The 60,948-nt window shown below is 47.4% G+C and overlaps 1 protein-coding gene across 1 annotated transcript; it reads right to left on the reverse strand.

Moving 5' to 3' along the window:
• Positions 1 to 24,189: 24,189 nt before the first annotated feature.
• On the reverse strand, positions 24,190 to 60,593 carry INF2 (inverted formin 2). The gene is made up of 20 exons (XM_061565690.1): positions 60,027 to 60,593; positions 58,539 to 58,942; positions 56,956 to 57,071; positions 55,773 to 55,932; positions 54,630 to 54,663; positions 53,813 to 53,960; positions 47,038 to 47,179; positions 44,280 to 45,125; positions 43,325 to 43,470; positions 42,495 to 42,556; positions 40,983 to 41,085; positions 38,683 to 38,768; positions 37,001 to 37,101; positions 35,605 to 35,675; positions 33,660 to 33,767; positions 32,867 to 32,937; positions 31,049 to 31,166; positions 28,517 to 28,681; positions 26,886 to 26,985; positions 24,190 to 25,304 (listed from the first exon to the last, which is right to left on the reverse strand). Exons 2-20 carry the CDS (start codon positions 58,924 to 58,926, stop codon positions 25,216 to 25,218), a joined length of 3,054 nt encoding a protein of 1,017 aa, XP_061421674.1. The 5' UTR covers positions 58,927 to 58,942; positions 60,027 to 60,593; the 3' UTR covers positions 24,190 to 25,215.
• Positions 60,594 to 60,948: the final 355 nt, after the last annotated feature.

Raw genomic sequence — 60,948 nt, forward strand, 5'->3', positions numbered from 1 at the left:
CAGCAGATGGATCAGAAAATAATTTAGAGGCACCAGATTGGCTATTTGTGACGGTAAGTGGGTTTGGGGAAGGAAACGTCCCGAGAAGGAACGATCTCCGTTGGTCAAGAATAATGATGCATCCAAGAATAATGATGCATCCAAGAGGACATCTACTGTGGAGATGGAGCGATGAGGTCAGCTCGTGTGTTGGGAGCGAGACGGATTATCACGTCAGGGAACTGAGAGGGATGGCGACGGCTTGGGGAGGTCTTCATCCAGCAGGATACAATAATGGCTGCTGCTACTGCCAGAGGTGGGACAAAGTCATTGTTATGCAAGTCCAAGTCGAGTCTGAAGTCATCAAATTCATGACTCGAGTCTGACTCGAGTCCAAGTCACATGACTCGAGTCCACACCTCTGGCTACTGCTGCTGTTGATGACGAGAAGGACATTGCTATTTTACATTTAGGAATACATTTTTAAAGATATTTCTTGAAACTGGAAAATTATTCCTATTCCGTAGATCACAGGGTGAGTCTAACTTCGGCAGTGCTTGTGTGCCCTGTAGATTGGTATGCGTGGCTGTTTACAAGCTCCGCCGCAATGAAATCCCTTTAGGAGTGAAGCCCTTGGGTCCATCAGAGCTGAAATTGTTCTGCCACAGATGAGGCTCAGAAAATGCACTTTGGAATTCTTTCTCCGATTTTAAATGAAGCCATGCAAGGGACCCAGAAACATACTTTACCGGTGTCCTTGGGGAGAAACATCCGTTCACTAGATATATCATTCCTATTTCATGTGCGGTGCTATCTATAAACCCAAACACTGGCAGAGAGCTCTCGCCTCTCTCACACAAGACAAAGATTACCCGTATAGCCTGAACAGACTGTTTGGGGCAAGTGCTGTGAGCGAGTAGCGCCGATGAAGATCGGCACAGGCACACGAGTAGGTGGGTTGCCAGCACCACGCCCGACCGCCTTTGTCTCTCAAGTGGCGATGTTTACACGTCGCACCAGGTACTCATTTGATGCTGAGTCGACCTAGGGCGGTGGAGAGGATTGAATCTGAAGGACCCCTGCAGCCCTGCCGAGGTGGCGGTGTCCTCTCGTGACCCCCGCGTGAGTGTTCGGCAACGGCAGCAGCAGCGGCGGATTGTGGGAACCCAGGCACGACGATGGTGAGATCACAAGGCAAACAACACACCACGGAGCCTATCTGCAAAACAAACAGCCAAAAAAAAGGGTCATGGAAAAATTGCTTTTCACAAAAACAAAAGAAGGGGGAAAAAGTGGTTTATTATTTCCCGAGCGAATTCAGAGGGAGGGTTTGGACTTCGGATGTGGCTGAGATACAGTGATGTGAATCGGGGCGATGATTTCGGTTGGGATTTTCACCTTGGCAATCTGCACCCAGGGAGATGGGTGTGCTGGTCATCGCGTCGCTTGGCCACCCTTCAGTCGTGATGTTGGGGGGTGGTCGTGGTGGTGGGTGGGGAGATTGTTACCGCTTGCACAACTCTTAGGGAACGGAATCTCTCAAGAGTCGACTCTTCTTTTTGGTTCTTTTGGTAAAGTCACGTAGAAGGGAAATAATAAAATAATAAAAATAAAACATAATAAAATTATTCTCACGTTTCGGCCACAACGCAAGCAGCCGTCCTCAGGTGAAGAACAGGTCTGTCGGAAAGACAGCGTCTGAGGATCTGTCGGAAGAGACAGCGTCTGAGGACGGCTGCTTGCGTTGTGGCCGAAACGTCGTGAGAATTATCTTTTTATGTTTATTTTTATTATTTTATTATTTCCCTTCTACGTGACTTTACCGATAGAACCAAGAAGATGAATCCCTGCAGTCACGAAAGCTTTCAATCGAAAGTCGTCTCTTCATTGGCCGCACGAAACACCGTCAACTCGTGCCCAAGAGTCTCAGAGGCAAGCCGAACTGGAGGACAGGAGAAGACCTTTTTAATCCTTTATATTAAGTTCACTTTCTTGCTTGCTTGCGCGCTTACGACCGTACAAATCTTTCGGTCGTTTTTTAACCCACTTCCCGTGATCCAATCGAGCTGACATTTTGCACACAGACTCGTTGTGCGTGACAATTTATTTTCGTGAAATAAAAAATTTTTTTTTCACTTTTTAGGAATTTTTTTTTCATATTTAATTTAAAATACCAATGTGATAAAAATGAAACTCTTACTCAAGAAAAACAGAAATGAATAATAAAATAAAACCGATGCCACGCATATAAAGGATTTATAGTGAAAAACTTAGTTTTTACGGGTTAATTTTTTCTTCCAGCCCAGTTCGTCCGTCAGGCAGCTTCCTGTGTGGCGAAGGGACGCATTCAACTCGGGCGTTGCCTCCGTTAGCTAAAGGACACCTTGCCGAATATTTGCGCGGATTTTGTTTTGGCACGCGCGCTGCGTATCCATTGGCGACACATTCGCGGATATATTTAGTGACTTTAATTCGATTAAGTGGCAAAAGAGCCCTTACGCGTAAATTCCCGCGGGATAACGTGCGAGTGCCGATATAGTTTAAACGTTCGTGCACTGACTCTATTGGAATGACAGGTCGCTCTCAATAATTGACTTTAGATTAACGTGTTGGTTCAAACGATCACATCCTTTCATCCTCTGGCTCCTACTCCATTCCAAGGCACAAGTTTGAGAACGCGTCCAAACCTGTTGACTAATGTTAACGAGCATCACTCTACGCGGGTCTTGCTTCTCGTGTACGGCCCCGTGAACAGCAACCGATAAAAGTCTACGGCCAAAGTAGCCTGGAGTTGGCTTCAGTTGATGCGCGGTGGATTGTTTTAATGGGCTCCGATGAATATTCACAGTTCAGAGTTGTTCGCGACTTGGGATCGCATAGAGACTCACAGACTAATATAGAAACCCACAGACTTGCATAGAGACCCGTCAGACTCATGTGAACCTTTGGAGTTCACCGCCGTTAATCACTGCGTGTGTGGTCGATGATCTTGGTCAGTGTTTCCGCATAACAGGGCTCTCTTGTAAATCGCACGCGTAACGTGAGGTGTACAGATTCAACGTAGGGGGCCGTCCATAAATGACGTCACGCACCTAGGGGGGGTCAGACATTTGTGACGATGTGTGACGAGAGGGGGGGGTGAGAAATGTGACGTCACAAAATGCGCAACTTTAAATAGATATAGACAACACGTTCTACTTAATTAAATAGACTTCTTTTTATAAATGTTCTCTCCTACAACATCAGAGTGCAGCGGCACATTAAATACGCACTACAATGACAATAGTTTAAAGCGATTTGAAGCATGTTTTTTTTTGGGGGGGGGCAGAGCTTTGTGACGTCATATTTGAGGGGGGGGGGTCTGACTTTTTGTGACGCCGTCTGACGAGGGGGGGGGGAATCGTCCAAATTCGCGTGACGTCATTTATGAACGGACCATTATACCGTTGTACGTGCAGTGCGTTACTTCGGAACCACTGTTCAGGAGGCAACAACATTTATTCTGCATTACATAACACCGTTACACAGGGGACTATACACACCCGACTCTGACACTCGCTACACACGCGACTATAACACGCCTATCTCTTGCGCGCACGTGATGACTACAACAATTACACTCGCTGTGCTGGCGGAGTGGCTGCCATTCCCTATTCTGTCGGTCGGACTCATTTGCCTCTTTCTGCGAGCACCCGGTACCACGTCCCGAGTGACCCACCGCATGGTACTGCACGGGGTGCTCGCCTCTGCCACCCATATTTCCTTGTTCTACAGCACTTCGCGCTACGCGCCGTAGTGATCTATTTTACATCACTCCAGTTTCCTCTCGCATGCCAAATACTAATTACATTGAAATCGCCAAACAGTACAATTTAGAAGCGAAGCTGTAAGGGATTCTTGAGACTCGGTGAGGTTTTTGCACGGATAAATAAATGGTGCAAATTTGACACACTACTCGGATTTGACTTTCATTGGAAAGGCCAAGGAAGGCCACGTCGCTCCGTACTGACATGAGATCTTCACTCAAATCTGCTCTAGAGGAGTTGTACACCCCGAGCTGCCACTGCTGTTCAGTGGCCTAAAATAAAATAAATTGTTTCGCTCCGGATGATCGCTGCAAAGTATGATCTGTGTTTTGATTTAGTGTGCTGATCTTAAAGGTGCATTGAAAATGTTTGATACTCCGACTGATGCTCCTGCTGTTGGAGAGTGACTCATGCAGCCAGCTATGGCTGCAAGGTTTGGTGGTACATGTTGTTTATGTCGATTATTGTGAAAATTCGGTCACAGTTCATATGATCACTGTTACATTGGTTTTATGGCTTTATTTTGGTGATTTCTAAAACGTTTTTGGTTTGTCCATGTTTGTTTGTTGTAGTACGGAGTTAGACTGATGGCCTTAATCTAAGTTGCCTTGTGGTTGTTGTTGTTTGACTTGCATCCCACTGGCATTTTTGCACACAGCGTTGGTGTACGGTGCTTTTTCTGCAATATTTTGCTGTCTTTTCTTGGATTTCTGTTTGCACTTAGTCATATAGTCACTTTAAGATGTTTTCTTGTTCATGTTTTTGTTTTTTGCTTGTTGCGGTTGCACCCGATTCAAGAGCCGAATGGCTCACAGGGCTATACCTAATAAATGAAACTGAACTGAAAACTGACAGACTCATGACCGCTTGCAGGCCGGTGCTGCATTAGCCTTGTGCCACACAGGGACAGCTGCCACCAGAGAGTCCCCTTGGCCAGACTGCAGCAGGGTGCCCTGAGATGTGCTGCATGGGAGGCAGGGTATGAATATCAGGCGATGATGATGAGCCCTACATGAACAGACAATGAGAAGCTTAGATTTATTTTCAATGGCTGGCTGCAAACAGTGAGAAGAAGTCTTCTTGGTTCTTTCGGTAAAGTCACGTAGAAGGAAAATAATAAAAATAAAACATAATAAAATTATTCTCACAACGTTTCGGCCACAACGCAAGCAGCCGTCCTCTTCACCTGAGGACGGCTGCTTGCGTTGTGGCCGAAACGTCGTGAGAATTATTTTATTATGTTTTATTTTTATTGTTTTATTATTTTCCTTCTACGTGACTTTACCGAAAGAACCAAGAAGATGAATCCCTGCAGTCACGAAAGCTTTAAAGTGAGAAGAAGAGCATTTGGTGGGAAAAAAAGAGCAATTTTTCTTTTACACAGCACGTGCACATTGCAAACGTGTACACATTTACCTTCACATGTTGTATTTTACAAGTTAACAATTTACAGCACGGCTATGCACAAACAGAAGTTAATTTATCACGGGTAAACGTGTTTACAAAGAACTATTATTATGGTAAACGTGTTCTTGCTCACTCAATGCGGCATCGCAGTGGCTCGGTGAACAGCTAAAACGCCATTACAATTCAAGAGATTCTTTAAATATTAAAGATAATTGTGCGTTTATTTCACGTAAATTGTTTAAATGTTGTTTGTGTGTGTGTGTATGCGCGTGGAAAAAGTTACGGTTGCTGTTTAGCGTTGGTAATAACAAACAAAAGACGTCAAACATTTGCTGACAGTGAGACAGGATTTCTGGCCACGGGTGTTATTCGTATTAATGGTTTTGTGAAAAGAGAAGACGCGGTTTAAATAATGAACACGATGTGATGTATTGCTAGTCAATTTTTTTTTCATAAACCTTACGAAAAATTCCATTCAATTTCCGTGTGGGCTACATGGGCACATGCATTCAGAGTGATCCTGTCATGCCAACTTCAGAATTTGACAACTCGTGTTTTTTTTGCCGCGCTCACCAACTCTACACCCGTCTCCACTTCGCATTGGTTCACATCCAGATCCTGCATGCTGAGCCATATCTAGGATGAAGTGAAAAGCTGACCCGACACAGCCACACACATGTTCACACGAACAACCATTTTAAAAACGCGCCAATTATGACCGTCCCAGATCACCGGTAAGATGTAAAACAATTCCCAATACCACATGCATCAAACTAGAAATGATCTACAAATGGATACCATCTAATTCTTCTTGGTTCTTTCGGTAAAGTCACGTAGAATGGAAATAATAAATAATAAAAATAAAACATAATAAAATAAATTCTCACGACGTTTCGTGACTATACCGAAAGAACCAAGAAGATGAATCCCTGCAGTCACGAAAGCTTTAAATCGAAATTTACACCATCTAATTGTTAAAATATTCCATGAAAAATGATCCTGACCTAACCCAAATATCAATTGCGAAGCTATGGAAACATTTGACATGCTACCTAAAATCTGTCTTGTATCGGAGGCATCAGAACATCCTGAAGGGTCATTTATTTTTGTCATGTAAGGCCGTTGTTACCTGCGGGGGAAGTGCGATGTTCTTGCAGTGAGTGGCCTCGTGACCTCCGCAGTGATGACCTCCAGCAAGCTCATGCCCTGGCTTCCATCCAGACGCCTCACCGATACTCATGCCATGACTCTCCAACAACAACAACCGCCATTCGCCACTAAGTGGCGGTGACGTCACCACGACGCTTGTGCCAGGCCAAGTACACCTTGAGGCTGCCACGTGAAGTGTCGAACGCCCTTTGGCAGGAGGTCACGGGGCAGACCCAGGTGCCACGGGTCGACTGACCGAGATGACCGAGATGACTCTCCCCCCCCCAGCACACACACGTTTTCCTGGAAATACATTCTTTGCCTTCTCTTTATAACAAGTAACATCGAATCACGTGTTAACTCAGGAAAGCCTCAGTGAGTTTGTCGACTTGTTTTCTATGGTTTTTTCGGTAAAGTCACGTAGATAGAAAAAAATAATAACAAAAAAATAATAAAAAGAAAGTGAATAAAAATATCACGACTTTTCGATCGCAACACAAGCGGTCGTCATCCTGCGTGGGATGTTTTGTCAATTCTATACGGGGATTTACGGCACTGCTCTTGTAAAAACTTGGAAAATTCCCACAAATATGTGCGTGGATATTTTCACTGAAGTCAATTTGGGGTAAAGAGGTACACTACATTGGGGAACAACCCACCCTATAAGGTACATGACAACTTCTACCAGTAGCTTTTATCTCTCCACCCCCCCCCCACCCATCAGCTTCTGTCACCAGTAATCATCAGCTGATGCTCCCAGGAGATGACCGGGTGACTCAGAGGTCAAAGTTGCCGAGCTGGCACTGCTGAGATCCTGGCTTCAAATCGTGCAGACACTTGTGATTAAACTGGGTTCCCAAATGGAGCGGTTTGATGGTCATGGCTCAGTCATCCGTAACTGCACAAAAAGCCTCACATTAAATTTGGTTCCGCACTTAATTTGGCGAAAGTTCCAGCTCTGAGAACTAAAATATTCGGTTGACTGTAATGCAAAAAACATTACTCTCACATGGCAGGGTAGGTGGGAAAGTGCTGACTTATGTGAGGAGCCGGTCACTTGAAGGGATCTCAGATGCAGCTCTGTAATATCCACTTACATGGACCGTTCTGCGATGAAGGGTTGCACTGCTCTGAGACGGATCTGAATGGATACTTCGTCTCGTGACAAGATGAAGCTCGGCAGAGTTGGGATTTAATTTGAGGAAAATGATAATATATAAAAAGATGTTGCTGTTTGGCAAAATCTGCGTTGCATGAAAATGTAGCCAGTACAGCTGAATTTGGGTGAATTTAGAACGAAACCAACAGTTAGACATTTTACATCTCTGACCAAGACCATCAACTCAAACTGGATTTGAGTTACGGGATCTCAGCTACAGAGGCTCAATGATCTAACACAAGCATTAGTGCATTGAGTCACTCCTCCACCTCGCATATTGCTCCCCTTAGAACACCAATATGCGTGTGTGTGAATGGAAGTCGAGCGATTAGGGTGCTGTGCTACAAACCCTGCGACCCGAGTTCGATTCCTGCTCACGGCCAACACCAGTGACGATTATTTGAACCGTTCCTGGGCATCCCCTAGGTCGACTTAGCCTTAAATAAGTACCTGGTGTCGTGTGTAAACATCACCCCTAGGGAGACAAAGGCGGCCGGGCGTAGTGTTGGCTACCCACCCCTTCGTGTGCCGTACAAACCAAAGGTGGTCGCTTACAGCACTTGCCCCAACAGTCGGTTAAGGCTATACGGGGGATCTTTGTCTTTGTTTGCAGTGGTTAGCGCACTGTGCTACAAACCCAGCGACTCTAGCTCAATTACCACTAACAACCAATGACAGTGGTAAATGTGAACCAGTCCTGGGACGTCCCCTAGGTCGACTCAGCCGTAAATAAGTACGCTGTGGGGTGTATAAGCATCAGCACTGGGGAAACAAAGGTGGCCGTGGTGCATGGTGTTGGCCATCCCACCCCCTTTGTGTGCCGCGCCGGCCTTCATCCGTGCTAGGTGACAGCACTTGCCCAAAAGTCTATTAAAAGACTATCAGGGGGACCCGTATCTCTATCTTGGGATATTTACATAAATTGGACATTTGTTTCTGCCGACAGTGACGCTGAATGCTTTCTGGGTAGCAAGGTCCCTCATTATCTGTGGTCTCGTGGGGATTGCTTTTCGCAGCATGGCTTTCATTATCTGCGATGGCTTTCCGCATGAGCCACTGATAAACTCTGGCCTTGGGGGAGGGGGGGGAGCAGGGAAGAAGGGGCTGTAAGAAATTAAAATTTAATTCAAATGCACAGTAAGTGCGAGAAGAATCGCAGCCAAAAACTGACGTATAAATTGACAAAGGCAGCTTGTGACTTGACTAATGGCATCGTACGATTTGAGCATGTCCTTAATTAGCGAAGAAGGATTTTAGCCATCATCATTGTCAATGTGGTTAAGTGTTTGATGGATGCACGAATCTAATATCAAAACGAAACCACGTTCTATTGTACCAGGTGAGGTCCACTGAGCTATATACAGAAGCTCTCTTTCATAAGCGACCTGGTTACAGATGATAGCTCAACGAAGTGGCCCATCATGTGAAAATGTATAGCAGCCATATACTCTAAACGCACATTGATTATAAATCTGGAGGGAAAAACCAGAGGACCCAGAGAAAAATTCACGTGACCGCGTGGAGAACATGCAGACTTCCCAATATACAGGCGTCAGGGTCGGGATTGAACCCACGTTCTCCTCTGTACCAGGCGAGGTAGTTAACATCTCGCCACCATGAAATTGTGGCGAGATGTTAATTGTAGAATTAACTTTTATATGCAGATACAACTTTGAATGACAAATAACAAAATTGTGCCAATGATAATGATAAATCATCACCCACGTTCTGTCCAAATGCTGGTCGAAGACCTCTCCAAGCATTTGCTAAAATAATAATTGCAGTCTTGATTTGAAGCTTTCGTGACTGCAGGAATCCATACTCTTTGGTTCTTTCGGTAAAGTCAAGTAGGTATAAGATAAAATAAATGACGACGTTTCGGGCGCAACACAAGCGTCCATCATCAGGTGGGAAAGCAGACCATGCTTTCCCACCTGATGATTTATTTTATTTTATACCTACGTGACTTTACCGAAAGAACCAAAGAGTAATAATTGCAGTCTTACGATCCGACAATAAATCCAGCTCCTTCCACGCATGCCGATTCCGTGGCTCCGTCTCCGCAGTAACCACACAACGCAGGTCTCTCACCCTCCTTTTACTGCCAATCCATTGCCAATCTCGATCACTGGCAGCCACCATCCCTTCCGAGAGTTGTGCCGTGAATGACTGAGGTCTCGTTCCGTGATCGAGGTATTTCCATGCAAACATTTGAAAAAAGGCTCCGCTAACTCTGTACCAAAAGTTAGTCCTGCTGATTTTTTTTACGATTTTCATAGTTTTACCATCTGTTCCAGACAATTTCCTTTATTATTATTCTATGAATGGCAGGGTTTACTTTTTATTTGCGACATGTGGAACTTCCACCTCTTATTCTGATTTAACGTTTTTATTTTCTGGATATAAAAATTTGTCTATTACATGAATAAATATAACTCCTTCATTCGGCTTAAAAGTATATCTCTATGATTGCAAATTATAGTTTCATCGTTCTGCCTAAGGGCTATCATTTGTGAATTGGCGATCATCAGCTTCCTTACTGTTATTTTCATATTGCTTGCCATGATGCCTTCAATCGTTAGTTTGCCGTGTCTAATTTTTTTCATTTTTTAAAAAAACTACTTTAAAAAGTTCTGTGCATGTTATATTGTTTAGTATCTCCATCGCATTGTATATCTCTCCTATTACGCAACATATGTTTTGTGCTTTCAGATCATTTGTTCTCTCTTTGCTTTTGACTTCCCCTCCACCCAGTTTTGATGAATTTTATTTTTATAGTGGTGATGTTGTATTTTTCATAGTTTTTCTCTCTGAGGTACTTTGAATCCACTGCTAAGAGTCTGTCTAAACTTCACTACCTCCGAACCTACATATTTTGAATCGTAACAATATTGAAAATCTCCCTTCATTTTTCGTAAAAAAAATAATTACTCCAATGTTTCCTCACATCCCCTCCTTGCCCAACGACGACATTCACCCACTGCCATTAATCATGAATACCATCATACCCAGAGCAATAAGTGCAGTTTAATAGCACGAGCATTACAGACAGAGATCAATAAACGTATTTGGGTCAGTGTTAAACGAATCGATTGCCTGCTACGGCACTGAGCAGAGTGCCCAGCGAGTTGAAGCAGCTTGTCTGAACAATTCTAGATTTGAAGCTTTCGTGACTGCAAGGATACCATATTAATAAAAAGTGTGCCGTACTTGGCCCTTCCCCTCTTCAACCATTATATATACGGAGTGGTAGCTCTTGTAATCTCTCATTTACTTGATACAGCTGTCGTGGCTCTGACGGTTCCACCTGAAGACGGAAGCTTGTGTTGCATCCGAAACGTCGTGATTTTTATTTTATTGTCTGAACAAGCTGATGTCGCGAGCCACCTTCTTGGCACCAAAGTTGCAAAGCGAGCGAGCAGAATTGACGAAGTCAGGCCCACAACACGAGCTTTACCGTCTACGCTGCAGTCTTTCCAACGACGTTTCAAGTTGATGTTGTTCGCCCAGGTGGAGAAGAACTGAAGAGCCAAGGGTAGCCTCAACTTGCAAGAGAAACCCGGGTCACAAACAACCCCCCAAAATCTTCGCGGTTATTTCAGTAAAGTCACGTAAAATGGAAATAATAAAATAATAAAAATAAAACATAATAAAATAATTCTCACGACGTTTCGGCTACAACGCAAGCAGCCGTCCTCAGGTGAAGAATAGGTCTGTCGAGAAGACAGAGTCTGAATGCTGTCTTCTCGACAGACCTGTTCTTCACCTGAGGACGGCTGCTTGCGTTGTGGCCGAAACGTCGTGAGACAGAGTCTGAATGCTGTCTTCTCGACAGACCTGTTCTTCACCTGAGGACGGCTGCTTGCGTTGTGGCCGAAACGTCGTGAGAATTATTTTATTATGTTTAATTTTTATTATTTTATTATTTCCATTCTACGTGACTTTACCGAAAGAACCAAGAAGATGAATCCCTGCAGTCACGAAAGCTTTAAATCGAAACCCCTCAAAAGAACACATCATCCAGCAAGTGAGTTGACGAGTGTTGTGAACTAGTATGCATTGTTAGCTCATATTTTAAAGGTTGTGAAAATTTTTATATTTTTGGGGGGTAACCGATTGGAAAAAAAAATGGTTCGCGGTTTTCCGCACATTTCGAAACATCGAGAGAAGGAGTCGGAAACCGAAATAACAAGAAGAGCCATTGCTTTTCGAACTTGGTAAAAAAAAAAACCCTCAATATTTCAAGAGCCGCAATGCAATGTAAATAGAAGACAGTGGTCCTCAATAACTCACGTCAGGAATCGTTCATTAAAGAGCCGCATGCGGCTCCAGACACGCAAGTAGCCGACATCCTGGTCGAGTGCAATAAAAAATAATATCTAACAACACGTTTACCGTTTTAATTAAGAAAGAAAGGGGGCAGCAGCGGTGGTGTATACTGGTTCAGCACACTGGACTTGCAGCCGCTAGTTCCAATCTTCTGAGGTGGCAGTTGAAATAATGGGGAACGTTTTTTATCTAAATCCCCCCGCCCCCTCCAGCAGCTCCGATTAGCACGGTTGGTCACGTACGGTGTGAAAGAAGTTCAACATATATGGCATACATGGGTTCACGACAGTGAATCGGTGGGTCGTGAGTGCTGGGGGTAAAGTGTGGGTGCATCCACCTCTTTCAAGACGTCTGTTCAGCATGGAAGAGGAGACCAATGACCCCTTTTAGCAGAGACTATTCAGCCAGCAGTGGCTAGGGCAATTGCAGAGTTGCGCCTTTAGCTCTTAAATGAGAGACGAGGGCAAATGGACTTACGCCACCGTGCGGTGAGTACATCCGCACGTGCCGATCAGTGCCGTTCATTTCGAGCATTCCACTCGAAACGGTGACCGATGACGGGGTTTTCGGAAACCGGTAACAACTCGATAAATCGCTATCGGTGTAACAGTTGCCGTTCAACAACCATCGTTCATATTAAGAGTGGGGCAAGAAGACACAGTTGTAATCAAAAGGCAAAACTTCCTTCCGTCACGGAGGCCAAACGTTTGTCGAGCACCGCAAGTCACCGGGGGATGTGACTCATTGAATCACAACGATTTACTGAAGCAGCCACTGTTCACCCACCGATGAAATGCGACATGCATAACTTACAAACATGAGAGAGGCGCAAAGGAGAGAGACAAGACGGAGGGGGAGAGGGCGAGGCCGGTTCTGCACGTCAAAGTCGCATTTGGCAGGTGTCATCAGCTCGGGGAAGACCACACGCGGCTGCTGCCAACGCCCCTTAGAAATCCCATTAATCACTCCGCCTTTGAGCTTAGCCTTTGCATCCACGACGAGCTCTGAGACAGGGCCCCCCTCTGGAGGCGGGCGGCGTTGAAGTCGAAAACGCGCCGAGAAACAGTACGTAACAATAGGCTCAGTCAACCATTCTACACAACAAAGACTAATTTCCTGGCAGCGATTTCAGCCGCATCACCTCTACATAACAATAGGCTCAGTCAACCATTCTACACAACAAAGACTCATTTCCTGGCAGCGATTTCAGCCGCATCACCTCTACATAACAATAGGCTCAGTCAACCATTCTACACAACAAAGACTCATTTCCTGGCAGCGATTTCAGCCGCATCACCTCTACATAACAATAGGCTCAGTCAACCATTCTACACAACAAAGACTCATTTCCTGGCAGCGATTTCAGCCGCATCACCTCTACATAACAAAAAGGCTCAGTCCCTTTTACACGCACCTTTACATCATCCGCACCTAGTTTACACAACAAAGGCTCATTCCTAACGGCGTGCTTCAGCCGCACCGAACCTCACAAAAATAATACCTTGGCTCCTCCCACCCTCAACCAGTATCAATACAAGGACTGTTTTCTTGGAATTTCCCTCACTTGATACAGCTATCGTGCTGTGACGGTTCCACCTGAAGACGGAAGCTTGTGTTGCCTCCGAAATGTCGTGATTTTTATTTTATTTTACTTTTATTAATTTAAATGTTTTACCTACATGACTTTACCGAAAAAACCTAAGAATATGAATCCTTGCAGTCACGAAAGCTTCAAATCTAGAAATAAAGAAGAAGCCCTCTGTCGCAATCGCCGCGTGTCTCGTTTTCTCCGAGTTTAATTCAAATTGAATGATTCGTTACATTTTTTTTAAACACTCGCACTGGAGTTTGAATTCCGCATGCTAGACCTCGACAGTATCTGATGCGCACGAGGCTGTTGCCAACATTTTTGTTGAGTATCTTATTGGCTTCTGTGAGATTTCAAAAGCTCGGTTAGAGATTGACTCGTGGGGTTGATTAAATGAGTAATACTTGTATTTGGTCAGAATCAGCATCTTTATTTATCCTGGAGAAATCCGATGAGCTATGAAGTTCTTTTTTCCCAGATGTCCAGCAGTTTCACAGATGTCCAGTCAACAGTGATCGTACTACAGAGGGACTCTCCCCCGCCATAGGAATGTGGATTTTCCACCGCTCGTTCAGGGTCGTAAACGGGAGATAAAAAAGAGGGATGCGCTGCACAATGTATTTGATAAAGTACTGTGTACACAACAACAATAATAGATTGATTTTACTACGTGTAACACTCTCCTCTTCTGAAGTTGCATCAACGCAATGAAAGTAAGAAAAAAACTTGTATCAATTGTCATGTTTAAAAAATATACATAATTTAGAGCCCCTTGCCTCTCCATTTCACGTTAGCCGTGAGTTTTGTTTGACCATACTTCACCACATTGGTCCGTGCATGTTGGTATGAGGTGTGGCTCGGCATTGAACTTAGGTTTCTGGGTACATCGAGTACAAGTGCACGAACTACCGCACTACCACTCTACGCCACGTTGTGGATGTATGCAGTGATACTTTAAAAGTTAACAAAAGCCTCGTTATATTTTTGAAGTAAGCATAATTGCATCACGTTGCCTTGTCTGACAATTGTAGAGTGCCGACTAAATACATGTATTCATTTTTAATTATCCAAAAAAAGCCAAACCAAGCAAATTTGATTCAGGAAAATGAAAAAAAAATACTAATTAATTATACGTACTGATGAGCAATCAATTACATACAACGGAAGGAAAATGTCAGAATTAGAATATTTATGTCTACTGGAGGGATCCGATGAGCTATAACATTATTTTTCAGATGTCCAGTAGTGACCCTGATATCCAGCAAAAGAAAACCTGTATATTTGAAGCATACGCATGCGCATCATTGCAATTTTTTAAAAATAATTAAGTGTTTTGATGGGTGATGTGATTATTAGATCGCTGTTGTATAATGTTGGTGACCTGAAATAAATTCCTGGGCCATGGCTAAGAGTGCCTAAGTGGCATCTGAACTTGTCCTGGACATTTCCCTTATGTTGACTCAGCCTTCAACGAGTACCTGGCACAGTATGTACACATCAGCAACATCGTAAGACAAAGTCAGCTGGCTTGCACACGCGTGCCTTGCCGGTCTTCAATAGGCGCTCTCTAACTGCACTTGCCAAAACTGTTTGCGAGGCTAAATGAGGAACCTCTTGGCTTTGCTACTAAGCAGTAGTTGAGCGCGTGAGAGTGGCTCCCTGTGTCTGAACCGAGAAACGTTCAAATTTGAGTGCAAACGAGTCGCAGCGTTTCTCGCCCGGGGGTATCGTGACATCGGAATTGATGATTCTCACATTTTTGCGTTTCCCGTTGAAGCTGCGGTGGCCCTGCCGATGCCAACCAACGTGCCATATGTATTAACCTCAACACGGACTTCTGGGAGCTCTCTCAGGACCCATTCGACGAGTCCACAGTCTGCCTCGGTCATAGGTTTCTCGCAGCCAGCGGTGATCTTTCACGGCTCATGTTGAACTATTAAAGGGGGACGAGGAGGAGTGCTGCCGTGTTGATGTGTCGCATCTGCTAATAGTCGCTGGTTTTACAGACAATACGGAGAGCAGATAAGCGAGTAGATGTACGTGCACAGCCCATTTGTCACTCCACTGCTGGATGACGGCGGCCCTCTCTGCCATGCGCGTCACGGGGCTTCTAGACAGGACCTCACGTCACTGGTCGACGCGGTTTGGTGAAGGTGGGGAGCACATAAGTGCAATTCAACCATCCACTCGTACGAGGCTCAAGCCCACTTGGCTGTCCGAGATGTGACATAGCAGGCGCGTATCACCATGTTACCATCTTATATTTAGCTTTGTCAGAAGCAGGGAGACAGGACATGTTGGTTCCCCTTTTAACCTGGGGCATGGGAGCTGGAAGTGCCGCTCAAGGCGATGATGTTCAGAATGTGTTTGTTTGTTTAAATAAGGGGCATCTGCTCATACCTGCCAGTCAACACGCGCATGCGACAGATATCACGTTACATATTCTTCGTATGAACGGATGTTTGCTATCCATATGAAGGGGAGGCGCGTCATGGAAATCTGCGCCATAGATGCCCCCAAAGGGCTAGAGTATGGGATCTCAAGGAGAACGCGATCAGGTTTCTAGTCCAGACCTTGCCGCTAGAGGTATTATGTACCTAGGGCCTTCATGCGACAGCTGAGATTTTTCGAACACCTGATGATGCAGGATGTAATCTCCAGCGACGCATCGGATATAATATTGCAACAATGCTGGTAGTTTTTTCAACATTTCCCCAATTCTGCTGATAAACCAAATGAATTGGCACGTTTCCCCACGTGGCAACTTGATTTGATTGGCTCTGTCGGGTGGAGAGTTTTTAATTAAACATCAGCATTATACACGACACGGTCCCCCCCCCCCCCGCAAAAAAAATATTAATCAAAGGGGTAAGTACACGTCATATTCGTCCCATTCTTATTGCACAAAGGCTACCACGAAGGTTCCATGTGTTTAAGCTCTGTAAGCTGTACAGAGCATTGCGTACGCAAGTCTACTGGAACAATTCACCTCCTCGGCGATTCAATGAACCGGCACGTTTGAAGGTCGCAAATTCATAAAAAAAATGTGTTTCTAGATTTGAAGCTTTCGTGACTGCAAGGATTCATATTCTTAGGCTTTTCGGTACAGTCACGTAGGTAAAAAATTTAAATTAATTAAAGTAAAATAAAAAATAAATAAATAAACAAACGACGTTTTGGAGGCAACACAAGCTTCCGTCTTCAGGTGGAACCGTCACAGCACGATTGCTGTATCAAGTGAGAAAAATTCCAAGAAAACAGTCCTTGTATATATACTGGTTGAGGGTGGGAGGAGCCAATGTAGGCCCTGTATATATACAAGGACTGTTTTCTTGGAATTTCTCTCACTTGATACAGCTATCGTGCTGTGACGGTTCCACCTGAAGACGGAAGCTTGTGTTGTCTCCGAAACGTCGTGATTTTCATTTTAATTTTTTCTTTTACTTTAATTAATTTTTATTTTTTACCTACGTGACTTTACCGAAAAAACCTAAGAATAAAAAAATGTGTTTACATTATGGTGCATGTAGCGACCACGAGTAGCTGCAGGAGTCATGCGAATCCTTCACGTTTGAAAATAAAATAATTTCATCACAGTTTGACACGTAGGCTTTCGCGACCAATATTATTCATAATCAACGTTTTTGGGTTTAGATCGCGTTATTTATAAATGTGTCGTAACCCTCCACCACCCGACACGGCCAATCAGTAAAAAAGTGTCACGTTGACAAAAGACAAATAGTTCACTGCTTTAGCCCACCGGTGTGTTGAAGCGTAAATGTTGTGGTTTCACGCTTCAACACACCGGTGGGCTAAAGCAGTGAACTATTTGTCTTTTGTCAACGTGACACTTTTTTACTGATTGGCCGTGTCGGGTGGTGGAGGGTTACGACACATGTATAAATAACGCGATCTAAACCCAAAAACGTTGATTATTAATTGAATCCTACACTAACAATTCGATGCATGTATCGTGAACTTGGCCATTAATCTTAATCGATGTATGTGTGAAACGTTCCACCTATATCTGCAACCCACTACTGGCCTGGCTTTGTGTTTAGACCAATCAATGTACGCGGCAGACACAATGTCAAAGAGGCATTTCGTGAATCAGCAGAACCAGATTCAATAGGTGTTTTTGTTCCTACCCAAATCAGGCACTGTTGCATGCTAACAGAGCAAAATTTCCTCTGAGTTTTTCCTTTGACTATAAAGCGGCCAAAGTCTGATTACCCGTTGATGAACCGAGTGAGATGGAGAAGGCTGGTCACGTGGCATTCTCACGCATCCCTGTGCCCAAATGATCTTGCACATTGAGTATCAGGCTGGGATGGGTCTGAAAGAGTTATCTCGTCAAATTCCCAGTTCATGGTCGCACTCAACACATTCTTCTACAGAGGCAGCATCACCTTCAAACCTACCACCAAATACCCGACCTCCACGGCATGCATTAGGACCCCGCGTGTCCTGAGTCGATAACAAAATCCTGCATGGAGGGGGCGAGCTCTGCGTTCTGTACTAATGGAGCAGTGGCCATAATTTCGGACGCACATTTCGGACGCGTCAAATTCATGGGTAATCATGTGTAATCACGAAGTGGATTTTTTTGCACGGGCATAGTACGTCAACTAGGTAGTAGTGGAATCCATGAACCGATAAAATACCCCACCATTCGTAAGGAGAGAATTGTTCTTAAAATACCACGGTGTTGGATGTACTCAGACTTTCCATCCATGCTGGGATGGTGATGGTGCATTCAGTCGAGTGCAAGTATCAAGCCACACTGACTTGTCATATTAACAAGCCACATCTTCAAAAGCTATAATTACCTTCAAAACAATACCCCATGTGTACTCTATTGCAAAGTTGATGGTGATTTTTCCTAATTTGTGGAACTGCCCTGATGTAAGGATACAATTGTTGGCTTTTCTCAAAGCAAGGAAAATTAGTACGGTAAGATTTTACCATCTTTGAAATGAAGATAAAATAAATGATCGGATTGTGGGAAGTTGTCCTCGATTATTCATTGAGTGTAAAATTCAACAGTATTTTTTGACAGCGGATAAACCACCTATTGTTTGTATCTGAGGTTTCAGCTATGCAGGCAAAGGTTTGTGGATGGAAAAAAAGTGTGCACATGAAAACAAATCCACAGAAAGTTCGACTGCAGAAAGGACCCTTTGGGGCCCGGAACATTGAACTCTCGAAATGGAGCTAATGTTTGGTTTCTTTCCCACGAGATAATTCACAGCTCTGCAATCGAGACATCTTCCAATTGGCGTGAAGATAAGGCCTCGTCTTCAACTGAGCAGGCACAATACCACTACTGCCATGGCTACTGTTCCCATGAACCTGACTCATTGCTTCCTCCACCCGTGTTCACGACTCAACTCGACCAGATTCGCCGCTTCGTCTCGCACATTTTACATTCAACTGTCATGACTGAAGCCACTTCTCTTTCTCACACTGCCCAACTTTGGATCTTCCCTCCCTACGACTCTTCTTTGGCCCCACGGTTCTTATAACCTGGTTCGATTCAACAAAACGCGTTAACTTCCATCCAGTGCACCTTCGAGAGTGCTGTTTGTTACTCGCCGCTCGACGTTTTGGGCATTGGGGGAGCCTGTGGTTCAGCAGTCGTGATATATAACAAATAAATAAAATTGGCCTTGGTGGAGAAATACAACGGATGGAGGAGTGTGGCCGTGGGGGGGAGGAGGGTGGGGTGGGAGGGGAGGGTGGGAGGGGGGTGAGGGTTGTCGGGGGAGGGATGGAGGGGGGGCTGCGAGGGGGGATGGGCGGAGGGGGGGCAGAGGGGGGGCGCAGGGGGGGGTGCGGGGGGGCAGTCGGGATGTCGCCATGATCCCCCGTGGGTCGTGCTGGGCACGGCTCCGAGTGAATGGGCGAGGAGGGGAGCATTCAGACAGCGAGCGCTTCCGTTTTCTTTCGCGTCTTCAGCTTCTTGACGGGCGAGCGCTCGATCCCGTGGGCCCCGTCTCCCCCGGTCGCTTTCTTGCAGGAAGCGTGGCCGAGGCCGCACGATGGGAACCCGCCGATGTAGCGCAGGAACCACGTCCTGCAACGCAGAGGAGTGTTCGTTGTGTTTTTTTTTTATGTTTTCAAATAATTTTTGCCATCAATGACAATTTTGTGGAATTTGAGTCGGGTCTCAATTTGTTCGTTTGAATTCATTAATTCTCTTCGTCTCGTCGACTAAAGCGGTCACACGTTCAGGCCTCTTCGGGTCAATAAATGTTGATATGAGTGGCTCAAAACAAAAGCTTGTTTTTATTTTACCAGGTAAGGCCCAATGAGCTATACAGCTATTTTTAAGAAGCGACCAGGCCACAAATGATAGCACAACGACGTTAGCTTAAGTTTATAGCAGACAAATACTCTAACCCCATGTTGATTTTCAATATGGAAGGAAAACCGGAGGACCTGGAGAAATATACACACGGCCACGGAGAGAGAGAGACATGCAAACTTCAAAAATATAGACGTCGTCAGGGTCAGGATCGAACCCACACCGTCCTGTATACCAGGCGAGGTAGTTAACATCACGCCAAATTAGCGCCCCATCCCTCCCAAATATGGTGAGGTCTACCAACCATGAGCTCGACATATTTATATCTAGGGTGCTTAAAAATGTTCACACTTATTTGGGATTATCGTATTTTAATGGAAAAAGAACGGATAATACACTGTAACATGATAACAAATGTAATGTTAATAGCTTCAAAAAGTCAAAAAGTCTCCACTTGTTCGCCATCATTGTCAACACATTGCCTGGAATCTTCTCCAGGTGGTCTCCAGAGACCGGAGGCACATTTCTCGTGGTATTGTTGCAAATTCTCAGAAAGGTTAAAAACATGTTTAAGCACCCCATTTTGTACACAACACACATTGCCAATGACTAGGTGTGGTCTTCCACACTGCGCTGCAGTCTCAATGAACGTCAGTGAATGATTTCTAGTCTTGTCAAGAGTCTTGCTGTGGTGTTTGACGAGTCGTCTCAGTCGTTGTCATATTTGATGATTTTCTACCACTCGTTGTCACCATTGACGACGAGTGGTCGAAAAAAAAACTAATGTTGGTCATGCTGGACATCTGTGAAAAAGAGCTTTGACAGATTCCTCCAGTACCGTGCCGGCCTTCACAGGAGCTCGCTGACAGCACTTGCCCCGACAGTCTGTTAAGGCTACACGGGGAATATTTGTCTTTGGTTGTGAACGACGATTCTGAATACGAATGATCTGATATGTGGAACTTCTTTCGCACCGTACGTGGCCAACCGTGCCAATCGGAGGTGGTAACTTTGACTTAAGACTTTCGTGACTGCAGGAATTCATATTCTTGGTTCTTTCGGTAAAGTCGCGTAGATAGAAAATAAAATTACAAATAAATTTAAAATAAAAGCAAAAAACCCACGACGTCTCGATCGCAACATCGAAAGGTCGTGGGTTGTTTGCTTTCATTTTCAATTTATTTATAATTCTATTTAATTTTATTTTCTATCTACGCGACTTTACCGAAATAACCAATAATTGGTGGTAACTTTGTTGCAGCGGATGGGCATGGGAAGGGGGGTGGGGGCCGGGTTTGCTGTTCACCTCGCGAGCGTGGGGGGCCCGTCGGAGGCCACGCAGCGCTGGGGCGAGGAGGGGGAATCGGGGGGCGACGGTCCCTGGGGGTCCCCGGGTCCGGCCTCCGAGGGGGTCCGGGAGCGCGGGGAGCGCGGGGAGAGGCCGCGTGGCCGCGCGGCGCAGGGGAGGTGAGCCGGCTGCAGGCAGCTGGAGGACGGCTTCACCACCTCGCAGCCCCGTGGCCGCCGTGCCTGGCAGCTCAGAGCCTGTGAAGCGACAGGCGATGCGTACGTCGCAAGGACAAAGAGATCCCCAATAGCCTCTTATCGCCTCTGAGCAGATTGTCGGGGCAAGTGCTGTTAGCGAGCACCTGTTAAAAGGGTGGGACGGACACACGAGGGGGTGGGTGGCCAGCACCACGCCAGGCCGTCTTCGTTCCCCTCGTGGCGATGTCTACACGCCGCAACCATTTCGTCATTTGAGGCTGAGTCGACCTAGGGGAAGCCCAGGACCGGCGTTGGCCGTGAGCGGGGATCGTAGCGCAGCGCGCTAACCGCTGCGCCACCGCTCCCCACACACGACACGCAGTGGCACTCACACCCACGTGGACACGTTCATCCCCACGGCGAAAACGCGTCGTGGTGCCGCGTTCACAACACAGTGACACACAGTGACACTTGCACATCCACACGCAACGGGACATCACGTGACACTTTCACACCCCTGCCCTGTCTGTCGATTTCAAATCTTTAAAAATGTAATAGATGTACACATTCGTTGCTATGTATTTTACATGTATATGTAATTTATTGCAAACGGTTTTAGCAATACGCGCCCGCCACAAACCCCGGTGTGAATCTCCCTCCCCATGCAACTTCGTGTGGCCTCCCGTCTCATTTTGCTGTCAAGTCTATCTTCAAAACCTTCCTGAAACTAAAACATTTATTTTACCAGTTAAGGCCCACTGAGCTATATAGCTCTTTTTCAGAAGCGACCTGGACACAAATGACAGCTCAACGAAGTGGCTTATCACGTGGAAATGCATAGCAGCCAAATTCTCGAAAGGCGTGATGTTGATTCCAAACGCGGAGGGAAAAACCGGAGGACCCGGAAAAAAATCCACGCGAGGGAGAACAAGCAAACTCCAAATACACAGCAGCAGGTGTCGGTGGTCGGGATCGAACCCACGACCTCCTGTATACCAGTCTAGATAGTTAACATCTCGTCACCACTCCTCTTCAAGCCCGTGCCTCCGGGCGCTCTAAGTCACTTCAATTCTCCCCTGCCCTGATGCTGGACAGCTGTTTAAATAGAGCTTCATAGCTCATCGGATTCCTCCAGTCTCAAGAAAGATTCTGATCGTCCCTCCCGCACTTCATGTACAACTCTGCACTCTCAGACGAGTGTGTTCTAATGCTTCAGATGTGGCATTATTATTATTATGAACCGATATATATTTATCATTAACATGATCTCGCAACATTGGTGGATGAAGGACTCCCCCTTAGTCGCCGCTATCTTTCACGGTCCTGCATTGCAACAATCAATTTGACTCGTGCACGCGAGCGAGATTAAAGTCTCTGCAGTAACTTACTCAAGTTCATAATCGCGAACAGGCTTCTTCAACAAGCGCCGTGTTAACACCGGTGGGCGTGATCGTGTGTTTGCATGCATTTCCTGAATAGAATGCACCAACGCAAAGTCACAAACTATCAAACATTCATATTCTTGGTAAACAATCCACGCACAATCCAGAGTCCTTTGTTCTGCATCCACCATACCCTCCCACGACCCAGGGAGACCCACTCGCACAAACACAAAACAAACATTGAACTTTCAATCACCTGCCACAGCGTTCCAATGCAACAAGTGATAATGCGAAACAAATTGCACGTCACTCGACAGAACGATCATTCACTTGTCGCCATCGCAAAGCACCCGACGGCGTGGTTACTCACTGGAATTAGGGTTGCCATGGCCAGGGAAAATCCGAGCAGCAGTGGGTCTCTCAACTCGCTCGCCCGACGCACGTGGTACGAGTGGGCGAAAGCAAAGGTTGGATGTACTTATTTAGAGTGGCCAGCACGCACGGACGCACGGACGGATGGACGCGTGCGTGCGTGCGCACGGGTGCAGCGGTGGTCGCACGTTCCCCGATAGGACCTTGCGGTGGCGTCCCGGGCCGACCTTGCCCAGAGCCACTCTGCCCCGCTGTGGAAAATCCATGGGGGGCTCTCAGTTAAACATAGCCCGTAGGGAGGAGTCGGGTTGCTGAACGAGCACACACACACACACGCACGCGCGCAAAAAAAACTAAAGAAAATAACCTTCCTATGTGTTTTCGGGTTGTACCCCGCGTGTTGTGTCGGCGCGATTTCCGACTTTTGACTCGACTCGCTTGAAAGATTCTTCATGGAGCTGAATTTGAGCGCGTGGGAGCGAAATGTCAGACATCAACGCCGAACAGCACTCGGCAGACCCCGCAGACACGTCAGGGGAGCCCTGAAGCACATCCCGCGACAACCCATGCAGTACTATCAAAGCAAGTGGAAATTCAAGTCATCAAGCAAACTCCGCAGAGGGTGAGAATCACAGACTGGCAACCCTGATGTTCTGCGAGGGCCTTGCTATCCTCAAAGGGCTAGTTGTGGATATGTCAAGGCAAAAGCAGAGAAACGTCAACCTGAATCAGATAAAATCAGGACATTGACTTTTAACTAAATTCAGTAATGCGAGTCACATACGCAGACACAGAGGCGTGCAAAACTGAAATATTATAGCAAATCATATCCAGTTAATGATACAAATACTGCTTGCTGAACTAGTTAAATGCATAATTTCTATGAAAACAATCGAGTGATCAATCGGTGACGAAATCTGTTCTTTTGCAATATAATACAATTATGAGATTCCATATATGTTTAATATTCTATTAAATACTGTTATTCTAATTAAAATATTACTGGTTATATTTTCTAAAACTTGGGGGAAAATACATTCAAAACACAGGAGAACAGAAAGCTTTTATTTGTATTTTCACAACTTTATATTACTGCAAACAGTATCACTGCAGAACCAAAGGGAAGGAAATGCATGTCAATGCAAGTGCTGCTTGGCACAGCTTATAAAATAAGGAGGAACGGACACATTAACTGCAGGCATAATGAGAGATTACTACACGCATAATGAGAGATTACTGCAGGTATAATGAATACAAAACTGTGTAAAGTGTTTTAAATGCACGATTGCTTGGCAAAAAACACATGCATATTATTTCACAATCAAACATTTGAGTACAGTTGTGCAATTATGTCAAGACACTAGCGATGCAATTGAGTAAATTCTAACAAAACATGGTATTGCGAATGCATAAATAATGGAAAACCCGCTCATCAAAAAGTAACAGCAAGCACACACACCTGACATCACAGTTGTGGTGGCCTTGGTGGGCGTGACTCAACCACACTGATCAGTCAAGGCCCTACATTTCGTGCATGGCATCATTACCCATGGGCGCCAAACTCTCCAGGTGTACGTCACCTCGCGCTCACATCACACCAAATCTCATCGAAGCTCCATCGTGTCAAGGTCGGGAGGCCACCGTGGCCAATGCTTTTGAGACCTTGACACACCTCACCGCCCCATCGCTTCCTTGCTGCTAGATCCGGCAGTGGTCGCATCGTCAGCACCTGACCTCCAAAGTGCGATTGCACAGGACTCAACATTGCCTCGAAATCTTCCACTCAGGTTCGTGATCTACGGTTGCCGGCTTCAGCGCCTGTCTTGGGTCACCACGCAGCTGCGTGAAATGGGCAATCAAGCAATCACGCGATCAGTAATTTGCATCGCTGGCCTCCTTCGCAACGGGAAGGAGGCATTGAAATTAAACGCGGGTAAAGCGCAACGGAGAATCATTGGCAGTAGAATCGGAAAAGGCTCCTACAAAAGTCTTGCCAAAACCGGTGCAGTTCATGCATCTCCCAATCAAGTGAGTGCAGAGAGGCTTAGCTTGTTAGCTTGTTCTTATGAAGCTAAGCAGGCTTTGTAAAGTCCAGACAGAGTGCCCAGCCTTACCAAGTCAAGAAGATCCTTACCAAAGGCAAGCAAAAGCTCAGTAAGAAATCGGGCGCTGGAAATGCAAGCGTTAAGATTCTTCGGCCAAAAAGGACGGTGATTGGAGGGGACACCCTTTGGGGCCACGGGCTGTGGCCTCTACGGTTTGCGGCCACTCTTGTTCAGCTGGAAACCTTTCCGAATGTCTGAAAGCAGCAGGTCCACGATGCACAGGGACTCCTTCTCCTCTGCAACCACACACACACGCGACATGTGCCATTTCACACGATCAGCAGCCGAATAGACAACTTTCATTATAGAATTAAGTGAAACCAACTGTTGGGTCGCGAAGCTCTAACAATACCTTAATGATCATTAAAACACACACAACTGTGTAGGATTTCACCATTGTAACTGCATAACTCTCCGATGTGTTTTCGGGAAGTACCGCTGTTTGGCGTGATGTCTGATGTTTTGCTCCACGAACTGGGAGCTTCTTCAGAAATCCAGCTCCAAAAAAAACACATCAGGGGGATAACCAACGGTTCCATGTACAAATAGTAAACTAAATATTTAAAATCCACCAATTGTGTTTTCATTGCAGCGTTTGGTTGTGGTCAATTAATCCGCAATGTGCTTTTCGCATGTAGATTCGACAATTATTTTTCCAGCCACTGACACGGTACAAATCAAAGCCCGACTTGGTACAAATGAAAAAAACAAGTACAAATCCCACCACAGGTCAATTTGGAGTCATGTGAAAATCAGAACCAAACTACTGGGGTTTGTGCTGTGTCCCAATAAGAAGACATCACAGTTGATACATTTGAATGCTTACAAGAAACTAATCAGACCCGACACAGGAATTACTTCCTGGCTTCGGCCTACATAGAAGGCTCCACTTCATCGTGTATGAACAACGCACGGCATATCACGGGACCCGTATTGCCAGGACCAAAGTATGAAAAATAATCATTGGTTTCACCCTTTCTGGAAATAAAACAGTTTTTTATGATGTTCAAATACCAAATAGACACCTTTTGCAAGGAATCAAGTCTACATTAACAACACGTACTTGTGGTGAACATGGAAACAAACATGCTTTGATAATATGCATTGTCCTTGAAGCTAATTTACTTTGATACTGCCAAAAAGACCCCATGATATAGCTGCTCACCCCGAGCTATAAATGTTCTGATAGTGCATTGTCTTTGTACTGTCCGCCCTTTGGTGTTCTCTCGTCTGACACTGGTGAGGCCGTCTCCCCCCCCCAAGAAATGCATTGTGGATGATGTCGGTCGCGAAAGCCTACGTGTTGAACAAAAACCTATTCTTATTTCTCAATGCCCGGCATGTGCGAACACTTCCTTCACAAATGGAACATTGAAAGAGTCGCCCCCCCTCTCTATTTGTGACCATTGTGAAGTGCGATCCGTTCATCACCGAGCGTCGTCCATGCATCATATCACGCTCAGGAAGGAGCACCGACGCCAAACATCAAGCGACTCCCGATGCCGTCGAATGGATTACCGGGACTCACACGGCCAGAATGTTTTCAAATGCCACGTGAAAGAAAATATTTCAATGCGAATCGTGATAAACCTGAAACATCCTAAACGGTCTCCAAAAACGTTCATTATTGTAATTGGCCGAACATCCCAATGCAGAAGCCTCCTATGAAAAAATCTTGAAATCCGGTGAGGCTTTATTGGACACAAAGAATGGCATTGTCTTTTGTCATAATAATTCTTATTGTCAGCACCCTGGTACGACGTGCCTAATGAGTGGTTTGGGGGAAACAGATTGGCGCTCCGTCCCACTTTCTCTACCTGCTTTCCCATCTTTCGGCAACGGCTTCGCGATCTTGCCGCTCGGCATGTTGCGCCGTTTCTCAGCGCGAGCCTCCTGTTCCGCCCGCGCTTTGTTTTCCTGAAAACAGAGAAATAGATGAACCCCGTTAGACCACCAAGAGACGTCAGGACAAAGTGACGTTAGGGGGCGAATATTCACCCAGCCCACCTCCGTCTCTCTCCCGTGCTGAAAATGACACATCGCACCAAGACAAATTTTAGGCTGAGTTGACCGAGAAGAAGACCAGATTAAACTGTACACCTCGTCCTGGATTTGCACTCAGGTCATGGGACCCGCAATTCAATGAAATGACTTGTGAAACACAAAAATGAAAAGATCCCTCTTATAGCCGAAACAGACTTTTGTGGCAAGTGCTGTTAGTGACCACCGGTGAAGGGGGGTGGGGGGTGGCCAGCATCACGCCCGACCGCCTCCGTCGCTGTAGTGACGAATGTTCACACCCACGTTCACACACAAGCCACAGCCAGAGCAGAGGTCGCAACCGGGTACCCGATACCCGGCTATCCGTACCCAACCGGGTACGGGTACCCGTTTGCGACCCTGGTGCGGCCGGGTACGGGTAGGCCGTAAGTCACTGGTGAGTCACCGTTTGTCACTCATTTCCCAACGTCTTGTCTCTTCTCACAATTCAAGTTCCTAGAATCAACCCACCCGCGCCTGCAACATGGCTTCATCCCAGAGGTCGCAATCAGGTACCCGATACCCGTACCCTACCCGTACCCGGCCGGGTACGGGTACGGGTACCCGTTTGCGACCCTGGTGTGGCTGGGTACGGGTAAGGAATAAAAACCCGTTTGCGACCTCTGAGTCAGAGTAATGCAGCGCGTTGAGATGTGGCTGCCTTTTTAGATGCTTTACACGCAATTAAGTACAGATTTTCTTCAAGGACATGAATCAGAAAACATGGACACCAACGAATAGCGTTTGCTAAAAGCTGAAACTCAGTTTTAAGAGGTGCATGCTTGGAATTACACTGAGCAAGAGACGCAAATGGGCTTGGGAACATCACTGGAGGGATGATACTCTTAGTTTTTTCGGTAAAGTCACGTAATAAAATAAAATAATAAAAACCACGACGTTTCGGAGGCAACACAAGTCTCCGTCATCAGGTGGGACCGTCACAGCCAGATTTGCTGATACACCTGATGACGGAGACTTGTGTTGCCTCCGAAACGTCGTGATTTTTATTATTTTATTTTATTAATTTTAATTAAATTTTTTTACCTACGTGACTTTACCGAAAGAACTAAGAGTATGAATCCTTGCAGTCACGAAAGCTTCAAATCTAGAATGGAGGGATGATGTCCGTGGATCGAGAATGCAATTTGAGTGGCAGCCAGGGAATGGAACGCATCCAAGAGGGCGTCCGCCAATGAGATGGAGTGACGAGATCAGTTCACGTGCAGGTGCCGGATGGATCGGTTAATGTCATGATCGTGAAAGCTGGTGGCGGCAGCTTGGGGTCAGGGGGGAGGGGGGCGGGCAATTCATCCAGCAGCGGATTGATCACGGCTGATGATGACGATGACGAAGATGACGCACAGCAGCAGCAGGAGCCGCTTGCTGCCGGTGCCGTGACGCCGCCAACCTTCTGTGCGGAGAGGAACTCGTCGCGGAAGGTGCTCACGGAGCGCAGGCACTCGGGCAGCTGGAAGCGCCGCGCGTCCTCGCCCACGTACGCCGCCAGCACGCTCGCGCGCGCCTCCACGAGCGCCAGCAGGGCCTGCAGCTCCGCCGAGCGCTCCCGGAAGCCCTGCAGGTCCCCGCGGGCGTGGGGGGGGGGGGGAGACATGCGGGGGAGGGGGGGGTGCGAGTGCAAAAGCCGTCAGAGGTGACACGCAACAACGGAAGACGCGCAAGGCTCACGATGCACGATCGTAACAGCGTTCAAGTTTGTTGTTATCATGATGACGTTTCCCCGGTAAAAGGCTCGCCGATTTTCAAGACTCTCTTGTTAGGAGGGTAATGCGAGTTGTCGCAGCAAGGGCCGATGCGGCCACGTGTTATCTCGAGTGAGTCATTTGCAGGTGATGTGTTGGTACTGTGATCTTTGGCCAATGCCAGTTACACACGGGTTTGTGTTGATCGCTGTGGGAGGAAAGCAGAGCAACCGGAGGATATCCATGCACGGCAGGGGAAGAATACGCACATGTCGCACACAAATCAGGAATAAAACTCGGGCTCTTCTTGCTGCGAGGCATCTCTGTGCTCACTGTGGCACCTTTACACCCTCGTGCAGGTGTATGATTTTTAAAAAAAGGTGAATGTGATGAGGTTGGCACAGGTGATGATGTTGATGTACATACATATAATTTGTTTTAGATCATATGACAGCCTTCTGAGACCAGAAGTTTATTCTTTCAGGGAGGCCTGGTCTCCCTTGAAGTAGAGATGTGGATAATGAAGCTGATGATGAAAATAATTAATATTAGTTTTAATAATCATGGATGACAGATGGTAAACACCTGTCATCCATGATTATCATACTTTATTTGTTTATTTAATTCACCAAGCTATACTCTTTTTTAAGTGTTCTTATTATTTCCATCTTACAGTTGGTATTGTAAATATATATATACACAGTTTCAGAAATGTTTTTTCATATTTTATTGCAATTACTTTTTTTTGGTGTTGATATCTTTTGGTTCTTCTGTGGTTGTAGAAATCCTTGCTCTGACCATTCGTATTTTAATGACTTCCTTCATTCAAGTTCAAGCTCTCAGGCCTTTTCCTCATCTGCCTACGATTGTTTCTTGTCAATGAAATAATTAAATATTTCCAAATCACAGCTTGACATATCATTGTCTCCCTCGCTTCACCCTGCAACCTCCTACCACGGGCACCCTCACTTCTCCCTCTGGGAAAAAAATAAATCCTCCTCACCCCCCACCCCCCCGGTCTCCTTAAATTGCACATTGCCCTATTTTGTACAGCACCTGAGGACGAAACTGCACTTAGATGCTCTGCGAATGTCAAGCGTTTGTATGTAACGCATGTCACCAGCTAATGGATTACCATGATTCAAGACCACATTTGTTTTTTTTTAAACCTTGTCTTTGCAAATAATGCAGAATCGATCGAGGCTGCAGGGTTTGCAGGAACGTGTCCGGCATCCGCAAACAAAACTGCGTGCAATATATATGATATTTACAGTATATATTATTCATACGACTGTGTGGGATTTTTTTTTTCTTTCCGCAGATGCGCTGTACGTCTCTCCCGTGTGTTCTCGTGTCGTACCACGTGTTGTTTCGGCACTGCGTCAAACATTTATCTCCATCGTGCCGTGCCGTGAGCTTCCTCAAGAGTTGAATTCAGCTCCCTTCGGAGGTGAATTGAACAGAGAGAAACCGAGCGTCTCCATCCAGTATCACTGTCTGGAATTCGACGAACGCCAATGGTCCCCCCTCCGCCTTCTGACGGCACTCAAAGAGGGCGGAACTTGCAGATGTGTTTTCGAGTTGTAACGAGTGTTGTTTGACGGGACGTCCGACGTTTCGCTCCTACCAGCTGGGAGCTTCTTCAGGACCTAAGGAAGCTTCGGTTCAGCTCCTGAAGAGACTCGCAGCACGTCAAGAAAGACGTCGGACATTGCTCCAACCAACACGAGGTACAACCTGAAAACACATCGGGGGAGCTGCATATGGTTCATACATGCATGATTCAATGCATTGAGTATGAGCGCAAACATGAATTTTATGATGAGAATTATTTAGTGCTTTTGGTATTCGCGCCATTATTATAGCACAGGGATATCACGAAGGTGCTTTTTTCACAGATGTGGTCTGCCGGTAGGGAGCAATGTTGCTATGTGTCATCCCAAATGAGTATTTTGCAGGTACGTAAAACATTTAGATCATGACACCGGCACAAAATGGCCTGCTTATTTGTTTTCATAATGTCTGGGGATCTTTAAAATCCACTCTATTACCAGCAGTAATAACCAGGGTGGCCTGCCGAATTACAACCGCAAAACCTCTGCAACAAGTGGTGAACGTGCTACGGCTGAGCCGCGTCACCACCCCCCAACTTTAACCAATGGCTCATTGGACATCGATGACGGATGCCACAGGAGATGATGAGGATGGCGATGGTGATGGCGGCAGCGCGCTGTACCAACCTGGATACTCGGGGCGTACATCTGGCTAATCTCGTCCACAGACGCGATGGTCTGTGCCAGGGTTTCCAGTCGCGACTTGAGAATCCCAGACTCCGCCACCAACAGCTCCATGTTCACGCTAGAAAGGTGGCCAACAGCGACATCAAACATCCCCCCCCCTGTTTGCGTAAACATCCAAGCTATTTACACTATGAGACATCTCCTTTACCAGTGGCAAAATATAGTAGTAGGTTTTTACCATTTCAACTGGTACAAAAACTGACACCTTTATACAAGGCATCATGTTTGCAATAACCACGATACAAGCAGTCAAAATGCAAACAAAAAGAAACAACTCTGATAATGATATGCACTGTCCTTGAAGTTAATTGGTCCACACCCGAGACAGCTTTTCTTAGAGCCTAGTCTCCATTGGTGTTGGACCAGATGACACCAAAAGGCGTACAACTCAAAAACAATCAACTTCAAGGACAGTGCATATCATTATCAATATCAGAGTTGTTTCTTTTTGTTTGCATTTTGACTGCTTGTGTTGTGGTTATTGCAAACATGATGCCTTGTATAAAGGTGTCAGTTTTTGTACCAGTTGAAAGGGTAAAAACCTATTACTATCGCAGCTATGGTTCTGTAGAATAAGTCTTCAAAACTCAGTAAAGGCGTTCCCCCCTCCTGTGTTATCATTTTTGTAATAATTGTTATACACGTCTAAAGTGTCTTTGTGCATCTCTGTTGCCAGTCCGCTGCTGAATGAGAGCAGGACCTCCCCCCTCACTGTGCGGAGTATTTGTCCGTACTTCCCCACGCTGCTGCACGCGGATTCGTGAAGGTGGGAGAGGCATAGATGCGGGGGGCATCGCAGTACAGTCCAACAACTGTCAACTACACAGCCCTGCAGTGTATCGCCTATGACACCTGTTATCCACAGCGGTTGCCCAAGCACTATCCAGGCTTAACCTGCTTAGCTTCCGAAATCAGGATGAGATCCGGTGCATTCCAGTTGATTGGGTCACAGGCGTACATCCCGCACAAAACCGAAATGACCACCAAATATCAATGTAGCAACGTATCGTAACAGGTAATCTATGATGTAATTTGTGCCATTTACATGCTTATAATATCTGCATGTGTCACCTTCAGGCGAAGTTAATGACCGGGACAGAACAAAGGCAGAATACAGACAATACAAATGAGATTGTGCAAACGAGACAATGAAGAATAGATGATTGAATCGAATCGTGACCCTGAATCATGACAACTCCTAGCATCTCAGGTCAAGATGGGGGATCATTAAATCTGACTGGAAAAAAAATACGTAAACGCAACCATCGGCAGCTCTGATAAATGCACTGCTGCTTGAAGACCTTCCCAAGCAGTCTCGGCATCTGTCACGATCCTGCGACGTAGTAATCCGCCCAGCTCCTACGGACGAGCCGATTTCATCACTCCATCTCACCGGCAGACGTACCTTTCAGATGCGTTACTTTCCTTGGCCGTAAGTCAGTCATTATTATTGACTATCTGCCATCACATCCCTTCGAACCGCGCGGTGTCCTGCCCACTTACTTTTATGAACAGTTTGAATTACGTCATTAATCCCTGTATACTCGCCGATACGTGCAAGTTCCTAGTGCTGTCAATGTTATTTCAAGAGTGCATCTTTCTCTTCACCCATTTTTGCGATGTGTTTCTGGGCCAGGTTTCTCAACTATGGCATAGCGGCCAGTACGCAACCGGCTAAGAGACATCGTCTCTCAAACAACAACAAAATGAGGCAAGAAAAATACAGGACACAGAAGGAAAAAGTAATGCGTGTTGTACCTTGCTGCCTTGGCAACCGTGGTCAGCTCATCAGGAAGGCTCAGCAGGTCTGGGTCCTTCTTCTCGGCCTCCTGTTACCATGGCAACAGATGGAGGACCACGCAGGGGGCACCGCTAAGTGGGCACGGTTGCCGCATGGAGCCTCGCTGGCACGGCTCGGGCACCTACCGGACTACATCGCTGTAATGTGGCGTCATCATCGTTATTAATAACAGAATCGTCATGGTTAATTACGCCAATGCTGTGACGTCTCCTTGCCAAGAAGGCAACAAACGGCTCTCCTGTGAGACGAGGCGTTTCAGCTGCAGTGAGCTTGCGCAACGCTCTCCGAGATGAGAAGGGGCGCAGAGAGGGAGCCTTCTGCCTGGAGGGAGGTGGTGGGTGAGCGTGGGTGAGCGTGAGTGAAGGTGGGTGAGCATGGGTTTGCATGGTGAGCGTGGGTAAGCGTGGGTGGGAGTGGTGAGAGTCGGTGAACATAGGTAGGTATGGTGAGTGTGAGTGAGCGTGGGTGAGTGAGCGTGGGTGAGTGTGAGTGAGCGTGGGTGAGTGTGGGTGAGTGAGTGTGGGTGAGCGTGGGTGAGCGTGGGTGAGCGTGAGTGAGTGTGGGTGAGTGAGCGTTGGGTGAGCGTGGGTGAGCGTGAGTGAGCGTGGGTGAGCGTGAGTGAGCGTGAGTGAGCGTGGCGAGTGTGAGTGAGCATAGGTGGGTATGGTGAGTGCGCGTGAGCGTGGGTGAGCGTGAGCGAGCGTGGGTGAGCGTGGTGAGCGTGGGAACCCACTGCTGCTCTGTCCTCACCAGGAGGAGGAAGTGAATGAGGCTGAGCCCAGGTCGGTTGCTGCGCGTCTCCTTGAGCTTCGTGAGCGTGCTGAGCCGAAATCCCTGCGCTCCCCCCATGAAGCCACCCTTTGAACGCAGACGTAGTAGAGTTAACTACTCGATGTTCACAAACTGGGAGAGCAATTCGTTGACAAGGCTTTCCCGCTCGAACTAACGGTCAGGGTCTCACAAGCTGTGAGAGCTGACCGTAGTAAAGAAGGTTTTCCCGCGCGACCTAACGGTCAGGGTCAGATAGGGTGAATTGGGATCCAAAAGCAGATTGGGAACGACCAATCACAGGGTTCCACAAGGTGGCCGGGGATTGGACAACCCGGCCACGAACAAGTATAAAGCCAGAGCGCTGAGAGCTCTGGAGGAGTTCGGCTACACGAAGACCCAAGACGGCGGAGGAAGCCTCGGACCCTAGACCAAGCCCTCCAGCCCTTACAAAGACGGCGAAAGTCCCACATTTAAAGCTTTGCACAACGTTTGAGAAGGCGCTGTGTGTCATCGAGCACATATTACATCCCATGTGACAAATGAGATGGGTGTGATAGGGTTACCACTGGACCCAGTCACCTTTGTCTCTTGCCGAGCGGTGGCGATGTTCGCACACCGCACAGGGTAAACATTTTAGGCTGTCTTGACCTAGGAAAGGCCCTTCCCAATTGACAATGATGCACATTGACAGGAATCAATCCCGGGTCGCCAGTCTTGGAGCATTGTTTGGGCCAATATGGAAGATATACACAGTATAATATTATGTATGTAATAATAGTGCAATTTATAACGCGCGCAAATTTGCGGATGTAATGGCCGCAATTCAGAGGCGCGGAGCCAAGCTCAGAGTCGCTCGAAAGCATGATTGTAGAGGTGAGTTTTTAAGTGTCTCTTGAAGGAGGCGATTGAGGTGATGCTGCGAATGTGCAGAGGGGTGATGGCGTTCCAGACTGTTGGGGCTGTCACCGAGAAGCGGCGCATAGACGTGACCATCCTGGATCTTGGTATCAAGAAGAGGTCGTGAGTCGCGCTGCGCAGGCATGTACAGCTCTGTGTCAATCCACTGCTAGATGAGGGCCTCCTCACAACGAATGGGTCGTGGGAGTTATGAGCCCGTACTTTATCACCCTGCTCTGTGCCGGATGAAGTATACAAACCGTACCTGCGAAAAATCACGTGCAGGAAATAGAAGGGCTTCCTATAACCAACCGCATTACGTTCGCCAAGTAAATATGCTGATAATATATATCCTTCATATATCGGGGCCCCTTCAAATAAAAAAATTAGTATCTTTGAAAAGTTGCCATCAACGACAAAGCCGTGTTTGGAGTGCATAATTTAATCGGCAGCATTTATTCAATTCAATACTCTACAGGCAAACTCTGGATCGGGTTTGAGGTACGGCGTCTCATAAGCAGCATGAGGCTTGCTTGAACCATATGCAAGTATGCAATGCGTGTGTGTTATATAATGCGTATCTAATGATATGTTGTGCTACATTGACTAAACATGTGGAGATTCATTTCTGCAGTGATTTGATGGGCTGTCACATTCAGGGCTAGTGATTGACAACTATTTCTTGTCGTTTTTACCATTTAATTTGTAACGTGTTCTCATTGCTTGCTGTCTCATGTGCACAGCTTTGTTCACTCTATTAGCCTCAATGCGACGTTGGCATATCGTTTGAATGTCATTTACGTGAACGGTAAATATAATGTCTCACCCGCGTGCTTCCATGAATGCATCAGGAGTGTGAGAATTAATTTAAAATATATTCACCGAAACATGGGTATACTCCCAACACTTGCAACTTACAAAACCTTTGCACGAACGTTGGCCCAACGTTCCATGGTTACTGGGTTAAAAACGTGTTGCTCAAAAACTGAACCACATGCAGTTTGCCCCCCCCCCCTCTGCAACTTACAAAGTTGAGGAAGTTTCCCACTTGCAGGACAAACATGCAGAATCGCGGGAGCCTCTTGCTGGACAGCAGATCTGCAGCAGGACGACAACGCGATCACAAACACCCACACTTGGCACCTCGCGCACCCTCAAGAAAGTACCACAATCACGGCCCCGCGCCCTCTACTGGGAGACTTTAGCAACTGCAGGGAGATTTATTTCCCTATATTGACCATAGCCAGGGGATGGGCAACCAAAATAGCAAGAAAGGTCACTTTTTTTTCGAATTCGGTAAACAATGGTCACGAAGCGGTCCTTTTAGAGCCGCGTGGGGCTTCACAGCCACGGGTTTCCGACCCCGTGCCCGTAGACACCTCTGCACGTAATGGCATGAACCATCGATATAACACTCACTTTCCCTACCCCCCCCCCCACACACGAGTTACACTACAAGTGATGCTACTGGTGCCACGCCATGCGATGATGGCAGAGAAAGTCTTGTGGAGACGCGTCAATGCGACCTCTTTATTCACATGAAGAGCCGCGACTTTATATACCCTGCAGATAGTGCTTGCTGAATGTCAACATCTAAATGTTCCAGTCTCAGAGAGAGCTGGAATTCAGCCAAATTAAGTTATTTTTCTATATATACGACGATTTACTTTGTGTAGTCATCGGTGAGTGGGCTGAGATCACCAACTTTGAGTGTCTGCCTGGATTCGAACTTAGGTATCTCAGCGGCAGCAGCTCAGTGCTGCTCTGGGAACTCTCCACCCCACTGACTAACCCACACTGGACAAAGTCTGGTGAAGTCACAATCAAACCCCCCCCCCCACCCCATGACCGACACTGCACAAGGAAGTTTTCTAAATGTAAAACCCATTGCTTTAGAACGGCTTTGTGTGTTTGGTTTGTTATCCTCCCCCTGCACCTCCGTTGGTTGGCTATGTATGGCGCGAAAGAAGTTCAACAGACATCATCGTCATCATCACAATCCATGGACAGATCGCCCGTAGGTGTCCACTGCACATATCGTCACTGGTTTCCACTTTCGTCTGTCCTGTGCCAACATGCTCAAGTAGCGCCACATCTTCCTGGCACCGATCTCTTATGTCGTCAAGCCCATGCTCTGTTAGGTCTTCCTCTCTTTCCTGTAACCTTCAACTTTTTCCGAACACACTTTAAATGTTCCTGTTGTTGTTGCTGCTGCTGCTGCTGCTGTTGTCCATCCTACATACATGTCCAAATAGTGCCAGTTTCCTTCTCATCACTGCTGTGCATCAGGTCTTCCTTCTATGTTGCAACGCTTTCCTTACTTCCTCGGCAGCGTTCAACAAACGCACAAGTTTAAATCCGGCAGTGAATCCTCACATCCTTAATCGTGCGCGATCGCCGACCGCAGCGGAAGCCGCACTGACCATCGCAGGATGTGGCGAGCAACTGGGCTCGGGGCAGCAGGTTCTCCAGAATGGAGCCAGCTTCTTGGCACAGCAGAAGGACGTCGATCCTGAGGGAGTAGCTGCACGTGGGGGCCGAGGAAGAGAAAGGGGTGGGGTGGTAGGAGACTGGTCACGTAGGAAAAAGGAGAGGCCGGTATTTTGGAGTAAAGTATGTGAAGGTGTCTTATTGGTTATTTCGGTAAAGTCACGTAGAAGGGAAATAATAAAATAATAAAACTAATAAAATAATAAAATAATTCTCACGACGTTTCAGCTACAACGCAAGCAGCCGGTTTTCTTCACCTGACGACGGCTGCTTGCGTTGTGGCCGAAACGTCGTGAGAATTATTTTATTATGTTTTATTTTTATTATTTTATTATTTCCCTTCTACGTGACTTTACCGAAAGAACCAAGAAGATGAATCCCTACAGTCACGAAAGCTTTAAATCGAAATTTACGTGAAGTTGTTCAATGGACCATATGATTGTCTTGTGCGTGGGTCTGACCTACCATTGTGAAATGCATACTGTACATGCTCTTATATATACTGCACAATTTTTGACAGTCAATTGGTATGCAGTAATGGTCTATGCCAGGTATCCCTTGCAGACTTGATCTCAATGGGGCTATACTTTATTATTACAACTGCAATAATAATTACCGCAATGCCATTTGGCAAGCGAATGTAAAGAGAGTGTCACGTGCGTTTATAAAGACATTTGGATGTAATGTGCAAGCAGTGTGCGCGTGGGTGCTGTCTGTCACTCGCCCACGTGCATGTGTGTGGGTGTGCACTCTTTGCGGTGAGCGGTCGTGGAGCGATTGGCGAGTAGTGCTGCGAACCCGGCGACCCGAGTTCCATTCCCGGTGGCGAATATCTGAACCGGTAGGTTGTCTGAGCCTCAAATGAGCACCTAAATGCGATGTATAAACATCACCATTAGGGAGACAAAGGCGGCCGGGCATGGTGCTGGCCTACCCACCCTCTCATGTGCTGTTCCGGACTTCATTGGGTGCTCACTTACAGCACTTTCCCCAACGGTCTGTAAAGGCTATACAGAGGATCTTTGCCTTTGCCTTTCTGAATTCAGAAAATTAGAATGCACGCACGCTCTTACGTCCCCAAGGCTCCGAGCACATTCACACGACAGTACAGACCCACGATGACACACGCACGCACGCATGTATGTATGTGCACAGTGACACGCACAGATGCATTATTAGTCACACATTTACACGGACACAACAACGTTCATTCTCAATCAAGGCCAAAGACAACGAAAGACAAAGGCAGCCTTAACAGACTGTTGGGGCCAATGCTGTTGGTGAGCACCTATGAAGGCCGGCACGGCACACGAGGGGTGGCGGGGGTTGCCAGCACCATGCCCGGCCGCCTTTGTCTCCTTAGTGGCGATATTTACACAATGCACCGAGAACTCATGTGAGGCTGAGTCGACCTAGGTGAGGCTAAAATCAGATATGTGTCACCGGCGTTGGCAGCGAGCACAAATTGAACTCGGGTCGCTGGGTTCGTAGCACAACATGCTCACCGCTACACTACTGCTCAGCTGCGCCCACACGCACAAATGCACACGTGCGTGCACACACGCACACGTGTACATTCTTATTCACCCACACGACCACAATGCACGTTTCTCACTGGGGCAATGCGACGAGCAGCTGATAGAATCTCTCCGCGTTCCCCAGTGGCTTTCCTTCATCCTTAAATGCCGTCACCATGGAAACCTGCACATGGCATCACCCCCACATCATTACTTTTCAGATATGTTGTTTTTGAATGCCTGCCATAAACTAATTATCATCACATGCACAACGGACACCATTATCGTCCCTCCAGCCCCGCTGGTCTCACTAATGCACACGGCTGAGAGAGGAAAACATTACAGCACCGAGTGATGTTTACATTGCCTTGCCCGTGACCATACAAACGTGTGCAGGGGCACGTCATCTGAACGTTTCATCGCCGACCTAATCTGTAAGCGCGCACCTAATCTACGCAGGAACATTCATGCCCCAATTAGAGCTGCGAGCACCTCCTGACATTTACAAAGTTAGCCGTTCATAAAGGGGTTATTTTATTCATAAGGTCGACGTTTTGAAATCCACAACTCAAGCCGCACGTCATTCAATTTCAAAGGGACGTATTCACTCCTCCGAGAACCAACATGCTGCGCACACGGCTACATGCACGTATCTCGCTTCCTGTTGCATTGTAACAGTCATGGGGCTATGCACGACAGTACTCCCGCACTATGGAGGCGAGAGATGCGAAACTCTATTCCTATGGGCGTCGAGGTTGCAATACCTTCAAAGTTCAAAGTTCATTTATTAGGTGTAGCCCTGTGAGCCATTCGGCTCTTGAATCGGGTGCAACCGCAACAACAAAATATACCTAGATTTGAAGCTTTCGTGACTGCAAGGATTCATATTCTTAGGTTTTTTCGGTAAAGTCACGTAGGTAAAACATCAAAATTAATAAAAATAAAATAAAACAAAAATCACGACGTTTCGGAGGCAACACAAGTCTCCGTCATCAGGTGGGACCGTCACAGCCGGATTAGCTGCATCAAGTGAGGCCACGACATCCGTGGGATGTGATACAGGAAACATGTGGACTCCACTTGTTTCGTCGATATGGGATGGAGCGTTTCCCCCTCGCACACGTGGGTTTTCTCCAGGTGCTCTGGATTGCTCCCGCATGTAACAGACTCACCGATTGGCTGATAGCACCTTAATACATAGAAGATCACAGAGCTTGGGCAATCGTTGGTGCCAGCTCACCGTGTGGCTGCATTGCCTCAATGTCTCCTGGACGCCTATGAAAAAGAGCTTTATAGCTCAGCAGATTCCTCCAGTATAAATAAATATTCTGTTCTGTCTGTGGTTCTTCGCGCCTCGGAGTCGTTTTCTCTCTCTTCGAGAGTGAGCACATATTTGGGGTTTACTGTACAAGCCAGTATTAGCCCATCGCACATCGAGTTAATTTTCATTGTAAACCAGTGTGGGTTTATTAGATTTCGGAGCAAGAGTGACGTTTAAAGCCTTCTTAAAGCTTTGCCTCGCGCCACGTTATACATTTTTGCACAAAACCAAACTTTGGCCTTCTGACTGGCACATCATTGGGTTAGCATGGAGACATTTCGGTACTTTTTTTACATAGGTCAAAGGTCACAGGTTGTACAGGTCACATCATCATGACCTTGTTTCATTGTTTCTTTCAAATAAAATGTCCTCTTGCTCGGCTACGCACGACAAAAATTGATTGACCAATCGCTTTGCTAAGAGACGCGTGTACGAGTGTAATTCCTTATAATTGAGGGCCCAATAGGGTCTCAAACATCTACTCAGTTGGATAGTTAAAAAAAAAACTAGTTAGACGATACTCTTTGGTTCTTTCGGTAAAGTCACGTATAAAGATAAAATAATAAATTAAATAATAGCATACGACGTTTCGATTGCAACACAAGTAATCATCATCTCTAACCCCCTCCCCCTCTCTCTGCCCCCACCCCCTCTCTCTATTTAAGGCCTCGTCACAGAGACGTTCTCTCTCTGTGTGCCTATTGTGTTGCGCTCTCTCTCTATGTATCTTGGTGATATCTGTCTGCTTATATGTCTGTCTATAGTTTTCTGGTTAGATTTTTGTTGCTATTTAATTTATACCTGATGATGATTGCTTGTGTTGCAATCGAAACGTCGTATGCTATTACAGTATTTAATTTATTATTTTATCTTTATACGTGACTTTACCGAAAGAACCAAAGAGTAATTCCTGCAGTCACGAAAGCTCCAAAATTAGTAAGACGATACACAAATCCAAATTGTATTGTTTTGCATGGTACGAACGTACACTTTGTACACGGTTCCAAACAATGTAAAACCGCAGGGCTGGGTTGCATTGAGCTAAGGCGCCAGCGGCGCCACGATGGAGCAAGTCACCTCGGAGGAGTCGGGCAGCAGCTTGACGAGCTGCTTGAGGTTGTCCTGGTCGAGACGCTCGCGGTCTCCACGTCGGATCATGTCCACGACCGCCCCGTTAGAGCTGCGCTCGCGGGGCACAGGGAAACGGCAGATGCATCTCCGCTCACCGCGTGTACATGCGTTGTGTGTGCGTCTGTACATCACATACATGTATATTATAACAAGTCATCTCAATCAGTCAATCCATGGCACCTGGGTTTCCCGCCAGCGAGCGTTCCGCACTTCACAAGGCCCCAAAGTGCACCTAGCCTGGCACAAGCACTGTGGTGGCGTCATCGCCACTTGGTTGCGAATGGCAGAACGGTGCTGTAGCGGTGGCCGCACGACACTACAAACCTGATCACCTGCGTTTAATTCCCGGCCACGGCTAAAATCAGTGGCAAGAGATAACTTAAATGGTCCTGGGCCTTTACTTAGGTCTACTCAGCCGAGAGAAGGTGTACAAATCATTGCATGCCTATTTTCGAACGGGTTAAATATCTTCAATTACAATTCTGATCAAGGTGCACATCAGTGGCAATTGATTTCTGAGCATGGATTTGGCTTCCCGTAGGTCGACTCAGACTTAAAGGAGCACCCGGTGCAGTGCGAAGTCAACAGCGGCTATGGGGTGACAAATGTGGCCAGGCGTGATGATACTGGCTACACCTCTGTTTTTTTTTATTTACCAAGTAAGGCCCACTGAGGTGTAAAGCAATTTTTTCAGAAGCGACCTGCCCACAAATGATAGCTCAACGAAGTGGCTTGTCACGTGGCAATTTACAGCACCCGTTTACTCTAAGCGTTTCTAAACATGCGTCATGTCCTGTGGTGGCCTTACTTGGTGCTCGCTAACAGCACTTTGCCCCAACCAATTTGCCTGCGTGCGCTCGTATGTGTGGGCAGCAGTGATACATGCAGCTACAATACAGGCGACGTGAGTTTTATTCTTGAACATTGATATCATCGGTGGTACATTATAGCCGAACCATATTGGGTTTCCACTATTTAATGTTACGACAACTGTATTTGCTTCAGCAGATATAATTGGTCACTTGCTTCGCCAGATGTGACAGTGCAAAGATGTGTAAGCTGATAATTGTTTTTTTACCCTTTAATCTGGCAACAAAACTGACACCTTTTTTACGAGGAGTCATGTTTGCATAGACCACAATACTTGCAGTCATAATCCAAACAAAAAACACAACTCTGATAATGTATACACTGTCCTTGAAGTTGATTGGTCCACACCCGAGACACCTTTCCTTAGAGCCTAGTCTCACATGGGTTGGACCAGATGACGCCTTTTGGACCAATCACAACTTCTAGGACAGTGCATACATTATCAGAGTTATGCTTTTTGTTTGCATTATGACTGCAAGTATTGTGGTCTATGCAAACATGACTCCTCGTAAAAAAGGTGTCAGTTTTGTTGCCAGATAAAATGGTAAAAAAACAATTATCATATTTTTTTACTGTGTAAGCTCTTACCACTTGAATTGCTTGAGGAAGATGTTAATATTCAAGCTCTTCTTCTGATCCAAAAACGTCACCTGAGGTCAACAAAAATAGGCCACGAGCAATTCATCCAGCAGTGGACCGAGAAAAGCTGGCAGTAGCAGCGGCCAAATGTGGACAAATTATCTTGGCTTTTATTGGGCACCCCAAGCCGCACCCAAAGTGGTGTTCTAAATGTTTAAGGAAGGCACACGCCAAACATTGCTGCTTATGTCACAGCTGTGTGTCCTGTCAAGTCCATCATGGGTTTGGAACTTCCCTAACGAGACCACGCTTTCACTACTTTCATCAGCAATTTCGTGATGTCACTGCAGAGCACCTGAAAATCAATCTAAAGTTTTTTTAAATTCTCAACCGAGTTTCAGACCAGAGTCAGAGAGACCAGGACGTGGCGAGTGATAACTGCACCTTTCCTGGCACTCACACTTCACCAACCCACATTGACCAGCATGGTGAAGTATGGTCAAATAACCCACTATGATTGAGATGGTGTGGGGGAGGTCTTTATCCGATAGTAGATTGACAAAGGGCTCTATCCCATAACAATTGTAGTGGCAGTATTAATAATAATGGCCTTTATTTATATATGAAAGCCTGAATGAGTCTCAAGACTCTGTATTGGGACACTTGGCTAATTATATTAATGAGCGTTCGGCACACAAGATCCTGCACCTCCGATTAGCATGGTTGGATACGTACGGTGCGAAGGAAATTGAACGTGCATACATACATACATTATCACACTGGTTGCAATTCTCAGCGTCGAGTGGACATGCCACTTCGTGACAACAAAACTCCCGTACCTCTTGGGGATCAGCCCGTCGCGCCGTTGTTTTGGAAGTGGAGGGAGTGGCCTGCGGCTGGCAGAACAGCTGCTCGATGGCCGAAAAATCTGGCTCCATGGACTCGGTCTGAGCCAAAACCCAGAGCGACGGCTTGTCCGCACATTCTACAAACAACGGTAGCAGTGGCACCAACATCCACGCCCATTGAACTACCACACGGACTTCAGAAAACTACTACAATATCGATATACGTATGTATGATTAACTTCTTTCGCACCATCCGTAGTCAACAGTGCTAATCGGAGGTGCGGGGGAAGGACAACCAACTAAACACAAAAGGCAGTTCTAAAGAAATTAGTTTCCAATCGAGATGATTTAAAAGTGCACAGCTCCAGCGGCTTCCTAATAACAGAAGGCAGAGCGCGTTCCAGATGGCCGCAGAAGCGCATCTGAAAACGACTTTGTTCGATGGTTAGCCATCGAACCATCGATGGTTAGCCAAAAACCACAGTGAGGATGACCGGAGTTTTCATGACGGTTTATGCTGCTTGACGAGATCAGCGCCATCTACCGCACCAACAAATCAATGGCAAAGTAAATGCTCAATTAAAACGCACTGTTGTCTACTGTGTGTACATTCAATACCCCATGCTTGTCTGTTATAAATATGAATACAACTGCGAGGCAAGCTCAGTGTCCTGAATAAAGTACCCCCCCCCCCCCCTTGGCTCAATTAACGATTCTGATATAGCAAAACTTTTCCGACCATATGAATAGTCTCAATTGCAACCCTATGTTGGATTGACTGTGTGTGTGTACAGAACCAGAACATAACCTCATTCCAAACACTCCTTCAGTCACGTTCAAATAAAAAAAACAATACGAAACATGTGACTGATGATGATGATGATAAGAGTATATCAATGAAAGCAAAGCAAATTAATCGCCTTGCATGCAACTCATAATTGCTTACTTGGCAATGTATTGCTGGCCACCTTCTGCCAGTTGAGTTTCTTGAGTTGCACCGTTGGCCTGCGCTCAAGGACCGCATGCCTCTGGGGCACCTGTGCCCCCAGTGGTGGTGGAGCAGCACTCAGAAGTACGGGACAAGGAGGTGGAGGAGGAATCATCTCATTGGTCGGAAAGGGCGGCGGCAGTGGCGGCGGTAGCGGAGGCATTCCCATATGACCAGGTAAAGGTGGAGGAGGAGGAATTCCACCAGTCGAGATTCCATTGGAAGGCCTGAGGGAGGGCGGGAGTGGGGGTGGTGGTGGAATTCCACCAGCCGAGATTTCATTGGGAGGCCCAAGAGAGGATGGGAGTGGGGGTGGTGGAGGAGGAGGAGGAGGTGGAGGAGGAGGAGGTGGGGTAGGGGCAGAGATAGATTTTGATCTACAACTCTCTAACAAAGGAGGAAGTGGTGGTGGCGGTGGTGGTGGAGGTGGCATTGCTTCCACCTGAGATCTCAGCTGGGTATGAGAAGGAGCAACTATTGACAACTCAGTTAACATGGCGACAGCAGTCCCACAATGCACCGCTTCAGAAGAATTCACTTTGGCGTCAGCAGACTGACATTTTCCAAGCAAAGGTACTGGGCCACCAGAAGGCGCGATGGGCATGGAAGTAGAGGCTCGCGTCGCTTCGGCAAGGCTCTCGTGATCCAGTCGAGCAGCCTTGAGTGCCATCATCTTGTCGAATTTCCCCACTTTGGTGTTTTGCTGCTTCTGCTGTGGCTGCTGTGGCTCTGCTGGATGAGGATGAGACTTGGGTGAAGGGATCAACCTCGTCAGGACAGCTTCCAGCTCCTGGTCTTCTTTAACTGTCAACACATCAAGCTGCTCATTTGAAAACAATTATAATAATACAATCAACAGCAAACAAAATACGACGCTGCATTCAGTTTGTTCCCGAAACCAAAAACAACTTTACTGCACCACGGATAAATAAGAATTTGCATTTATATAATGTGCAAACACAACACAGAATTTCAAAGCACTTCACAATGCACACAGTCTGCATTTCAAGTACCAATGGCAGAAAGCGATTTTTTTTCAAATGAAAAAAAAATGAACAGAGAGGACAACACATTTACGACAATGACAGAAAACGACATGAAAGCTGGCGCACAAACACACATCGGGGTGCGCCGGGTACGGACGACATCCGGAAGCCAAGGAAATTACAATTTCACAGGACGGCATAAAATTCCAGGCGCGTTCCACTATCCACTCACCTGACCTCTCTGACCCCCACACCCCAAACCACACCACGGTGTCATATAGGAAAAAATAAATGCGTAACGAACAAGAAATAACGCTGCGTCTGCAAATTAACCCTTGAGACAAGGGTCAGAGTTCAGCTCTAGCGAACGTTCAGCAACGCCTTTAGCAATCTGAGGTTCTAAGATACTTTCTGAGAGTTCAATCAAACCAACACATTATTTAATACAAATTAAATACATTACTTAATTTCTACATTGACATACAGAAAGAAAGAAGTAAAAACATATGGTAGTAGGGTTTTCCCCTTTTTTCTGGCAACAAAACAGGTGTCAAGATGTTAAAACACCAAACTGAAACCTTTTACAAGGAATCATGTCTGCATTAACCACAATGCTTGTGGTCAGAATGCAAACAAACAACACTCTGATAATATACGCATTGTCCTTGAAACCGATTGGTCCACACCAAAGAAGGGCGGCGTTAAATGTTGCATTTTAGAACCATGATAGATGTCAGCGGCTGGGGGGAGTCCTTCATCCAACAGTGGATTGGTCGTGGCTCATGATGACATCGCTTATGTGAAATTAAACTAAAAGACCCCTTCCAAAGCAACATCAAGGAGGCCAATGGGTAATCAGAACGAGTTAACACAGCCGGAGACACGAGATTGTCCGGTGGCTGTGTGGCACCGGCAGCAGAGGGGAAATCCCGTGGCGTTGCTATCGAGTGCTCAGGCCACGTAACAGCACCGGGGCCCACAGGGGTGCAGGTATGCCTCGGCAAGGTAAGGTAAAAGTTGAAAGGCCCAGGCACAGGCGCCGGGGGCTACGAGGACGGTGGGGGGGTAATTGAACAAGCCGCCCCCCCCCAATGTTATTCCTCCTGTGAGGGCAAGAGGTCTCAACCGGGTGCCCGATACCCGTACCCTACCCGATACCTGGCTACCCGTACCCGACTGGGTACGGGTACGGGTAGCCGTTTGCGACCTTGGTGCGGCCGGGTACGGGTAGGCCGTGAGTCACTGGTGAGTAACCGTTTGTCACTCAAACGGGTATGGATAGGGAACGGGTACCCATTTGCGACCCTGGTGCGGCCGGGTACGGGTACGGGTAAGGAATCAAAACCCGTTTGCGACCTCTGGTGAGGGTCCATGCCAAATAGGCTGCGCCACTGGGAATATCAATACACTGCCTGCGTAGAGAGAAAAGTATTTATTATTTGTCTCTCACGAGTGGGAAATGTGCGACAGGCAGGTACTCGTGGCGTGAGAACTCCACAGATCTACGTTCGAGGGGCCCCAGTGGGATTTTCTCGTCATGGGACCAGAGGTCGCAAACTGGTTTTGATTCCTTACCCGTACCTGTACCCGGCCGCACCAGGGTCGCAAACGGGTACCCGTACCCGGCCGGGTACGGGTAGCTGGGTATCGGGTAGGGTACGGGTATCAGGTACCCGGTTGCGACCTCTGCATGGGACCCGGGGTGGGGGGGAGGGGGGGGAGATGCCTACCCTCATCGGCGACGAGGACGGCACGCTGGGCCACAAACTCGAGCGCGGCCCAGAGTGGCGAGGCCCCGGGCAGCGCCGGCTCCAGCTCCAGGAGGCTCTGCAGGATGGTGAGCAGCTGGGAGGACACGGGGTGGCTGCTCACCTGCACGATGCCACACGGGGGGGGAGGGGAGCGCAAGTGGGGACCAGCATCAAATCACGCGTCTCGGTTAACGGGCCGACAACTAAAGCAAACGAGTCTTAAATTTCGATTGAAAGCTTTCGTGACTGCAGGGATTCATCTTCTTGGTTCTTTCGGTAAAGTCACGTAGAAGTGATATCCAAACGAGTCCCTAACACCCCCCCCCCCCAACTCCCTCCGCCAACCCGCACTGTCCAGAATGGCGAAGTATGGTCAAACAACCCTCCATGGCCAACATGGCACTGGGAGGCCTTCATCCAGCAGTGGAATTGACAAAAGGCTGAAATAAACGAATTGTAAACCGATGCTTTTCACAATAGTGGTCAAAAGTTAAAATGACATTTCATCTTCTTGGTTCTTTCGGTAAAGTCACGTAGAAGGGTAATAATAAAATAATCAAAATAAAACATAATAAAAGAATTCTCACGACGTTTCGGCCACAACGCAAGCAGCCATCCTCAGGTGAAGAACAGATCTGTCAGAAAGACAGTGTCTGAATGACGCTGTCTTTCCGACAGACCTGTTCTTCTGAATGACGCTGTCTTTCCGACAGACCTGTTCTTCACCTGAGGACGGCTGCTCGCGTTGTGGCCGAAACGTCGTGAGAATTATTTTATTATGTTTAATTTTTATTATTTTATTATTTCCCTTCTACGTGACTTTACCGAAAGTACCAAGAAGACAAACGAGTCTTGGTTGCGTTTTGCAGCTGGCCAGTTTGCGTGAATGACGCCGAATAAAAACATTGATTTTTAAATATTATTGTTTTGTCCTTTTGCCCAATTGTATCTCGATTGTGACTTGCATGCGTTTGTGTCACCCTTAGGCTGAAATAAAGAGCTGACTGCACCTGCACCGAACTTATCTCACATGACACGTGGACTGTTTTTGTCTCGCGTGTATTTTGTTTACAAACGTTGAAGACCTCGCTTGTCAGTTGTGTGATACTCCTTAAGGACCCTGGACTCGTTCTGCCCAATGTTGATGTTTTTTTACCAATTTTTGTTATTGCTGTGCTCACGCACCACGGATCTCCTTTGTAAACGAGCCGGCCGACGGGCTAAATGGGATCCTCCGTCTAACAAATCAAAATAAACAAACGCAGCCAAACATACAGTGTTCTGCTCACCCCACGGGATCGCTTCTCAGGGCGAGGTTCCTCGTAGCATTCATAACCAGCGGGTCACGGCTGCAGGTGTCCACCAGATAAACACGCATCTCTGCTCAGCCTTGTCGGTTGAGTGGGGCAGATTGAGTGTTCCGCCCTTACATTAAATGGGCCGTCTTCAGTTTATTCCATTGTCCTCCAACACACACACCACTCAGAGATGATTCATAGTAAAAAAGTAGGTCATTTACTTATACACGACTAGCTGTACTACCCGGCTTCGCCCGGGACTTGTATCTACCACGGCCGGCCGCCTTTGTCTCCCCAGTGGCGATGTTAATACGCTACAGTAGTTAAGTTACTCGTTTGAGGCAGAGTCGACCTAGGGGAGGTTCAAATAATCGTCACCGGTGGTGGCCGTGAGCGGGAATCGAACTGGGTTTGCCGGGTTGGTAGCGCAGCGTAGCGTTAAGCACTACACCCACCGCTCCTCACACACCACACACGCACAGACACACACACAGACACACACACAGACACACGCAGACACACACAGACAGAAACACACACACAGACAGCACGCTAACCACTACACTACCGCTCCCCACACACCACACACGCACACACACAGACACACAGACACACACACAGACACACAGACACACACACACAGGCAGCACGCTAAGCACTACACTACCGTTCCCCCTACACAACACACGCGCGCGCGTCCATAGGTACACATACACGCGCTTGCTGCAGACACACACGACTTTCAGGGTGCATACGGCAGTAAACGACTGAAATAATAAAGCGGCAATGCTGTGTAAGGAACGCCTTAGACCCGCATTATACATTTGTGTAATGCGAGCGTAAACACACAAACACACACAAACACATACACAATACACACACACATACATGCAGACACACAGACAGACACATAACACACATACATACACACACATACAAACACAGAAACACATACACACACATACATAGACACACACATACATACACACGAACACATCCACAGACGTACATACACACATACATACAGGCACGCAGACATACACATAAACACATACAAAAAAACCCACATACATACACACACACATACATACACACAAACACATGCACACACATACATACACACATGCATACAGACACACAGACATACACATAAACACATACACACATACACATGACCCGGCTTCGCCCGGGACTTTGATCCACCACGGCGGCAAAACCGACATACATACACACACAGACATACACACAAACACATACACACACATACATACACACATGCATACAGACACACAGACATACACATAAACACATACACATGACCCGGCTTCGCCCGGGACTTGGATCCACCACGGCGGCAAAACCGACATACATACACACACAGACATACACACAAACACATACACACACATACAAACACACATGCATACAGACACACAGACATACACATAAACACATACACATGACCCGGCTTCGCCCGGGACTTGGATCTACCACGCCCAGCCGCCTTTGTCTCCCAAGTGCCGATGTTAATACGCCACACCAGTTACTCGTTTGAGGCTGAGTGGACCTAGGGGAGGTTCAAATAATCGTCACCGGTGGTGGCCGTGAGCGGGAATGGAACTGGGTTCGCCGGGTTGGTAGCGCAGCGTAGCGTTAAGCACTACACCCACCGCTCCTCACACACCACACACGCACAGACACACACACAGACACACGCAGACACACACAGACAGACACAGACAGACACACACACACACAGACAGCACGCTAAGCACTACACTACCGCTCCCCACACACCACACACGCACACACACAGACACACACACAGACACACGCAGACACACACAGACAGACACAGACAGACACACACACACACAGACACAGACAGCACGCTAAGCACTACACTACCGTTCCCCCTACACAACACACGCGCGCGCGTCCATAGGTACACATACACGCGCTTGCTGCAGACACACACGACTTTCAGGGTGCGTAAGGCAGTAAACGACTGAAATAATAAAGCGGCAATGCTGTGCGAGGAACGCCTTAGAGCAGCAACACATTTGTGTAATGCGAGCGTAAACACACAAACACATACAAACACATACACACACATACATACACACACATACACACAAACACATACACACAGACATACACATACACGCAAACACACACATACATGCACATAAACACATACACAATACACACACACATACATGCAGACACAGACAGACACATAACACACATACATACACACACATACATACACAGAAACACATACACACACATACATAGACACACACATACATACACACAAACACATGCACACACGTACATACACACATACATAGAGACACGCAGACATACACATAAAGACATAAAAAAAACCCACATACATACACACACACATACACACAAACACATACATACACATACATACACACATACATAGAGACACACAGACATACACATAAACACAAACACACACACACATGACCCGGCTTTGCCGGGGACTTGGATCCACGATGCCCCGCCGCCTTTGTCTCCCCAGTGACGATGTTCACACACGACAGCAGTTACGCTTTTGAGGCTGAGTGGACCTAGGGGAGGGCCAGGTCCGTTTCAAATAATCGTCAGCGGTGGTGGGCGTGAGTTGGAATCGAACTGGGGTCGCTCAAGCAGCTTAATGACTGTTTGTACAAAGAACATATAAAGAATCGATTATAATAAGCAGGCAAGAGTCCACATTATAGACTGCCAGTACACGCACTCAGCTTCATAAGCAGGCTAGAGTGTACATGATAGAGTGGCAGTACGCTCACCGAGCTTAATAAGCAGGCTACAGTGTACATGATAGACTGGCAGTACGCTCACCCAGCTTAATGAGTATTTGTACAGTGAACATTAAAGTGATCGATTGTTGGCGCGTTGGGTTTAAAAGTAATATTAATAGCACACATTGTGGTGGGGGTGTAGTGAAGAGTAGGAAAAACTTTGATGAATTTACCTCAGAGTGGCGTGGTGGGTGTCGAGGCCTAGTAGCGTGCAAAGCCTGCGGCCTCGCCTAAAATTGTGGGCTTGGAAGAGGCAGGGTACGGGTGGCGTTCCTTCCCCCCCCCCCCTAGCGCTCCAACAATACTGTGTAATGGCTAATATTTAATTAAATACGGAGCTTATGAAAGTGGCGAAGGCGTGGCTAGCCGTTGGCAGGGGCAACCGCCGTCCAATGAAACTGCAGCCCTTGGCGAAGGCGTGGCTAGCCGTTGCCAGGTCCAATGAAAGCTGCGAAGGCGTGGCTAGCCGTTGCCAGGGGCAACCGCCGTCCAATGAAAGTGCAGTCCACACACACACACACAGACACACAGACATGAACGATTTTATATATATAGATAGCCTCACGGCCAGTATAACATATATATTTTTATTGGAGGGTCCAATTTGTAACGTTTGCCTATTTTCTTTGTTAATACTCTTTGGTTCTTTCGGTGAAGTCACGTAGATAGAAAAATAGCTAATAGATCACTAATAGTAGTGATCTATTAGTAGTGATCTATTAGAAAGACCCAAAGAGTATTCATTCCTGCAGTCACGAAAGCTTCAAAACAAGATTTATTTGTTAAATTTAGCTTTTTTTTTGCTAAACTTTACCCCAATTGTGCTACCTGCGCGTGACCTGAGACGAAGCATACATCTGGATCTCTCGCGGAGCAATGCAACCCTTTGTGTTAGAGAACGGCCCACAAAGTGGATATCAAAGAACCACTTGTGAGACGTCTCCAAATGACCTCTTGCCCACAAATTTCCAAACATGCCCTACCGCAGACGGCAATGTTTGTCGCATGACAAGCGACGATTTGAAATTCTGGTAATGTCGCCAAATTATACGAAGAACCATATTTAATATGACGGGGGCTTGAACAATTAAAGCATTCAAACGAGTAAGTCCTACGTTTCACGGCCTTGAATTATAATGTTCATGAAACTCTCAACTCAAACGACTGTTTTGTTGCAAACCATTCACTCGACTTTCGCTTGCTCCGACCTCACCTCTGGGGACCGGAGAAATGACGCCTCGTCTAATTGGGCGCACATTTGCTGGCATTTAAATATATCCTCACGCCGCTAATTACGTTACGAGATGAAGGCTCGCGCTGTGTGATGTTGGTGGGGGGGGGGGGGTCAAGCTTTGCCAGGTGTGGTGGCGACATCATCGTTCTCTTTGAATGTGCAACGAGTCGTCGCTGCAGAAAGAATTAAAAAAACACATCGTGGAGGCAGCAGCACGGAAATAAGAACCAGGGTATTTACGATTGGACCGAAAGAAGGAAATCAAGTAATCTTCTTGGTTCTTTCGGTAAAGTCACGTAGAAGGGAAATAATAAAATAATAAAAATTAAATATAATAAAATACAATTCTCACGACGTTTCGGTCACAACGCAAGCAGCCGTCCTCAGGTGAAGAACAGGTCTGTCGGAAAGTTATTCAGACGCTGTCTTTCCGACAGACCTGTTCTTCACCTGAGGACGGCTGCTTGAGTTGTGGCCGAAACGTCGTGAGAAATGTATTTTATTATGTTCTATTTTTATTATTTTATTATTTCCCTTCTACGTGACTTTACCGAAAGAACCAAGAAGATGAATCCCTGCAGTCACGAAAGCTTTAAATCGAAAGCAAGTTAGTAAAAGGAAGTGAGCTCAAGGCAGGTAAGACGACTGACAGTCACCAAATGCTTAGCGATGGAGCGTCAGCCGAGAAAAGGAACGCGTTCCAGCGGACGTCCACGCACGAGAAGGGGGCAATTAAAGCAGCTCGTGTCGAGCTGTTTGGCTGCATCGTCACATCGCAGAACCGCGATGGATGGCGACGACTTTGAGGAGGCTTTCACCCAGCAGAGGATGGAGCCTCGCTGACGAAGATGTCGATGATGACGACTTAACCGAGACGCCGACACACCTCGGGCTATGGAGGTGCTAAAAACGTAATATTGCTTATTTTTTTTCAACAATGACTTGGTTCGAGGATTTTGGACCGCAACCTTGTTGATCGCTCGGGATAGAAGTCAAGAAAGCGAGCGAGACGCGGAAAGGGGTGGGGGGGGGGGCACACGCGCGTGTCGGACAGTGTCCGTGGCGGTAGTGCAGCGGTTAGCGCGCTGCGCTATAAACCTGGCGACCCGGGTTCGATTCCCGCTCACGGCTAACACCAGTGACGATGATCTGAACCGGGTCCTGGGCCTCCCCTAGGTCGACTCAGCCTTAAATGAGTACCTGGTGCGGTGTGTAAACATTGTGCCACTAGGGAGACAAAGGCGGTCGGGCGTGGTGCTGGCCACCCGCCCCCTCGTGTGCCGTTCCGGCCTTCATAGGTGCTCGCTAACAGCACTTGCCCCTACAGTCTGTTAAGGCTACACGGGGGATCTTTGTCTTTATCTTTGTGGCGGTGGCGAGGGGACCTTGTTGAAGAGCGCGTGGAACACGCCCTGGTGGCTGCCCCAGTCGGTGTCGCCGTAGCGCGCCGACGCCTCCGCCTCGTCCCCGGCGCGGTGATCCTCAAACGCGTCGCACTGCACCAGCACGTCCTCGTCCGCATTGTCGCCGGTGCTGTCGGGGGGGGGGGGGGCACAAAGTGACGTGAGAGCGACCACCCGTGAAGGCCAACAACGTGGCGCATGCTATGGGAATGCGGCGCGGCCACCTTTGTCTCTCCACAGTCATCATGTTTACACACCGCACAAGATACTTTTTTAGGCCGAGTCGACCTAGGGGAGGCCCAGGACCTGTTCAGATAATCGTGACTGGTGTAGGCCCGTGAGCAGGAATCCAACTTGGGTCGCCGGGTTCGTAGCGCAGCGCGCTAACCGCTGCACTGCCGACGTTGTAATGCGTGCGTGCATTACAGGCATTAGCAGGTTCATTTATAATACTGTCTCTAAACACTTAAACATCACAAGCAGAGAGGGGCAGATTCGACTGTCATAAGTGAGTATTGTTTGGCGTGTTACGCTCACGAGCCGACCAGGCTTCACATATTCCCGTCCGAGGCTCCAACACCGACTTGAACAGCACAAAGGCCATTTAATGAGCATCGTAAAACCGAACCATCGTCAGCTTCCAAGCCAGGCTGGGCGATAGATCAACACGCATAATCAATAGGCGCTCATGTTCACAGCAGCCGCCTCGAGACTACAATTGTCGATATGGAGCGGGAGTGTTTGGCCCTATTGATGGAAATAACTCGCAAAGCTCTGCGTGTGGATGCTCTTGACTTACCGCAGCTTTTCCAGAACCTCCAGAAACTGCAGCCCTGCACACACAAGCAGCAGAAAGAGAGGGAGCAGCACTGTTAAACTCTCCAATTGCCAGCTCCATCTCCCAGAAGGAAAATCCAGGGCTGGCCAAAAACGAGTGCCGCGTCGTTGTTTTATGAGCAAAAAATGTGGGACAGCGATTGGGAAAATCAAATCAAAATCATTCGTGCACCCTTTTATCTGGCAACAAAACTGACACCTTTTTTACAGCTTTCCTGTCTCGAAAGCTGTCTCGGGTGTGGACCAATCAACTTCAAGGGCAGTGCATACATTATCAGAGTTATGTTTTTTGTTTGCATTACGACTGCAGGTATTGTGGTCTATGCAAACATGACTCCTTGTAAAAAATGTGTCAGTTTTGTTTCCAGATAAAAGGGTAAAAAAACAATTATCATATTTTTTTCTTCTGGCAAATGAGGTTCCAATGGTGTATTCGTGCACTTGTTATTCGCGCCATTCCTATAGCCATTCCATGCTATGACGAAGGCGCTAAGTTTCACAGACGGGTACAGTCCGCCAGCAGGGGCCAATGTTGCTGTGCGATTTTACCCAGTCAGGTAACCTGAAGACGGTCACTTGTGTTGCGATCAAAACGTCGTGATCAATTATTTTTTCTACCTACGTGACTTTACCGAAAGAACCAAAGAATATGGGTCATATTTCGATTTAAAGCTTTCGTGACTGCAGGGATTCATCTTCTTGGTTCTTTCGGTAAAGTCACGTAAAATGGAAATAATAAAATAATACAAATAAAACATAATAAAATAATTCTCACGACGTTTCGGCCACAACGCAAGCAGCCGTCCTCAGGTGGAGAATAGGTCTGTCGAGAAGGCAGAGAAGGCAGAGTCAGACGCTGTCTTTCCGACAGACCTGTTCTCCACCTGAGGACGGCTGCTTGCGTTGTGGCCGAAACGTCGTGAGAATTATTTTTTTATGTTTTATTTTTATTATTTTATTATTTCCATTCTACGTGACTTTACCGAAAGAACCAAGAAGGAGCATGGGTCATTTTAAAATTTGGCGAATTTGGACCGCGACGCCGGCATGCACGCGTGGCTTAGAAAGCGTGCGACCGTGGTGATCTGGAGCGGCGCGCGCTCACCGATGAACTCGTTGCGCAGCAGCATGCGCGCCTGCAGGGAGCTGGCGCCGATGATGAGGGCGTTGATGACCCCCAGCAGCGTGGCCTGATAGGCGGGCATCTCCGTGGCCTTGAGCTCATTCAGGATGAGGCTGAAACGGTAGTGCTGGCTCTTCACCACCTGGGCACAGAACAACATCATCATCATCCATCAGCATCGTCACCACCACCACCATCACGTGTGTTTTATTGCAGCAAAACACGAGTACACTACGCCAATGGACTTCAGGAGGGGAAGAGACAATCTGCAAAAAATCTAATTCGGTCGGTGTGACGAGACCGCACATCGGGGGGGGGGGGGGGTGAATAGAGGGCCCACTGGCCCAGCCACCATCATGTTACTTAAAAGTCAAGAGACAGATCTGAATTGGCTTGCGCATGCCTCCACGAGATCCAGGGTCTCCACGAGAGAGCCTTTCTCGTTGGCGTTTGAACTTAATCTCCTCCACTGACCAGACATCTTGGAAGCATATCATCGCATTATTGTTTTTCATATCGTGCTTCGAACTGTTAAAGCAATGCCCGAAACAGTGTGTGACCGACAAACACCAAGAGAGGGAGGGTGGCGCAGCGTTTAGCGCACTGCGCTTTTAACCAGGCGACATAAGTTTGATACCTGGCCACAGGCTAACATCGGTGGTGAGTGATATGTGGCAATCCCACTGACCAGCGCGGTGAAGTATGATCACACAACCTCCCCCGATCGACGCCTCTCACAGGGTGGGTATTAAAATGGCTGTAAATTAAATAAATTATAATTATGAAAAAAACTTATAATGCGCATTCCATCCTAGGATCGCAACGCGCAAAAATGTTGATTAAACGCTCACAACCAGAGGAGCGTCGGGCGGCTAAAACACAGCAACCTGGCACAGTAGGGAGGACATGCGGTGGTGTGCATCCGCTAGCCAGTCAACCAGTACCTCCGAGAAGCACGGGTGGCTACGTACGGTGCGAAAGAAGTTCAACCTACATACATATATACAACCTGTGGCACATGGATCCGCTCCTCGACTTCCTGCCAATCGGGCCTTCAATATTTCACGTAGCCTGGCACAAGCACCGTGGTAATGTCACTGTCACTCAGTAGCGAATGGCAGGTGTTGTTGTCGTTGTTGTCCTGTGTGTGTGTGCCGCGCGTTGCCTTGTAGTGCTGCAGGGCGTCGATGGCGAGCTTGTGCCCCTCGGAGGAGTAAACACACAGCGCGGAGAGCAGCTCCATCACCTGGCGCTTCACCAGCTCGCTGCCCGTGTCCATCGCTGCACCGCCCGGACACAGCGACAGTCGCGGGTGAGCATCGTCCCCCCGCCACCACGGCGAGTACTGCGAGCGAGCGGCCTCGCCACGCCGGCCGGCACCCTGCAGGTACGGCCAGCCGCCTTTGTCCATTCAGCAGGTAGGAGCGGAGGGGGCAGTGATTGACGCGCGGAACTAAGCGGCCCGAGTTTGATTCCCGGCCACGGTTAATTCGTCAGCGGTGAACTATCTCTGAAGAGGTTCTTGCTCCCTCCCACAACCCCCTTCACCCAGCCTTCGCCAACCCACACCGACTAACGTGGTGAAGTAGTGACAAACAAACCCTACAACTGATACAAGGCGGAGAGGCCTTCGCCACGACACTGGGCTGACAAACAAGTTGTAGATGACATTAACCCATGGGGAAAACCCAGGGAAACGTCTAGACACTACATCGTGTTATTTACGATCAGGGTTCGAACCCGGGTTGGCAGAGATCATAGCGCAGCGCACCAACCACTGTGCCTCCGCTCAGCCCCAAGCAAACGCTCCACGCTGATGATTGTACACCACACCAGGTACTCGTTTAGAACTCAGTCGCAGCGTGGAGATATGTGGCGAAACAACGACCTGGCACGCCACAGCCCCCCCCCACCCTCCCGTCCAAAGCAATGGATGTGCCCATCACAAACCTTCTACGATAAAGGGCAACACGTCCGTCGACGTTCGCTTCGCCACGTGTGCTCGAGCACCACCGCCGAGTTAGGGTCCCCAAACAATTTGTGTGGCCTCCCCTCCTGCAGAAGTGGCAGCCGATATACGTGGATCGCAATCAACGGGCGGATGGTCGCAAAACAAATTTTTTTTGGACCTTTGGCCAAATCAGAGCAAACACCAAACATAAGCGTACGGCAATTTTCATTGCATGTGACGGCAAATAAAAACCCCAACTGAGCATTCATTTGTAAAACATACAGAGTGGACCGTGGAACCCATTGAGATTCGCTAATATTGATCGCAGAGCTTGGTGGCATAGCCACCGCTGTTCTCCAGGCTAAAGAGGAGCCTGGCCTACTGGGATGTTGTTGTAGCATTGAGAAGCTGCCTACATCATCGACCAGACACCCACCGCTATCGCCGCCGGTGCTGGCGGCAACGGCGACAGCATGTACATACGTGGAGCTTTTTTCGCTGACGGTGCTAATCGGAGGTGCAGGGGAAGGACAACAAACTAAATACAAAAATCACTTCTCTAGAAATGAGTTGTCAATCTAGATGATGATTTAAAAAGTGCAAAGCCCCCAGTGTCTTCCTAATATCGGAAGCAAGATCGTTCCAGACGGCCGCAGAAGCGCATCCGAAAGCGCGCGGACAAGGCGACCACCGTCCTTGCCCGACGACCAGCCAACATCCTCAGCCGCGAGAGATCGCCCGGAGGCTCCGCACGCCGATGGCCTTACGCTCCTCGCCGAGCTCGTGCGGCACCTCACCCTGCACGAGCGTGCGCACGCGCTCCCCTCCGCACACCAGGTAGTCGAGCCCCCGGCGCGAGTTGAGCACGGCGCGCACGCAGCCCACGCACTCGAGCTGCGCGCACACGTCGGTGAGACGCAGCGCCCGCCCGCGGCGCGAGAACCTCTCCAGGGCCTCGAGCAGCAGGTCCAGCCCGCGCAGCTCCAGGAAGGCGGTGACCCAGGCGCCGTCGCACTCGGCCAGGCGGTGCCGCAGCCCCGCGTAGTTGCGCGAGCTGGGGAATTGCAGCAGGCGCACGCACAGCTCCGGGTCGGCGCTCTCCATGTTGCAGGCGCCCGAGGCCGGGCAGGAGGACTCGGGGCCGCCATCGTCGAGCGAGATGACGCGAGCCAGGCGAGCCCACATGGCGGGATGAGTGAACCTGCGCGCGGTGCCCCCGCCACGGGGTGTCGGGGGAAGAGAAGACGCGATATCGGTGTGAGAGGAGGAAGCGGTCGTGAGCCGTTTCGCTTTTATTCGTAATGATGATGACGACAATAATGATGATTATTCAACCAGGAAAGCCTCACTGGCCAAGATGTATGCAGGTTGAACTTCTCTCGCACTGCACGCAGTGGTGGTGCAATGCTAGCTGGAGTTCCAAATGAAAATGACTTCGTCTCATGTGAAGATGACGTTATAACACAATTGGAAATAGTGGGAAGAGAAAAACAAATTAAGGAGAAATAAAATGACAATTAAAATAAACTACATTTTTTAATCACGTATCATAAGCCTTGCATGACTTGTTTCTGTATTTCAAAAGAACGCCGATTAGACATTCCACGAGTTCACGTTCACTTGAATGAGTAACATCTACTGTAAGCTTATATCAGCAAGCACAAGACAGATGTCATAAAGGTTTCTGCGGTCCCTAAATGTGGGACGTTGATGCGAACTTTATGCAATTGGTTGTAATAGTGGCCCGTATAGACATGTAACCGCAAAAAATGTGCCGATGGGCTCCTCCGTACTCACGATTGTTATGTTTTACAATCATTTACCGTCGCTCCTGGCATTAAATACATCACGGTACAGTGGGTTTAAAACAGTACAGCGAAAAAAATGGACAACGTCTTGCAAACAAAAACACAGGGGGTGACTTCGGTGCCGCTTACTTTATAAACATTGTCAAAGGGAAGATAAACAACGCTCCTACCGCCCTGTGATTCTGCACAATGGATATTGTGAACGTTATACACGGTGATAAAGAAGATCAACGTACATACAGACATACATAATGTCCGTTACCGAAAACCATTTCTTAAAAGCCGCAAGTTCAGAAGCGTGATGCCAATAACATTTGATGTGACTTGAACTAAAACCACAAAAACTCATGCGGTTAGGACTTTCCCCACATAACGCCAGGCAAGACACGCATTGCTTTAACCAACAGAGCTCCTTGTCGACAATCATAATAAGCTAAACACACATTTACAAGTTACAGCAAAAGTCATCGACTTCACCTCTTTAACGGCGGCGGTGGTGTCGGTGGCGGTGGTCCCGCGAGAAGGGCTCCGTGCCGCTGGTGAAAAATACTCGAGCGGAGTGAACCAGCGGTTGTGATGTTCCAATTGGGGAGCGAGGAAAATACCCAAATGGCAATAATGAGGACACGCACACCCCTAAGTCCCACAAACTCGGTGCTTGTACAACGGATGAAAAAAACTAAAAAAACACGCACGAATGTGCAGTCACGCCCCACACTTCCTAACAGCCGAGGCTATCTCTGCAAAACACGCAGGGGCAGGACGGGAAGAAGCCCCTGCAAATACTTTGAGGCTCTTTTTGGAATTCGACGAATGTCAATGGTCCCCCCCTTTCTGAAGGCACTCGATGAGGGCGGAACTTGCCGGCGTTGTTTTCACGTTGTGACGAGTGTTGTTTGAAGTGATGCCCGACGTTTTGCTGCTACCGGCTGGGAGCTGCTTTTTATTCCTCTTCTTCGGGAACTGAAAAAGCTTCACTTCAACTAAAGGAAGCTTCACTTCAGCTCCTGAAGAGGCTCCCAGCACGTCGAACCACACACGGTACCCACCCGAAAACACGCCCGGGGAATCTGTACTGCTCCACAACCGCAAATACTGGGTGGAACTCTTCAGTGGGTGTGTAAATTTGCACAATTTTTTTTCTGTCCAAACAGACACTGGAGGTGAATAAAAGAAAATAATCCGATTCACGGAATAAAAAGAAGCGCTGTTTGAGTTGTAGCAGCAGTGAACCTCTTTGTGGCTTAAAGGGCAGCGTGCTTGATTTTAGAGTCCAGTAAGTCTGCCAGTACGAGGCGGGGAGACCTGGGAAACGTAGCGTGACGCTAGATAATGGACTTCATTCAGAGCGGGCTTTCGGACTTGGCATCACACCTTATCCCGGTGACACTCTCCACGC

The sequence above is a fragment of the Lethenteron reissneri genome, chromosome 35 (genome assembly GCF_015708825.2).
Source record: "Lethenteron reissneri isolate LAM-NWPU_2019-01 chromosome 35, ASM1570882v1, whole genome shotgun sequence".
Classification (NCBI taxonomy): Eukaryota; Metazoa; Chordata; class Hyperoartia; order Petromyzontiformes; family Petromyzontidae; genus Lethenteron; species Lethenteron reissneri.

Excerpts from the sequence above, each read along its gene's own strand:
- INF2 (XM_061565690.1), bottom strand. The coding sequence starts at position 58,926 with ATGTGGGCTCGCCTGGCTCGCGTCATCTCGCTCGACGATGGCGGCCCC. Across the intron at positions 28,682-31,048 it reads TGTACGCCCCGAGTATCCAG|GGCTTCCGGGAGCGCTCGGC; the intron begins GTTGGTACAGCG and ends GGGGACCTGCAG. Across the intron at positions 26,986-28,516 it reads AGTTCCTCTCCGCACAGAAG|GAAAACAAAGCGCGGGCGGA; the intron begins GTTGGCGGCGTC and ends CTCTGTTTTCAG.